This window comes from Cydia splendana, chromosome 4 (assembly GCF_910591565.1).
Source record: "Cydia splendana chromosome 4, ilCydSple1.2, whole genome shotgun sequence".
NCBI classification, from domain to species: Eukaryota; Metazoa; Arthropoda; class Insecta; order Lepidoptera; family Tortricidae; genus Cydia; species Cydia splendana.
The window spans coordinates 6,046,318-6,118,406 of NC_085963.1; the positions used below are offsets into that span (position 1 = coordinate 6,046,318).

Sequence of the window (72,089 nt, forward strand, 5' to 3'; positions counted from 1 at the left end):
GGTCATATTAACATTCTTATTAAGCTAATGAATCTGCCTACATAAGGATTATCTAATAACAAATTTTCATTTTTTATTTTTTATTTTATAGCCTTGTGTCAGAATATCGTTTTAGTTATTTTCCATTGCTAATTCTGTGTGCCCTTTGGCAAAGGCCTCTCCCAAATCTAATAACAAACAAGAATGATTAAATTGCATAATAAAGTATTATCAGATTGCTTACCATCAGGTGATTCGTCTGCTACGTCGTCTATTGCCTTTTATGTCATTAAAAAACTTGTTCGATATATGACATACTGAATTCTGAAATGTAGACCTATATATATTCTTGAAATGTAGACCTACGTTCAGAAACATAGTTTACTCTCTGGGGGCCGATTTTTGAATTTCGAGCGCTCGATTTCGTCACTTGAAAATGTGTGGAAAACGGTGAAATGCTATTTTTGAAATAAAAGCGATAGAAATTGGGATTCAAGTGGTATTGAATTGACCACTCGTTTTCAATTATATTATTAGAATTTAAATGCCTAGTAGTGGAAAGAACATTGAACGAAATACACGAAATCGCGCGGTCGAAATGAAAAAATCGGAATCCTGGTTCTTTGCGTTACTATTAAAATAGTATGTCGTGATAGTGTTATCAGTTATCAACGCGTAGCACGAATACGCTACAGCCCATTTGAGCTCTCAGTTTATCCTATCTCCATATTCAAATCGAAAACAATTTATTATATTCATCGGCGACACGTGGCCGACGCGTAAGGCCACAATCCTCCAAACCTACCTACCATACAATACGAAGAGTAATGCTATAAGTGAGTTCCATCCCTACATTGTTACCGTCACTTTGCTCTGGAGCGAGTATTGCTCTATCTGAAAACCGTAAACTACCCTGCACTCGTGTGACACGTGGATATACATAGCACGGAGAAAAACCAACCTTAAATCTACCTTTTCGCGATGAAAAAGAACCCAATTTCGCTTGAAAACGTTACGACAAACAAAACTTGCTTATATTTGCAGTTAAACCAGCTTTTATAACATTGTCTTAGGGCTTACATTGGTGTGTTTGGTCGCAAGGGTTTAGTGATTGGTAGAAATGAGTTTGTTCCTTCCTAATGTATCGGTGTTTGCGCCCGACGCTCCGTGAACAGAGGTATTTTTCGCCTTGATAGAGTATTAAGCACGTCGAGTGGTTTTTATTAGGTGTATAATAAATATATATCGTGTTTCGAGACGTATGAAATGGAAGTTACCTTAACAAATCATTACGCTACAAGTAGCAATATTCAGAGACAGTAAATCACTCTTGTCAATACTTCGAAATACTCCATTATAATACAGACTATTCAGGTTTTTTGATACAATTGAGAGAGGTACTTAATTACTAATATAATTTTGCACGTGTCTTGAGAATTTTCATACGAGCTGTTCAGACGAGTGAAAATTACACTTTCATACGTCCATCTAATATTTTTTTTTACATATAATATAGACATTAGGTGTCAATTTCCTTGATAATCTAATGAGTGGCGTTCACCGCTGCATTACTGCCACGATTATGACGTTCATTCCATCACTCATTTTGTCGAAAAAATGACAGAGGACCAACGCCGCCGCAACTAGACATGCGCAAAATGTATCACTGAAAAGAAAAGATTGATATGCATCTTTCGTATGCTGTGAAGCACTTCACTCTTTTAGTTCACTAGTTCAGTTTAGTTCAGTAGCTCAACAGATCCATCTATATCAAAAGTATTGGTTTCATTTCTCTCATTCGCAGATAGATAATTTCATTCAATATGAATCACTCAAGTAAATTAATTTATGAATCGAAGGTTTAGCATGGCGTCCTTGTCACTCTTTAAGCGAATGAGCAAGTAAATGAACAGATTTTTAAACTGAACTGCTGAAGTAAAGAACTAAATGAATCCGCGCTGAACTAGTGAATGAAAGAGTGACATCAAGTGAAGTACTTCATTTGAATCTTTCATTCGCGAACTCATGTCTAGCCGCAACAGTAATGCAGCTGCAGTTGACATCCAAACTTCACTTTTACGCTAAAATACTAATCGTATAAGTACATATATGGAGTTTGGATGAGAAATTGAGAATAACAAGTTAACATACGCGGACGCGAACCAAGTTGCGGCCGGCTGCTAATAATTGAAATGAACCATTACGAAATGAGTGAATTGTAAATCTACCTTTTCGCGATGAAAAAGAACCCAATTTCGCTTGAAAACGTTACGACAAACAAAACTTGCTTATATTTGCAGTTAAACCAGCTTTTATAACATTGTCTTAGGGCTTACATTGGTGTGTTTGGTCGCAAGGGTTTAGTGATTGGTAGAAATGAGTTTGTTCCTTCCTAATGTATCGGTGTTTGCGCCCGACGCTCCGTGAACAGAGGTATTTTTCGCCTTGATAGAGTATTAAGCACGTCGAGTGGTTTTTATTAGGTGTATAATAAATATATATCGTGTTTCGAGACGTATGAAATGGAAGTTACCTTAACAAATCATTACGCTACAAGTAGCAATATTCAGAGACAGTAAATCACTCTTGTCAATACTTCGAAATACTCCATTATAATACAGACTATTCAGGTTTTTTGATACAATTGAGAGAGGTACTTAATTACTAATATAATTTTGCACGTGTCTTGAGAATTTTCATACGAGCTGTTCAGACGAGTGAAAATTACACTTTCATACGTCCATCTAATATTTTTTTTTACATATAATATAGACATTAGGTGTCAATTTCCTTGATAATCTAATGAGTGGCGTTCACCGCTGCATTACTGCCACGATTATGACGTTCATTCCATCACTCATTTTGTCGAAAAAATGACAGAGGACCAACGCCGCCGCAACTAGACATGCGCAAAATGTATCACTGAAAAGAAAAGATTGATATGCATCTTTCGTATGCTGTGAAGCACTTCACTCTTTTAGTTCACTAGTTCAGTTTAGTTCAGTAGCTCAACAGATCCATCTATATCAAAAGTATTGGTTTCATTTCTCTCATTCGCAGATAGATAATTTCATTCAATATGAATCACTCAAGTAAATTAATTTATGAATCGAAGGTTTAGCATGGCGTCCTTGTCACTCTTTAAGCGAATGAGCAAGTAAATGAACAGATTTTTAAACTGAACTGCTGAAGTAAAGAACTAAATGAATCCGCGCTGAACTAGTGAATGAAAGAGTGACATCAAGTGAAGTACTTCATTTGAATCTTTCATTCGCGAACTCATGTCTAGCCGCAACAGTAATGCAGCTGCAGTTGACATCCAAACTTCACTTTTACGCTAAAATACTAATCGTATAAGTACATATATGGAGTTTGGATGAGAAATTGAGAATAACAAGTTAACATACGCGGACGCGAACCAAGTTGCGGCCGGCTGCTAATAATTGAAATGAACCATTACGAAATGAGTGAATTGCAAAAAAAAAATTCTTAGTTAAGCACCTGTAATTATTCTAAAGTTAATTGATTCCATTGTGTTACGACAGTTAAGCCATTTCTATTTAAGTTAGATGCAAGAAAGTGTGTTAGCGTATGCTATAGACATGTGTACGAATTAAGTACAATAAATACAATACAATACAATTTACATAGTTAATTTTCGTAACACAAATGAATCAATTAAGTAAAGAGTAAACTCTTTATCGTTAGGTACTTAAATAAAAGTAAAGAAATAGATTTTACATTTTCGGGTAGTTATAATATTTATTGATTAACCAACCAAATACAAAACCACCTGGATCTGTCACTGAACGACCTGACTTTAAACTACATTATTTGATCATGTAATGTTTTTATCTACCCTCAACTGGTTTAAGAAGCCATTTGAGGGTAGATTTTGTTTACACTTTTTTAAATACCTAAAGATACAGACTATAATCACAGCTTCTTAACAGCGCTTAATTACGTACAAATGTATTGCAATTCATCAATTCAAATACGTTTAAAAACGGTTGGCCTAGTCCTCTAGTCCCAGCTGAATCACTATTGATTTTCCATTACTTTAACTGGAAAAGGAGAGTAAAAAAACATAGTAAATTGTCCAGCTTGCACTAAAATAAATACTCAGATGCAACTGTAAAGAATGGAGTTAGGAAAGAGTCAATTGTTTTGAAGTAAGTTTCCGGGCGCGATCAAAAGTGGTGTTCATTTAGGCTACGAGTATGCTGAGATCCAAGTGACGCAGTTTACCCAGCGCAGCGCAGAGCAGATTTTGTAAAATATAGACCATCCTTTAGCACGCTGCACCGCAAGGACGTTCCATACTTTACAAAATCTGCTCTGCGTTGTGCTGCGTGAACTGTCACGCCAGCGCGCTGGCGTATGCTGAGACGCTGCAGCGTCTCAGCATACGCTTAGCCTTAGGGACCTATCATGCCCATCACACTTGCTGCGTTACCGCGTTGAACCGCGATGGACAACCTCTGCGCTAGGAACGATCCGGAGCGGGGGTCGAGACCCCTCTGCTGCAGGCGACGCCCCAGCTCCCCGAGAAAAGTTTTCGCCTCCGCGCACCAACACCCAGAAGTCTCCACAGCCAAGGGGACGAACAAGTAGTTCGTTAGCCCCGAGTACTTGTCCCTTTTTAGGGACGCCGCCTGCTCAGCGGCTGCACCTGCCGACCGCACAGTGCGGCCAAGGTGCGTGGCGGCAAATGTGCTGACGCAGGTGGCGTCCCACAAAAGGCACTTTCCTTTCTCCCACGGCACCAGAGTCAAACCGTCCGGCCTTTTGCCATCTGACCGACTAAGGCCCGGCGGCTCCAGCACACACGGGACGTTGGCTGACACCAGCGCCCTTCGAACAATGTCGTTCAACGCGTGGTGGCGTGGAAACCTCCCCGCGCATCGGCAACAGCTCAAAGCGTGGTGCCCGTTGCTCTCCACCATGGACCCGCAGATGCATAGATGTGGTTGACAAACATCGCAGCCCAGACGAAGAGCAACGGCCACCCGCAACGAGTCATTGTCGAGCAGGGTGCCTAAGTTCGGGGAGGGAAGGGCGTGCAACCAAGCCCCAGATTCTGGCGCCAAAGCCGCGTTCAGTCTGGCTCTATCCGCACCAGAAGCTTTGCCTAAAAGACAGTCAAACAGACGCTTAATCCCGACCTCGTCCCACAAGCGCTGACGGAACGGCTGTTCAGGCACTGACGCACCCGGGTTGAGAGCCTCCCAGGCCGACAACGCATCGGAAGCGAAAGGTATTTCTGCCTTGCCACCATCTAACGATAAAATCTTAGTGACAAGGTCCACGGCCCCCGCCGCCGACGCCAGGAAAGCCGGAAGGCACACATCCCGCACGCGCCGTATGCCAATACCGCCACTCCGTATAGGCAACGAAGCCAAGTCCCACTGGTTTGAATTCAGAGAGACATTCAGCACACCCTCAGCACATTCCTTCACCACCAGGTCGAACGAGTCCATGTGGCCGGGGTGCAGCCAGGCAGGTACAGTACGCAGAAAGTACATCACCTTGGGAACGGCAAAACAGGACCTTAACAAAGTAAGTGCCACATGAGCCGAGAGCTTTTTCAGCCTCTCGCCAGCGGACCTAAGAAGCTGCTCTCTCACCTTGAAGGCTTCAGGTATAGCTGCGGGGAACATCGGGGAACCCAAAAGGTTAAAATTCTGGGTAGATAACTCCTTGAGGCCAGGGAGTAGGGCACAACACAAAGAGAAGGAAGGTTGTGAGTTGGCACACACAGTTGAATTTTGCATAACTATAAGTACTAGCCCGCGATTTCTCTAGTAGGAAATTACTAGCCACTGCCTGTGCTGTCTCTTATTTATTTTTATTTATTTATTAGAGATAAATCACAATTACATAATATTTTGATCCAAAAGCATCGTTAAACCAGAATGGTTTGTCTCGATACTCCATTCCGCAGTACTTAAATACTTAAATATACAATAGACACTTAAAACACATCTAATTCGTAAACAGCATAATGAATATAACGATTGCAAAAAAATTGAGCGCATCGTTATCACACCGGCCGGCCGAGCAAGATAAGATAAGAACCGGTCGGCGCATAGGTACTCGGTACAGGCTGCTCCATTTACGCTAAATGGAATAACATAATTATGCATTTTAGTTAAAATAATTTAATTGTTTAAGCATTTCTTTTTTAAGAATATATCCTATATTATTTGGTGTTATCTTATCTTTCCAATCTTTAGGTAACTTATTTATTAAATCTTGAATTTCGGTAGGCGTCAGCGTAAGAATATAATTTTCACCTCAGCAGCTCGAACAAGGCTACTTTGCTTCTTAAAAACAGTGAGCAAAATGCGATTTTGCTCACTAAGTCATTTTGTCTCACTCAGTGAGCAAAATGAGTGAGCAAAATCGCATTTTGCTCACTGAGTGAGACAAAATGTCATTCAAGTGACCTTTATAGTCAAATGTCATTTCAACATGCGGGGTCTAATAAAATTTCGATATACTTGGGTTCTATTATCTCTGTCCCTCTAGGTATGTTCTCACTGCTTAGGGTGAAAAATTTTGTGTACTACACGAGATCAAAGTTATTTACATCTCGTGCGCTTTTGAATACCTTACTACGCTCAAGATTCTAAATTATAGAATCTTTCGCTTGCACGGGACTCAAAATAAGCACTCGAAGAAATATCAAACTTTGATCTCTTGTTGTACAAATAACTATTTCTTCACTAGAAGAACTCATTTTTATAGCGAGCGTAGATGCGTGTTTCTTGTATTTTTTAGTCAAACGCAATTTACACTATCCAATTCAGTGAATATTTTCCGATCCCGCCTTTTTTACTTTTTTTATCACTTTTAAGAGGCGTTTTTCTGTGGTTTGCTTCAAACCGACTCTAAACTTAGAAGCGTTTGCTAAACAACCATAAACAGCTACAAAAGTAAAAAACGCCTTAAGCGTGAACTGAATGAACTGACTGAATGAATGAATGGTTTTGACATTTCTTTTTTTCTAAACAAGAAATTGGTCCCATAAATAACCTAAAATTATTATTGAAGGAAAAAGTTGCGCCAAAAAGACATTTTATTGATTTTTATGTTTTAAATGATACTCATTGCTGTAGCGAACCGTCACCAATGACTGATGATGATAACAATGAAATATTGTAGTAGTGGTGGTTCAGGTGCTACAGCTATTGCCTACTTTCCAGCTTGGTTTTAGACCATCTATTGCCACATTTCCGAACAGTGGCGTGAAAAAGTAGTTTTTAGACGCTTTGCCAGGTGCAGAAAATTATTACAATTTATTCACTTTTATTTGAGTTTCACGTCAAAGCAACACGTGCCGTAAAATTTTCATTTCGTGCTTAATGACGTTTGTTTTCCGTACTAACTTTATCTTCATACTACGTACAAGCTGTTTAGTTGAGCTCAGTTCCATTTTAAAATTATACTCCGTTCCAAAGCGGACCTATAGGACGAGTATCATATTACTACTTGCCTCTACAAATTGTACCTTAAATAATAGTAAAGCGTCTAACGAAAGAAAACTCTTTTCGAAATCGATTTTCGCTCATGTCGTCTCGGATAATAATATGGGTATCGATGCATTCAGTGTAATGCCCTGAACAACAGTGCACACGCGACAAGCGCGAAAGTGGTAGGGGTAGTTGCTGTGACGTCATAAAGTCGCCAGTACAATTTTTTTTTTTTTTCTTTTAAACATACCATGTGGGATACCAAATGAAAGGGATTTGTGAGTAGATCACAAATATATAACATACTGTACCATTTTCAATACTTGGTCTAACTAATTATTAGAAAACGTTCAAAAATTTCACAATCCACAGTTGACTTCGAACTGCTCTAAATTGAAAATGGCTGAATAGATTAGTCCAAAATACATACCAAGTGACTGTGAATGTCCTCTATATAATGTTAAAAAATAATTAACCAGATATATCAAAAAATAAGAAAAGTACATCAAGTTGAAAAAAAACCCGACTGTTGACATATATTTTTGTAGTGGTATTTTCACTAGTTTTCATTTGGTACAGTCGCCATCAGATATATCGGAGCGGCCAAGGTGTTCACAATATCTGAACACGCGCTCTAACGCCCTGACAATAGAGGCGTGTTCCGATATTTGTGAGCACCTTGGCCGCTCCGATATATCTGATGGCGACTGTACCCATATTGCTATAGTAAGAAAAAAAAAAACAATCACCCCTCCATTTTTTCATTAGCGGGCGCCATTTTCAAAATTTATATAGTCTATGTCAGTACCACAATTCTGACGAATTCAACCATACCTCACATGTCTAGCCGTTTAGGCTGTAGAGCGTACCAAATAAATGGACATATATATATACCCACGCTCGTAAAACATAACCCTTTTTCTGATGCAGTCGGGTAAAAATAAGTTTCCAGTAACAAAATAGTATAATGTAGTATTTTTATCCGACTGCATCAGAGGAGGGTAATGTTTTTCGAGCGTGGTTATGTAATATATGTCCATTTATTTGGCACCCCCTACAGCCCAAGCGGCTGGACAGTTTTTGGACATATGAGGTGTGGTTGAATTCGTCAAAATTGTGGTAAAGACACAGGCGATATAAATTTTGAAAATGACGCCCGCCAATGAAAAAATGGAGGGGGGTGGGGGGAGATTGTTTTTTTTCTTATAAAAAATAAAAAAAAGTTTGTACTGGCGACTTTATGACGTCACAGCAACTACCCCCACCACTTTCGCGCTTGTCATCTCATATATTTGTGTTCAGGGCATTACGCTGAATGCATCGATACCATATTCACCCATATCCGAGACACGACATGAACGAGAACTAACCTAAAGTCTGTGTTAACGCTCTACTATAATAGCAATCTTTATATTAAATATATGTCGATTAAAAATCTACATTCTAAAATTTTATTAGTTTTTTTTTTCTGTTCGTTACGGTTCTATTACTTTAAACGATCAGACCCATCAGCATCGCTCTGCAGCTCTGCACTAGTTGTAAGTGTTAGTAACATTTATTTATTTTTAAGGGTAAAATATTGTTATATTTTTAGAAAAATATATCTCTGTTTTGGCATAATATTGTAATAATTGGAATATACTTGTATCTCACAATGCAATGAAACTTTTGCTGGAAATCCTTGCAGAACTGATTGTTCCAGACTCGGCTGCATTCGTAGCGCGTAGTCCGTCGCCCGGCTGGCCGATTAAAACTTAATCCTTCGTGCCGATACACCGGCACCGGCCGGCAATACAGTTTATACCATGCGACGTCTGAATTTCTTTGCAATAGTTGGTCTAAAATTCAACCTTAGTGACTTCAATTTTAATCGTAAGTCAACGACTAGGTTCGAATACGACTCATCAGTTTCTACGCCGAAATGTGACTCCGATTCGCCTTCCATGCTGATCAAAAGGAACCAGATGAAACTAGTAGAATAGTTTTGCTATCAGGGCACCAACGCGGCTAGGAGTGGAGGCAGAGAAACCGATAACGGGGAGCAGATAAATAAACTCTGAGCCGTATTTAATCATCAGGAACTATTAGTACTCAATAATGACGAGAAAAACTCCATTCTACGGTCATCTTACTTGGAGTCTTCAACTTCAAAAGCGTGTTAGTGTATATGGGCAAAACTTTGCTCTTTCGTAAAAACTCAACGACAAGACACATTCGCTTTTAAAATATGAAAAACCGGGCAAGTGCGAGTCGGACTCGCGCACGAAGGGTTCCGTACCATAATTAAAAAAAAAACGGAAAAAAAATGCAATAAAAAAAAACGGTCACCCATCCAAGTACTGACCACGCCCGACGTTGCTTAACTTTGGTCAAAAATCACGTTTGTTGTATGGGAGCCCCATTTAAATCTTTATTTTATTCTGTTTTTAGTATTTGTTGTTATAGCGGCAACAGAAATACATCATCTGTGAAAATTTCAACTGTCTAGCTATCACGGTTCGTGAGATACAGCCTGGTGACAGACAGACGGACGGACGGAGAGCGAAGTCTTAGTAATAGGGTCCCGTTTTACCTTTTGGGTACGGAACGCTAAAAAGCGAGAAAGTAACAGACAGTTTTCGTAGCTTATACTTTTATTGCAGTATAGAAAAATAATGAGTTAAACCCAACTCTCGATTAGAAATCCTTTACTAAGTTTCGCTTCGCAAGGAAGCATCGTGAGGTGTAACAGAATCCGACAACTACATTATAAGTTAGAATGGGCGACGATTCCAAAGCGGAACCTGGCTAACGATCGGACCACTTCCCCGCAGAACGTATTTGCCATGGCTATTTGTATTATAATCTATAGGCCGATTCGAACGAATGTTTGTCATAAAAATGATATCTAAATTATGTCATTTAGTTATTAAATATTTCGTTTGTACTTGTGCTCGTGCGAGTAAGGCGCACGGGCGAGTGATAACAAAAATACATCATTTAGGTATCATGTTGATGTTAACCCTTTATAAGGCAGAGACGATTTGGAAACCACTTAGTCAATAACCATTTACGGAGAAGAACATCCTCTTTTTTATTTAACTATAATGGTATTATATAGCGAATATATCAGGCTTTCTTTCCTATTTCATACTTTTTCGGTCAGTATTTAATTTTAGTGTAATTAATTAATCTATATTATGTGGTCAATTTATGCACTATGCCAAGGGAAGCAAGCTATCGTCATTGTTTCCATTATACTATTAAAAATATACACGTCGCTGTATCTAATAATTAGAATTATAGCTCTTGCAATTCACGATGGCGAGTGGCGAGACTCTTATTGGTATGATGACAAGGTCTAATTTTGATAAATCCACTCTCCATCGTGAATTGCAATAACTGCACTACGTTGTATGTAGTGTCAGGAAAGTGTATCATTTGCCACTTAAGATTAATAAAATTATAAAAGGTTACATGCTATATCGATAAGTATTGTAATTAGAACTTTTTGCATGGTTTTTTCAGTGATATTCGTATATTAATCCTACCCACTACAAGATACACAATAATGTTCGATTTACCGTATGTAGTCAATTAAACGCCAGTATGTACAGAGCACCTTATGTTTGTTATGTCAATGTCAATGAATAGGTGTATTGGAAACAGATCATAGGAAAACTCAAGTGCACTAACAGGCTGAGTGCATATATTGACCACATGTTTTTCTTAATGATTTCGTTTGCCGTTGATGTGTTCCCCAGTGCATTACAAACATGGTAGTGTATTTAACTTTCACGTAGCATATCTGTATAACTGGGGCCTTATAAAGGGTTAAAATAGTTTGAATTGACCTAGTCGCTTTGGGAGCTGCCTTGCAAATCCGGTGAATATTAGCTTTAGGTCTAACGTTTAACTGAGTCGGTTGGTAAGAGGTTATTGTGATCAGCATAGGACTGGTTGCAAAAATGCATATACCTGAATTGTATTATGTTAAGTAAGAAACAATTTAGTATATAAACTAGTTTCAGTCCCAAAACTCAGGTACCTGCTACTAGAAAATCACCGCACAACTTCCTTACGAACTTAAAGGGGCCCACTGATTAACAGTCCGCCGGACGGTATCGGCCTGTCAGTTGTTCGGAACTGTCAAAATTTTGTTCTAACTGACAGGCCGATACCGTCCGGCGGACTGTTAATCAGTGGGCCCCTTAAGCGGTAGACCGATATCCACTCTTAAGTGCCTACAATTTTTTATCTGCCTTGCATTTCGTTAGTAGGTAGTCAGAAGTTTTTAGTCGATTTGGTTTTGTTGTTTAATTGTAAGGTTTAACGTTTACAGTAAGTATATAACTAAAACTATACCTATATACTACCTACTATTATATACCTAAGTATTGAATTGATGAATACTCATTAAAGGCACCTTAAAAGACGATTATGAGGCCAATTCAAACTTATACCTGACATCAAAACGATATTTAAATAATCTGCCCGATTCCAACTTTAAGACGTTTTAGATACGTCAATTAATAAGACGGTTAAGATACGTCAATTAACAAGACGTTTAAGATACGTCAATTAATAAGACGTTTAAGATACGACAACTAACAAGACGTTTAAGGTACGTCAATTAATAAGACGTTTAAGATACGTCAATTAATAAGACGTTTAAGATACGTCAATTAATAAGACGTTTAAGATACGTCAATTAATAAGACGTTTAAGATACGTCAATTAATAAGACGGTTAAGATACGTCAATTAATAAGACGTTTAAGATACGTCAATTAAAAGACGTTTAAGATACGTCAATTAATAAGACGTTTAAGATACGTCAATTAATAAGACGGTTAAGATACGTCAATTAATAAGACGTTTAAGATACGTCAATTAATAAGACGTTTAAGATACTTCAATTAATAAGACGTTTAAGATACGTCAATTAATAAGACGTTTAAGATACGTCAATTAATAAGACGTTTAAGATACGTCAATTAATAAATCTATGTAGAAACAATATGGATTAGATGTGTCAGTGTCAAAAGTGACGTTTTTTAGGGTTCCGTACCCAAAGGGTAAAACGGGACCCTATTACTAAGACTCCGCTGTCCGTCCGTCCGTCCATCCATCCGTCCGTCCGTCCGTCCGTCCGTCCGTCTGTCACCAGGCTGTATCTCACGAACCATGATAGCTAGACAGTTGAAATTTTCACAGATGATGTATTTCTGTTGCCGCTATAACAACAAATACTAAAAACAGAATAAAATAAAGATTTAAGTGGGGCTCCCATACAACAAACGTGATTTTTGACCGAAGTTAAGCAACGTCGGGCGGGGTCAGTACTTGGATGGGAGACCGTTTTTATAGATAATGGTACGGAACCCTTCGTGTGCGAGTCCGACTCGCACTTGGCCGGTTTTGTTTGAAGAAACGTCACAATTGACACTGACACATCTAATCCATATCGTTTCTAGATCTATTAATTGACGTATCTTAAACTCGAACCGGGCCGAATGTCATTTTGTTCTCATTCGCCCATAGGTCTCGCTCGCGGTAATACATGTACGGATATGTCCGAGAGAAATCAATACACCTTTGAAGAAGTTTTTATACTTCTTGTGGTAGATTGCGCCATTAGTTCTTTCAGAAACTCAAATTTGAGTACGATTTACCTGATCTTAAACGATATCAGATATAATTTATAATCATAATATTCATAATGCATTTTGATATGATATGAACATACTTTGCTTCTAGTTAGGGAGGCGAATAGGGGAATTTTCGGCAATACTCGAGCGTGGCAGTTTAAGATATGAGAGATACCTTAGACCTAATAGAACAACCTTGTAAAGTATTTAGCTCTATATGTAGTGACGCGCGCCTAGGATAGACGATCAGATTAGTAAAAAAAAATGGATAGTCTGAAATACTCGAGCGCCTCAGATTAAGATATTGGGGGTTGATTTTAGTGTTTAAAGACTAAATTTAACTAATCTGACGATAAGTCCTTGACGCCGCCGAGTTATAGGGTCGCGAACTTGTAAAAAAAAAACGTTAATCCGGCATTTTCGAGCGCGATTTTTTTATTTTTTATTTTGAAGAATATAATCTAAAACTTACTAAAAATACAAAATCTGCCGGTTTCCGCATGACCGGAAGTGTGGAGGAGCCATTTCGTCTTCCTAAGAACGCGTTGCGGTATATAAGTCGCGAACGATACATTTTACAAAAAAAAAGTTTAAATAAACAAAAAAGGTAATTTTATTGTCATTCTTAAATTCCCCGTTTTATCAAGGAGAAAGAAAGGAAAAAAAAGAAACCAAAAAACCTTTGTCGGTCAGATTAAGAGAACCCACCAACATTTTTGTCAGATTAAAAAAATATGCTTTCAGGATACCGAGATAAACCTCCCCTATGAAAATCTGACGCGCTCGAGTATTTCAAAAAAACTTTTTTTTTTTGCATTTTCAAAAATTCATCGTAACTTATCGTCACGCCGAAATCGTCAGTTTTTTTAAAGGAAGCTTCCTTGGGGCCTACTTAACACCCCTTCCGAAAATCTGACGCGCTCGAGTAAATTTTTTTTTTTTGCATTTTTGACTACTTTATATGCCTACCCCCACCACGCAAACCGGCAGATTAGTATACCGTTGTTATCAGAGGCACTCGGGGCATACGTAGTATGAATATCTGACGCGCTCGAGAATGCCCAAGTAACTGTTTTTTTTAACATTTTTGAAAAACCGTACACGCCAAACCCACCGCTAAAATGGTTTTTGCCATACGAGCTTTTATTTTCGAAATTATTTTATCTTTCGATTTTGATAGGTCTCGACGGCGCCGTTGAATTACGCCATTTAGCTACCTCGCCTCCCTAACTATTCAGAACCATCAACGCAAGAGAGCATGAAATTGATATTTTACAGCGCCTGTGCCTTGTTGTTATCTCGTTGGTATCGCGAGTAAGGGCGAGTCCAATTTTTGGGGAAACCACTAAAACATGAACTCGCCATTCCTAAAAAACTATACGTAATTGAAGTGCGCTCACACTGGACTGGATAGGCTGAAGAGGCCCGTATCAGCCTATCAGGCAACAGAAAATTGAAATTACTGTATACTCCCATCCCTGTCAGTCAAGTATAGCAAGAGCGATAGAGATAGATATAAACGATCGTTCAATTGTGATGTTCGCAAGAGCGCGGCAGGCGCGGAGAGGCGCGAAGCTTACGTGCAAATAGCGGTGCGGTGCTCGCACCATTCTTACATTTGGTTAGGAAGTAGGGAAAGGTATCCCCGGAATTGCAGGTTAAAAACGTGGCGGGAATTTAAACTCCGCTTTTACAGCTGGAAATGTTTCTTGAAATATTTTTAATATGCAGATTTTGCATTGCTTTCTGTTTGTTATTCTGATATTGTCAGACCAAGACAAGCTTGCAACGATTTTGATAGCACACCCAGTGCAAGTATTATTTTAAACCTAAAACTTCTAATAAATTATGACGTTTAAATAACACTTGCACTGCGTATGCTATCAATCTTTGCAGACTTTTCTTGGTCTAACTCTACTAGGTAAATTATATGAAGTATTAGGTATCATAAATAATAATTAGGTAACTTAGGGTAGCTTTTTGTACTACAGTTTGGAAGTTAATATATGAATTAAAAATACTCTTACCCCTTATGATTCATAAGCCGATATTAAGTATGTAAGTTTTCAATATCTCAATCGCTATAACCTACTGCAAAAAGAGACCACCACCACTTAATCAAAAAGAGATTTGAAAGCTATGTTAAATATACCTTGACAGCAATATTGCATTGCAATAATATCTTTGAGTGTCAAACAGGAGTTTAGCCTAGGAGTTAGCCTATCCAGTGTGACGTTTAGCGTCGCATGAAGTAGGTAGATTGCAAAATGAGACGAAAGAAAACTAACCAGAGTAAATTTTACGAAATATAATTTTAAAAAAATAAAAAAAACTAAAGGAAAGACAAGGTCGTGGATCTTTTCTGAGCTGGCAATTAACAGTGGTGAAACGAGTCCTTGATAGGGGTCACTTCCCTGCACTACGTCGCAGAACGTCGAACTTGGAGGTGGCCGTCTTCAAAAAAAAGGGTTCCGGATCCAGCACGGGAACCTTCCGGAACGAAGCGGAGCATGCGAATTCAGGTTGGTAGGTTCCGACTCCAACCCCAGACTTGGTCCCTGGAATTCCGGTAAAAATGGCCATTTCAAGAAAAGTCCAATTTTGTACAAGTGACTGCGACATCCGGATTTTAGGCCAAATTAATGCGCTAATAGACCGGGAGATAGTGACACATTTTACTGGGTCATTTGTACCAGTATGGCGGTTCGTCAGGGGTCTAAGCATGTAATGAAGGAAAGAAAATGCTATGACCATAGCGCTGGTACCGGCGGCCCAATCGCGTGGGCGTTAGTCGAACGTGTCGGATAAAATACGAGTGTCGAACGATTTGTACCACAAAAATCCTCGTATTATTCGATAGTCCATAAAAAAGAAGTAGGCGGTAGCGTAATGCCATACTTCTCCGGTGTGACTTACAGCCCGCCATACTGAGGCGAACACGTTAATTAAAAAAAAACAATTCAACCATTTGTACCAAGCTAATTTTTGCACAGGTGATCATCGTCGAGCAGCCATTCATGGACATCACCATGCCATACTTTTCGGATGGTTCCAAATGCCCGCCATACCGCCGCAAGGGAGTTAATTTTTTTTTTATTGCTAAACGATTTGTACCATCGTGAATTTTTTTTTCAACACTTTCTGTGTGATCATAAATGGAAATCTCATAATGCCATACCTGTAGGAGGTGGCAAATGTGTACAATATTTTTTTTTATTTCAAGTATGGTGCCCCTTTTTCCCCCTATTAGAAGTATGGCAAATATAATAATGGTCACATTGCATCATATAATTTCCAAAAATCCAAATGCCATACTGGTACAAATCGTCAAAAATTGTTTTTTGTTTTAAGTCTTGGCTTAAGTCTCACAGTCGTCCGCCCCGTAGTTATAATCTGAAATATATTTTTTTAGGTACAATTGTATCCAAACAAACAGAATATGATGATGCCATGCTGTAAAAAATTATTTTACGTATACATAGTCGTATTTTTGAAACGTGTCGATTAAATAAGTTTTTCAAGTATGGCAGCACTTTATCCCCCTACTATAAGTATGGCAATTATAATAACGGTCACATTTTATCAAATACTCTCCAAAAATTTAAATGCAATACTGGTACAAATCGTTTAGCAAAAAAAAAAAAATTAACTTCCTTGCGGCGGTATGGCGGGCATTTGGAACCATCCGAAAAGTATGGCATGGTGATGTCCATGAATGGCTGCTCGACGATGATCACCTGTGCAAAAATTAGCTTGGTACAAATGGTTGAATTGTTTTTTTTTAATTAACGTGTTCGCCTCAGTATGGCGGGCTGTAAGTCACACCGGAGAAGTATGGCATTACGCTACCGCCTACTTCTTTTTTATGGACTATCGAATAATACGAGGATTTTTGTGGTACAAATCGTTCGACACTCGTATTTTATCCGACACGTTCGACTAACGCCCACGCGATTGGGCCGCCGGTACCAGCGCTATGGTCATAGCATTTTCTTTCCTTCATTACATGCTTAGACCCCTGACGAACCGCCATACTGGTACAAATGACCCAGTAAAATGTGTCACTATCTCCCGGTCTATAATGAGAAAGTAGGCTGGTGTAGTGAACCCCAAAGAATTAAAAGGTGATCAATGATGTGGCAGTCACAAGTAGAATCATCATTTAAAACAAAGAAGAAAGTGAAGTTAAATTTACTAAATGTACTTCTACAACTAAAAGCTTTATTAATGCATGTCAACTACAATTTGGCATGTAATTTTATACATTTAAATTAGAATTAAGCCTAACTTTGATTATAATCTACAAGATTTTTATAAAGTGGGTAGACTCATATTTCCAGAAGGTTCGAGAAGCTTGTTATTTCCAGCGTTATTTTTATAGGAAAATTACAGTTAATAAGCAGATAGTGATAGCCAAATGTACCCAGAAAGAACTAAATGAAAATGTGATGGCAAGAAGAAAATGATTCCTTAATTTACTACTATGAAAGTTACCTTTCTCTTAAAACTACAAAATATTCAAAACACTCACCCTATTTGGGGAAATACTGGAACTTAACACATTTAATATTAGAATAAATTTTACACCATATTAAAAATTTGTCACATCATGACTGTAAAATTGTATCTTTGAATTTAGTCGATTTGACCTCTCGCTGTCAAAGCCGTGGTAGCAATGTCTCGGACGCGTATGTGTCTCATTAGCTGGCCGGTTCACATCGCTTATCGCGAGCCGGGTGACGTAGTCCTTTGTATTCGCATCTAGTTTTACCTAATAGCAAATGCAGTCGTCAATTCTGTTTGTTCGTAGATTTATTTTGTATATATTAGTTTTCAAGGTTTTTGTGTATATTTTTTTTAGATAATAAGTATGAAATGTGTATTATAGTAGTTTATAGTTATATTTAGGTTTAAGTTTATTTCTTATTTTGTAGAATTTTAATTGGAAATAACGGTAAACCGTTACATACCCCTCTTTTTAGGTTAGGGTTTTTGCTAGGAAAACCCGCTATTTCTGTTGTCTACTCAATAGATACACTAGTCATCATTCAGGCTTCAATCTCAACATACACCTCCTCTTCATACATGCATCACACAGCCAAATAAGCAATAAACATTTCTATATATGTTTTTGCGTCCTAGCAGATTGAGTATTATACTTACGATTGTATAAATACTCTCATGTATTTATTAATGGTTCTTAAATATATTAATCACTAACCTCAGTGGTCTAGATCATACTACAGGCTGTTTAGAAGACCTGATAGCCTACTGATAGGCCTGAAATTCACAAACCGGTAGAGGTTTACAAAGTATAAATAATCTAATCTAACAGTTAGTGTATTTAGAGTATGTGCCAGCGCTTATACGTCAGTTTCATGAGGCTAGTGAATAAATTTAGACAGTTAATGTAGAAATCGTACATAGGGGACTACTTAATCATATTAAACTTTGTAGTTGGTGATCTAAAATCTTTAACATGCCAGTTACCTATATTCCTCCCTTGCATGTCTTCTAGTTCGTATACTAAATTAGACTTTTTAGCAACGATCTTACATCGACAATACTTCGGTGCAAGTTTCTTCGCAAACATGTTGTTTTTGTCGCTAAGGTAGAACGTTTTTTTCCAAATAGTATCGCCAACTTTAAAATCATGATCTTTACGGCGTAGGTTATAGTGTTCGCTATTCCTAGTATGGGCTTGCACTAGAGAAGATTGAACCTTATCAAAAAATTTCCGCAAATGACCTAGATTCTCTGCATATTCATCTCTAGGAGTAAATATTATGTCATCATCTAGTTCTGGGTCAATATAGTGTAAACCGCTAGTGACCAATTCCCGTCCATGAACGAGAAACGCGGGGGTGTATTTTGTTACCTCATTACTGGATGTGTTCATACCGAATTGAATTTTAGGTAGATTGCAGTCCCAGAACCTATGGTCGTTTTCAATGTAGGATGATACTGCTGTAATAATCACTTTGTTGTATCGTTCTACTGTGTTCACTTGCGGAGTATATTTAGGCGTAAATCTTACGTTAGGGACATTGTAGTCATTAAACAATTTCTTTAACACGTTACTTGTGAACTGCTTTCCATTGTCCATAAGAACAGTACTAGGCACGCCGTGAACTAGGAAAACTTTTTCCTCGATTAACTTAGCTATTATCTCGGAGGTTGCGCGACGAATGGGAAATAATAAACAGTACTTCGAGAAACAGCATGTCACAACAAATATAAAAGTGTTCTGTTTTCTCGATGGGGGTAGGGGACCTATGAGATCCATGCTTAACATTTGAAAAGGGCGTGAGCAGTCTTTAGGACGGCCCATAATGCCTAGAGTAGCATGAGTAGCATGCTTGTGAGCACAGCAAATATCACAATTAGAAACAAATTTAACTACATCGCGATGCATGTCCTGCCAGAAGTAGTTTAATGAAAGCCGTTTATGTGTTTTATATATGCCAAAGTGGCCAGCGGTAGGTTCTGAATGATTTTTACTAATAATGTCGAGTCTAAATTCGAGGGGAATGACTTCTTTCCACTCGAACTCTCGAGTTAAAGGATTTAGACTTTTTTTAAACCTAAATAGTCTGCCGTTAGTTACTTTGTAATTTAAAAATGAAGTAGGAGTGTTTTGGCAACCGTTGTAAATATTTAGATACCACGAGTCGCTTGTAGAATAAAACATGTCAGGACTAGTTGGGATCTCATCAATCTCGGCAATAGCAACAGAACGGGAGAGACTGTCTGGTACTACATTTTCTGAGCCACGACGATGCTTGATCTCAAAGTTGAATGAGGACATACGAACTCCCCAACAGGCTAAACGACCCGTGGGATTATTTAGATTTAGAAACCACTTAAGTGACGAGTGATCGGTATACACGACGAACTTTTTGCCGTTCTCCAAGTAGCACCTCCAGTGTTCAATCGCTGTAAGTACTGCAAGTGCCTCTCGTTCTGTTGCGCTGTAGTTACGCTCTTGGTTAGAGAGAGACTTACTCATGTACGCTATAACCTTCTCTTGATTGTCTATGACCTGTGTCAGGACCGCACCCACGCCGTAATCGCTCGCATCTGTATGCACTTGGAACGGCTGCGTATAATCCGGGCACGACAATATAGGAGAAGATACTAAGGCTTCCTTTAGCGTACGGAAGGCGACTTCAGCATCGGTAGACCAGTTAAAAGGGGGTGAGTTTTTAGCTTGTGAAGTAAGTTTATTTAGAGGTGCAGCTATAGAACTGAAATTTGGAATAAAACGGCGATACCATGATGCCGTTCCAATAAACCGACGAACTTCCTTGCGATTAGTAGGAGTTGGATAGTTAATTTTTTTTTTTTTTTTTTAATTTATTGAACAATAAGCTAATTAAAGTACATTATTATTACAAGACCCATCGTGGGCAAAACCTTGAGGAGGTTTGTATGCCGATGGGGAGTTCGAGAAAATAACATGACAATATACATATCTATCTTATACTAATTAAGATTCTTAATATATGTAACTAAAGTCGTTAGATTGTAACAAGTGCGTCTTAATTACTTTTTTTATATTTTTCCCGTTTACATATTTTACTCTAGTATCTTCTGGCAAATCATTTAATATTTTAGGCAATATATATGTATACAATCTAGTGCCATAAATGTTCTTATATTTGGGTAAACAATATTTGTTTTGGCTCTGTAAACTTCTTAGTTTTGTACATCTTATATATTCTTTTAGTTTAGTAACATGGTGATATTCTTCAGTTAGTATGGCTAGTTTACATTTATTTTGAACTGGGAGTATATTACAGTATTTGAAAAGTTGTGCGTAGTCGGTTTCGTGTTTCTTTTTTATATGCTTAGGTACAATTGTCTTCAGTAGTCTTATCTGTAGGTTATATATTTTTTCTATATATGTTTTAAAGGTTCTACCATATGTACTTAGAGCGTAACCGATCACAGAGTCAGCCAGGGCTAAGTACAGCATACGCAAGGTTTTGTACGGTAATTTGTACCTTAGGGTTGACATTTTACTTAGAATTGCTCTTAATTTATCGCACACATAATTAATATGAGGTCCCCAGTTGAATCTATGGTCGATTATGAGCCCAAGATACATGTGTTCTGTGACTACTTCGATTTTATCACAGTTACAATTTGTGATATTATATTGGTGCAAGCAGCTATGTTGGTGTGCAAACACAGTAATGTCATGAGTGGTTTTATTGTGAGCCGAACGAATATGCATTATTTTCGTCTTTTGCGCGTTAATTACTAAACCGACGTCGTGCCCCCATTTGCAAAGGGTGTTGAAGTTAGATTGCATTGTGCGCTCGGCGGCCGCTATGTCGCGGTCGGCTGTGATAATGCATGTGTCGTCCGCGAACTGATAGACAGAGCCCTCGGTTATTATGTTGCACATATCATTAACATACAGCAAGTACTCAGTTGGGCCGATTATGGATCCTTGTGCCGTGCCTTTTTCGGTTTTTATTTCGTCACTGTATGTGTTGTTTATCTTTACTCGTGTGTGTCTATTTTTGTGATAGTTTTTCAGCAAGTTAACTAAAGGGCCCTGTATACCGCTCTGCTCTAGTTTGCAATACAACGTTTCATAATCTAACATTTCAAAAGCTTTGCTAAAATCAATGAAAACAACGAGCACATGCCTTTTTTCATGCATGTGCTCGTTGATTTCATTGTTAAAGTCACAAAGTAGCTGAGAGGTACTTCGGTTTTTTTGAAAACCGTATTGTTTACTGTTTATTATATTGTTTTGATTCAAAAAGTTACTGATTTCGTTACCGAGGTATCTCTCAACTATCTTATCGATACACGACAATATAGTAATAGGTCTATAGTTGTTATAGTCTTTATGCGCTCCTTTTTTGTAAATAGGGCGTATTATACCAGTTTTGAGTTGTTCGGGGTATACAGATATGGCAAGGCAGGTATTAATTAAGTGAGTAAGAATTGGTGCAATGTTAAGACAATTTTTTTTAATGTCTATGACTCGAATTTTATCAAACCCCGGGCTTTTTCTATCATTTAAACTTTTGATTATTTTAGAAATATTGTCACATGTCGCTTTTTTAACCCTCATTGCCACATCTGCGGCCCCGGCAAACCCCGTATGGTCGAGAATTTGTATTTTACATGGGACTGATATTTTATTTACATTATCATGAAATTCTCGGGCAAAATTACTACATATTTCTCTTTCGTTCATTTTAAAATGTTTCATAATTACCTCATCAATAGAAGAATTTATTTTGCCACACAGTTCATTAATTATGCGCCATATTTTTTTCGAATTTTTAAAATTTTTAGTAATTTCTTGTTTAATGTACCTATTTTTAATAAAGTTAATATATTTATTTGTTTTGTTACGATACTTATTATATAAAATTCTGTTTTCAATTTTTTCCGGCGCTTTTTTCCAAATTTTATACATTTTATCTCTTTGTTTACACATTATTAACATCTTTTTATTTACCCATTTACATTTAGTTTTTATATTTTTACACCTTATTGTCTTTTTACATTCATCGTATGCATTTTGTATTTTTTCCTTGACGAAGTTAAATATTTTATTCGGACAATTGTAGGCGAGCGCTTCATCCCATTCAACCTGCTGCAGCGCAATATCGACCTTATCGTTGTCTAACACGGTTACTAATCGCGCCGCGGGCGCACGGGCGCTTGCGCCGGCTATCGCTAGCGCACAGCCTGTTATGTAATGATCAGCAATAGATATGTTAATGACCCCGGTATGTACTGGGTGGCAATTAATCGGCCTTAAAAAGATATGATCTATACAGGATCTCGATATTATGTTTCCTTTACTTTCCTCTCGGGTGAATTGACTTATGCCACACTCTAGTCCTAGTTCAGAAAGTCTATTTAAATACATAGTATTAATACTATTTTGTTTTTTCAAGTCAATATTCATGTCACCAATAATTATTACTTTATTTTTGTCGGAGATGTGGTTTATAGTTGTACATAACTCGTTTACAAAGTACGATTTGCATTTATCGGGCGGTCGGTACACCGCACAGATACTGATTTTTTCTTTGTTGTTTATGTCTATGCGCCCGCATAACGATTCAAAATGTAAAGACGCATGAGGGATCAGGGTAAATGGGATGGTTTTGCGTACATATAATATTATTCCCCCACCTTTCCGGTTTTTTCTAAGATTAGTGTGCATGTTATAATCCGCTAAATTAAATAATGATTTACATGTATCGGATATGTTAACTTCCGTAAGTACAATTAAGTCTATTATGCGACTACTATGTGTAACTATGTATTCTAAATGCGAGAAATTTAATAACATCGATCTTATGTTTACATGCAGTGTAATAAGATATCGACATGCTGTTGGAATAGCACTTATATAATCGTTCCAACTGCTGAAAGTACCTTCGTTGATGTTGAGTGAGCTAGACATTTAGCAATTTTTCTATAGGTAGGCATTTATATGTCTTTATAGGTGTGAAGAGTCACTGTCACTCCGTTTTGGAAGCCCAATATTCAATATCACTCACCGATCTTATAGGGTGTGTTTTACCTTGCTCGTCCTTCTTGATAAGTATGCATCCTTTTTTACACCATACAAACTTGTACATATTGGTTTCCTTTAGCTCCGACTTGGCCTTGGCCGATTGCCTCAATCTTTTCTGGGTTCGGTTGTAGTCCATTTCCATCTACTACATATCCTAAATAACTCAGTCTATTTCTGAAGAATCGACACTTTTGGTAACCAATGGTTAAGTTTGCCATTTTAAGTTTCTCTAGAACTCTAACTAATAGGGAGATATGTTCTTCAAAGGTCGATGAGACAATGATAATGTCGTCGATGTAGACAAAGACTTTATGCTCAAAATCAGGCCCATAGAACAACATATCAACCAGTCGTTGTTGCGTCGCTGGAGCATTGGTTAAGCCAAAGGGCATAGAAACAAACTGAAAGGTACCACGCGAAGGAATATAAAACGCCGTTTTACACCGGTCTTCTTCCTTAATAGGAATTTGCCAAAAACTCTTTGACAAGTCTAAACTAGAGAGATATTTAGCGTCACGCAGATTGTCGAGTATCTCAGAAATGTATGGAATACTGTAAGCATCCTTGATGGTAACTGCATTCAATTTACGGCTATCTAAGCAGAATCTCATTTCGCCATTTTTTTTAGGTGTCAACAGAACAGGGGACGACCAAGGGCTCTCGCAAGGTTCTACCACGTTTTCACGCAACATTTCATCAAGCTGAGTGTTTAGTATTCTTTGTTTTTCAGGAGACATTCTGTAGTATCTTTGTCGAACAGGAACAGCATTACCGGTATCTATATTGTGAGCAATTAGAGAAGTGCGGCCTAGACCACGTTCTTCATATGAAATGTTATGAAACTGCGCAGTGATATGATCAGCCGTAACTTTTTGCTCAGGCGAAAGATGATCATAGTCACATAAGTGTGTAGGTTGAGGGTCTAGTGATAGAGAGGCTAATTTATCAACATCCCTAGGTAAAATTACGGAATCTAGTTTTTTAGGAAACAATTCGAAAATTCTCCAGAAGTCCATGCCTAATATCAAGGAGTTTTCGACTTCTGGTACGACGTAGGCCTTCAAGATGTGGGTTTGATCGAAGAACGAGACAGGCAGATTGATCATACCAATATTGTTTAGTCTATGCCTGCCAGCTGCGAATAAATTTATCGTATCCGTACTGTTGAGCTTGAAACCCGCATCCAAGAAAACTTTATGATAGTTATTACCTAGAATTGTATAACCACTACCCGTATCTAATAAACCATGGATAGTTTTACCATTAATCTGAACTGAGACATACGGTCTGTTATGTATATTATCTGAATCGTGGATTGCAGTGACTGAATAGCAAGTGAAAAATTTAGATATGAAGTTGAGCCAAGATTTCCACTCTGAATCACTAAAGTTTTCACTAGATTTTTTAGAAAGATTATGAACACTACAATCCACTGAATTTAGTTTTTTCCATCTTTAGGATTACAGGATTTACAATCAGGATAGCGTACACCTTTATTACCACATTTAAAACAGATAGGGAAGTGTGGCTGTTTGCATTCTTTCAAAGAGTGTGTATCAGTGCGACACCTAGGACAGTACTTACGCGAGTTACTAGCAGTGTTGACATTTTTTGTACTGTTTGCTGTCGCTTGTACAGCATTAGTAGTAGTAGGCTTTTCCTCTGTAGTTTTAGATTTGTTGTAGTTGTAAGAGCTCGAGTAGTTAGGATATTTGTTTTGATTATAGTAGTTTTTCTGTTTTTCATTTGAATTTGTATTTTGGTAGTTTTTATTTGTGTAGTAGATATTATTTTTATGATATTTAGTGTAGGCAAATTCTGGGGCTAGAGTCTCAGAAGTCACCCTAGGCGGTTCATGAAACAAGGAAAAGCGTGACTGAATGTCCTCATAGTTTGTGCAAAGGGTTTTTAATGTCTTTAGGTCCTTGATCTCAGGTGAAGCGGCTAGGGTGCTGGCATAACATGGCCGGATGTTATGTAAGATAATTTCGAGTTTTTCTTCCTCAGACAACGGTTTAACCAATCGCGAAAACATGCCATGCATAATAGACAAGTAAATAGAAATGTTTTCTTGTTCCCCTTGCGTACGATATTTTATTTCATTAGTCAGGCGATAGTCGTAATTCTTTGGACTAAAGTCTTTTTTTAATAGGACGACGACATCGTCCCAGCTTTGAAAACTTTCTTTATTGCAACGGAACCAATGTAATGCGTCATCAGTGAAAATCTCGTAAGCAAACTTCAATACACGATCCTTTGATATATTCCTAACCTCTACGAATTCTTCAACTCTTTGAATGAAAGAAAAAACGCAGGCTTTTCCAGAGTACTTTAGTTTTGCCAAGTCAGAAGTCAGGTTACGATCACAGTGGAGTACCGCCGTAGCTTCAGGTTCCAAAACTGAGACTGCATTTGCATTTGAGGTTGATGCCGGCCTCAACGTCGTAATTTCTTTGTATTGGTTGTTAAAGGTAGTGCAATAATTTTTGTGCTGGTCAACTAACGTGGCACTAACGTTTGAGATACGCCTTAATCTGTGATATATGTGGTGTAGTAGATTTTCGGTACGCAAGAACAGGGTCTTATCAAATTTAGATTTGAGGGATGCATCGTTTGGGATTTTGTTAGACTGTCTTTAACAGCATCAAGGTCAACCGCAGGCTCTAAATGTGATTCCAAAATGTCCTCAGGAGGTATGGCCAATTTTACTATCTGGCTTCGGAGGTCCTGCACCGAACCAGTTGAACCACCTCTAAGGATCACCTCATATTCAAGCTCAGCTTTTTGTAGTGACAAATATTTAATTGGGTACGACATGTTTAAATCTTAACGTAAAAAGTGTGTGTTTTGATTACAATTGATTAAAAAGCAGTTAGGTTTAGTTGCTAAGTAAGTGGAATGTGAGATACGATAGAATTTTAAAATTATTTTAAATCGGAATAAGTGAAGTGTAGTGTTTTTTTTTTTTTTTTTTTAAACAAGAATTTTGCTATAACTATATGAAGTGAGAAACTGACAACCACGTACCAAACAACTGCTCAAATCAGACTTAAAAACTAGATGAATTACAAGTGCTAATATTAGAAAGCCACCAACACCAATGAAAACCAAGAGGAGAAAAAGGCCAAGGACTTGCTTCAATAATGCACAGCTCAGAAATAACCAGTATGGGCGCCAATGTGACGTTTAGCGTCGAATGAAGTAGGTAGATTGCAAAATGAGACGAAAGAAAACTAACCAGAGTAAATTTTACGAAATATAATTTTAAAAAAATTAAAAAAACTAAAGGAAAGACAAGGTCGTGGATCTTTTCTGAGCTGGCAATTAACAGTGGTGAAACGAGTCCTTGATAGGGGTCACTTCCCTGCACTACGTCGCAGAACGTCGAACTTGGAGGTGGCCGTCTTCAAAAAAAAGGGTTCCGGATCCAGCACGGGAACCTTCCGGAACGAAGCGGAGCATGCGAATTCAGGTTGGTAGGTTCCGACTCCAACCCCAGACTTGGTCCCTGGAATTCCGGTAAAAATGGCCATTTCAAGAAAAGTCCAATTTTGTACAAGTGACTGCGACATCCGGATTTTAGGCCAAATTAATGCGCTAATGAGAAAGTAGGCTGGTGTAGTGAACCCCAAAGAATTAAAAGGTGATCAATGATGTGGCAGTCACAAGTAGAATCATCATTTTAAATTTAAAACAAAGAAGAAAGTGAAGTTAAATTTACTAAATGTACTTCTACAACTAAAAGCTTTATTAATGCATGTCAACTACAATTTGGCATGTAATTTTATACATTTAAATTAGAATTAAGCCTAACTTTGATTATAATCTACAAGATTTTTATAAAGCGGGTAGACTCATATTTCCAGAAGGTTCGAGAAGCTTGTTATTTCCAGCGTTATTTTTATAGGAAAATTACAGTTAATAAGCAGATAGTGATAGCCAAATGTACCCAGAAAGAACTAAATGAAAATGTGATGGCAAGAAGAAAATGATTCCTTAATTTACTACTATGAAAGTTACCTTTCTCTTAAAACTACAAAATATTCAAAACACTCACCCTATTTGGGGAAATACTGGAACTTAACACATTTAATATTAGAATAAATTTTACACCATATTAAAAATTTGTCACATCATGACTGTAAAATTGTATCTTTGAATTTAGTCGATTTGACCTCTCGCTGTCAAAGCCGTGGTAGCAATGTCTCGGACGCGTATGTGTCTCATTAGCTGGCCGGTTCACATCGCTTATCGCGAGCCGGGTGACGTAGTCCTTTGTATTCGCATCTAGTTTTACCTAATAGCAAATGCAGTCGTCAATTCTGTTTGTTCGTAGATTTATTTTGTATATATTAGTTTTCAAGGTTTTTGTGTATATTTTTTTTAGATAATAAGTATGAAATGTGTATTATAGTAGTTTATAGTTATATTTAGGTTTAAGTTTATTTCTTATTTTGTAGAATTTTAATTGGAAATAACGGTAAACCGTTACACCAGTCCAGTGTGAGCGCACTCCAATTACGCATAGTTTTTTTTAGGAATGGCGAGTTCATGTTTTAGCGGTTTTCCCAAAAATAGGACTCACGTTCACCGCTAAGACAACCCCATTTACTGTGGTCCCACAGTTCCAGGGCTCAGCCCTTACCATGTCAGGGAGTATTGGGATCCTAGGTGTCGACATCTCCAGTGACGTCCAATTCCGTAGCCACCTGGAAGGTAAGGCTGCGCTGGCATCCAAAAAACTCGGTATGCTCAATAAAGCGAGGCGATACTTTACTCCGGGGCAAAGGCTGCTGCTTTATAAATCGCAAGTCAGACCCCATATGGAGTACTGCTGTCACCTTTGGGCAGGAGCACCTGGATGCCAGCTTGGACCCTTCGACTCAGTCCAAAGGCGCGCTGTACGAATCGTCGATGATCCCAAACTCACAAGCGGTATTGAACCTTTAAGTCTAAGGAGAGACTTTGCCTCCTTGTGTGTGTTCTACCGCTTGTAGAATGGGCTGTGCTCTGAGGAATTATTTGACATGATGCCAACGGCCGCTTTCTATCACCGCACCGCTCGCCGCCGGCAGGGTGTTCATCCTCACACCCTAGAACCTAAATGGTCGCGTACTGTGCGATTTAAGAGGAATTTCCTCCCGCGGACGCTCCGGCTGTGGAATGAGCTCCCTTCCGAGGTTTTCCCGAGGGTCTACAGTATGGGGTTCTTCAAAAAAGGAGTGTACAGGTTTTTAAAAGGTCGGCAACACATCTGGAGTTGCAGGCGTCCATAGGCTACGGTGACTGCTTACCATCAGGCGGGCCGTAAGCTTGTTTGCCACCGAGGTGGTATTAAAAAAAAAAGTTTTTAAAAATACACCGTGTACATGTAAGTACTTAAGTATTAACTTAAAAAAAAAAATCGGGATCTTAATCTATCATTGAAACATCCTAAATCTACCCCATGTTCAGAAATACCCATAGAATAGAAGCACTATAAAGGTTGGAGAGTGAACTTTAATTGGGGTGCTACGCGAGACAGCTACGAGCTACGCGTGGGCGTAGCGCCGCTACGCCGTAGTACTCGACTGTTGTGACGGCCGATCAGCTGGTTGGGTAAATAATCCCTTGTTTACGTTTTGCTACTGCAAGTGTAGTTTACGTCACTAGGGAGCAAAATTTAACATCAAGTACATTGCCAACGGAAGCTCTCGGCTCGATTCGGAAAATGAATTAGATTTCTACTAGACTTCAACAAGTTACGATACGGATAATTTAAAGATATTTGTAAGATAGATATGTCAAATTTGACGTTTCCGCGATTCTGGAGGTCCTCTTGAACGATTTCGACAAGTTATGACTTAGATATCCAAGTCACATCTAGTCGATATCTAATGTAGATCTAGTTGATCTCTAAATCGTCTCAAGATCTAGTGATTATCTCGAAATCCGAATAGGCCGGTCTATTCCTGTGAACAATAGTTTGGCAAGTCGCTTGTAACTATGCTTATAAGAAGTCACAGCGGTACATTACCGATCTATCAGTATCAATAGTGACGTTTTTTGGTTGAATAAGTGTCATTTTTGAAACTGACAGGTCGGTATCGTACAGTCACCTGCAATAATATGTTACTCTTCGAAGGCCGCAAAAATATGTGACACGCTCTTATAGCTCTATAAATAAGATCATCGGCGCGATTCGGGAAATGAATTAGAGATTCACTAGATATGAAATAGTAAAGATAAGCGGTTGGCGCTTACGCTATTATTAACGCCGCTCCAATATTATTGCGGCCGCCATAAGGTATCTTTTGCCGTGGAACGTCACATATCTTTACTATTTCATATCTAGTGAATCTCTAATTCATTTCCCGAATCGCGCCGCATGTCAGATATTTTTGCGGCCTTCGTTGTGTAACATAATAATATAATTGCAGGTGACTGTACCGCTGTGACTACTTATAGCCATTGTTCGAATCGAGCCGATATACTCTATAAAGGGTCTTTTTCTTATGATATTATAACCCAAAAAGATGTGTATAGTATTTTATTCTTGCATTACGGATAAAATTTATTTTCCAGACTAGTAGTTCGCCCCGAACCGAGAACTCGCGGTTCGCTAAAAACTGTATAGTGTAGATTCTATTTCATTTTCGACACGATTGAATAAATAAAAAATCAAGATGGCTGATACGCCTATTTAATTTCCTCGCGTACCCTCCACAATGGGGTTGGCAACTGTCAAAGGTTTGCCTAGATGGCGCCATCATAGCTTGCCCCTTTTTCTATGAGATTTGGCTTAAAGAGCTGGCATCCAGGGTATTAAAAAAACAAAAATTTGACACAATTCTAGGGATTGACGGGGCAAGCTATGATGGCGCCATCTGCTAAAAACTTCCACCGGCCAACCCCATTGACCAGACAACAATCTACCTACCCTACCAATGTATTTACACTATGGCCACTCATATTATATTGCAAATGAGTTGACCAGAATAGCAAGACCCCTCACAAATAGCTTTTGGGCCTTCTACGCTCTTCTAGCTCCATAACCCCTTGATCGAGCCTGCTCATAATTTAATGACTAAAATATAATGCCCTTAACTACATGTTTACCTAATATAATTTAAATTAGAATACATTTACTTAAGTTATTGCCCATCAAACTATCCTCTGATAGATCAGCTTAAAAACATCGAAATACCGGGACGTGCCCCTAGCCAGCCGAATGTTTCTAGTCGAATGTAAGACCTTCACTTCGCTTCGCTCGCTTGTTCGAATAGGTAGGGAGTAGCGATGTGCCGATGGAAATCCCCCTTCCAAGAATAACTTAAGTAAATTTATTCTAATTTAATTGAAATTGGATAAACGTGTAGATGAAGGCATCATATTTTAGTCATTAAATTATGAGCAGGCTCGATCAAGGGGTTATGGAGGTAGAAGAGTCTAGAAGGCCTAAAAACTATTTCTGAGGGGTCTTGCTATTCTGGTCATCTTATTTGCAAGAAAGTATGGCCGAGCTTGGTATCAAATGAAAGTGCTCGATAATCGCCATGAAATTGTATTTACGTTTATTACAAAATATTATAATGACCTAGATTACAGTATGGATTTTCGGATTAAACTTAAGCTTTTCGTATTATTATTTTTCCCGGCAGCATTAGGAATTTTCCCGAAATATAGGCAAATTACTCGATAATTACCCGGCTTAATTTACGCTTTAATCTGTTATGTAAATATTCACAACTAGCTTTTGCCCGCGACTTTGTCTGCGTAGAAATGGTGACTCCGTGGCAAAAACTGGCATTTGGTCTTCCCCGAGTCTCAAACTCAAACATCTACATACAAAATTTCATTTAAATCGTTTTAGCGGTTTAAGCGTGAAGAGGTAACATACAGACAGACGGACACACTTTCGCATTTATTTAGGCAGACAGAGTTACTTTAGCATTTTTACTAATTAATATCTGGGAGACCGAGCATTGCTCGGAAAACATATAAAAACTCAAAAATGCGCGTTTTTCCAGAGATAAGACCTAGCTAGATCGATTTTTCGCCCCCGAAAACCCCCATATAGCAAATTTCTTTGACGTTTTTATGTTTTTTATTAGACCCTTTTAAATAAGGTGCTCATGTGGGTCCAAGTTAGTACATGGGTCAAAGTAACCCGAGTTTACGGCACGTGTTTTTCGTCTCTACGCATTACGTGTCCATACCACCTTAAGCGACTTTCTGTTAGTTTTTCGGGGATTCATTCCGGACTTTCGGCTCGATTCGGAAAATGAATTAGATTTCTACTAGACTTCAACAAGTTACGATACGGATAATTTAAAGATATTTGTAAGATAGATATGTCAAATTTGACGTTTCCGCGATTCTGGAGGTCCTCTTGAACGATTTCGACAAGTTATGACTTAGATATCCAACTCACATCTAGTCGATATCTAATGTAGATCTAGTCGATCTCTAAATCGTCTCAAGATCTTGTGATTATCTCGAAATCCGAATAGGCCTGTTTGTCGATTTTAGTTACTTCTCCCGACCATGAGACCATCACCATGCAGATACCACAGACTAATAGCCCCTACAATCACATTTGGCAACAAACGCATAGCTCACTACCCCGTACCTCGCTGTAATAGTGCATGGTCTAAAAGGCATTTTTCATTTTTGGCACCATACTTATATAACAAAGCACACAAAACCCTTAATATAAACAACATTAGTAATTTTCTATTAAAGAACAAAATTAAGATTTGGTTAAAATCATTAAGTTATACTGAAGCAGAAGAGCTATTACGAAGCGTGTTCTAGTACATACAATCTAAAATAACCAGACACACACGCGCGTAAACACACAGAAACACACACATATTCTAAAAATCAGACACACAGAATACTCACACACGCGCGCGTACACACACATCACAGTTTCATCTTTCTTTAAAATTAATTTTAATATTGTTAAATATGTAATATAAAATGTCTAACATTGTAACATTACCTACGCTTGTAATTGGGAAGGAACTGGCTCTTGAGACACAGGGAAACCTACTTTGAGAGCCAGGAACCAATGTTATGTAACAACTCAAAGTTGCAATAAAGATTATATTATTTTTATTTTTTCTTATCTTAACATTTACATTTCTGCGATATGTAAAGTTTGCGCGTGCGATTCTTTTATCGTCCAGTAACTTATATTATATCTTACATGTATACTATTAGTAGGGATGGTTAATAATATAATATTCCAGTATTTTTCTATTACATTATTCCTTTACAATAAATTCAATCTGCTATTGAATATTTACCCAATGCCCAGTAAAGTCAGCATAAAAGCGGTACAAACGTTGCTCATTGGCAAGACGTACGAGGAACACAGAAAGACTACTAGAAATAGTCAAATAGAAGTTAAGACGAAACAGGAGCTGAGTTTTAAATATTTTAGGTAAATATACCCGTCTCGCTAACGGAAGCGGCACCTAAAAGTAGTGCGATAAGGACAAGGCGAAAAATCCTGCGTAAAAATCTCAAAAATCGAGGTTTCGTACTCCTCTGTTTCCTCCACCAAAACTTAACCAATCGTAACCAAATTTGGAAATCTAAATGATTATGAAATTATCTGTGTCGGACCGTTTTGGTTTTTTGGCTAATTGATATCAGTTTTGAATGCCACGCCTCTCATCGTGGCATAGTCAATTAGGCCATTTTGGCCATTTTTGAAGGGCTCTAGCGCCTTAAAAAACAAAAATATCAAAAAAAGCAAAACGGTCTGACACAGATATTGACAATATTAATCTGTGTTGAAAAAATCATTGCTCTAGCTTCAAAACCCACGGAGGAAAACGAGGAGTACGTTTGTATGGAGAAATGACCACTCCCGTTGGCTCTTAAGAAAAGTTGGAGAGATTTATATGTGTGTACAAACAAATTGTTAAGTATGTCACCACTTAACATTCTAAAGAGTAGAAGATAGTCATAGTCATATAGTTTATTGTTATTAATGTTATTATAAATAAATAATCATCTTGTTTTGTAAGCACTTCCCCACTTATACGAGTACACTGACCTACAAAACGTGAATACCTAAGATACAAGTAAATGTTTACTTAGTTTAGGTATTGTTATCAAATTTCCATTAGAGACAGAAAATACACATTTGTATCGGAATTAAAGTTCTGAAATTGATCTTTACCTATTTTAACGTGAATCCATGAATGAACTAGTATTTAAGTATAAATTGTATAATTACCATTGTATCAATCAAATTAGCATAAGTTTTAAATGAATAAATATTATCTTATCTTATCTTACTAACGAAGTAAATTATTCGTTAAAATACTAATAACACAAACGACTCGAACTAAGAACGTTCTAGTTGTTAGAGTTTAGTAAAATACTCTTTATTCTCTTCAATTTGGGTACCTTGTATAGTTAATGTACGAGGCGAAGTATTTTAAAGCCTCTTTTCGTGGTAAAAGACAAGCTTTTAGTTGCTAAGTAGCTCAAGGTAGAAAGAGCTTTCCCATCAGTCTGAAGAGCTTTGAGAATCGAATCGAATCATGAAAAGCGTATGAAGCGTTACTTTCTTTTAATTCGTTAACCAAGGAAATAAGGTTTCGTCCAAAATTTCATTACAAATATAACATTTTAAAACCACCAAGGCAACGTACGTACGTAACGGTTTAAATGTTGTTTACATAACAATAAAAAGCAAACATTGTGTTTTCGCCACAATCCTTTTTTAGGGTTCCGTACCCAAAGGGTAAAAACGGGACCTTATTACTAAGACTCCACTGTCCGTAGTGTTCGTCTGTCTGTCACCAGGTAGTAGTCTCATGAACCGTGATAGCTAGACAGTTGAAATTTTCACAGATGATGTATTTCTGTTGCCGCTATAACAACAAATACAGAAAACAAGTACGGAACCCTCGGTGGGCGAGTCCGACTCGCACTTGTCCGGTTTTTTTGTAGTCCCAGTTCGGATCTCCTTGTCGGGTATTTGTTAATAATGTTACTCCGAATCAGCCTGAAGGTCAGAGGTTGAAATAATTTACCGTCATTATTTATTTAAATCATAATAAACCACTATTCAATTACTATCTGATCAAAGTATACTTCACAAAAAGGTTTCCTATAAATAAGTATTTATTTATCTCAAGGTTGTCTAGAAGACGATTTTAACGATATTATATGCCCTATGAATTATGATCCTGTACTAACCCCTTCACGTGACTACGAACAAAATCTAGTACTTAACCAGAAGTTTGTTCAGTATACCTATCTAACTATGTAGTAAGTATACATAGTACTTATAATATCGGGTGGAACAAAACTAAGGACTTTTACGCAAACGGGGAATCGTTTAAGCTACGTACTTTTTTTTTCACTTATTAATCACGTTAATATTTCTAACCGTTTTTGAGATACAGTTTCCTAAACATTAGTGCAAAACTCAGTATGATTCAACCCTAGCAAGTAGATCCTCGAATGACATGACATGTGTCAACTTAAAATGTAAATAACTTTGTAGGGTTGTCAGTGATATAAAGATATTCCATTTTAATGATTTTGATTTACTTTTTAATCCAGCGTTACGATTATAATAACTCGATTGTAGATCATTTATATAACACTATCCTTTTAGCTCAGTCTCTAGAAATGTACCATCCTGTATAACCGCAAATTGAACCGGTACGTAGGTGTCAATGCCGTGAAAACGATATATTTTTTAATTAGCCTTAACTAACAGAGTGCAATATTTTTTTTTGTTTTGGAGCGGCAATCCATTGCGGCAATGGATATAGATCCATATAGTCATCACTTGTGACGTCGCGTTAGTAAGTGCTACGTTTTGAATAAAAACAAAGTAATGACATTGCGTGCTGAATTATTTTACAAGTAAAAAGATAATTCAGGTATAGTATAACATATAAAAGTTAATTGATTTGGGCCTATACAGCCTACCCATTAGAATATGTGGTCGTATTTGAAGTACATGCAATAAAAACCTTCCTATGTAGTTTTTTTAATCAACCTCGTGACTCTTGGGAACATATTTAACTAAATTAAATAGAGTACCTAAATGTTGAATATACAATGTATAAGCAAATACACATAAACGTACGGAAACACCTTGTTAATTTTTAAAAGCAAGTATTCAAGCTAAGTTAATCAATCAAGTACCGAGTTGTACTTATATGAAGTGAGCTTTTCGTTTAGTTCTCCAATACGTCAAATTCAGCCGACCGATAAAAAATACGAGTACTACAATGTAATGAAACTATACTAATGAAACTCGCATGCGAGTGCTAGAGTTAGACGGTAAATCTAAATAAAATAATTTATATATATTTTATTTATTTATGTAGTTTATATGTATAGTTTGCTTTTTTATATTCACTGAATAGGTATATTTCTCTCTCTGCACCAATTGTAGATGTCTGTTTGGCCCTATGGTTGACTGGTAGAGAATGCCATTTGGCATTAAGTCCGCCATTTGTACATTTTTGTATATACTTTGTGCAATAAAGTTTAAATAAATAAATAAGCCCTTGAGGCCAATTCCAATTAACATTGTGAGATCAAAATCATATCTAAATGATGTCCGTCGCCCGTGCGTCTAGATTACGCTAATAGATGCACGGACAAGCACAAAAACGAAATGATATCATTTAGGTAGATATAATTCTGATGTTAGTATATGTTCGAATTAGCCGATGAATCTAAATATGAAACTATGTACATGCGAATTGGCCTTTCAGCCAGTGTGTTGTTGAAAAATCCTTTGAGTTTACAAACATCGCTACTTATAGGATATCGTTGTCCATTTTTAGGAAAAAGGCATCAGAAAAAACATCAATGTCGAGACTCCGTTTTGGATTGGTTTTAAGGTTTTTTTTATATATTCCATGTGATGGTTACTGGAAGTCTATGGACGATTGCAAGTTCAGAGTCACATGCACTTTGCCCACCATTTGTACCACTCATCTTAACTCGTATTTAAACCGCATCAATTTGAAACTAACAATTTTACCAAGCACAGGTTGCACTGCAGTTTAACTTGGTCGTTTAACCAATTGCTAGGTGCGTCCACACTACATTTTGCCTTGTTACAACTTCACTCTTTGTCAGTTTAGAATGTTTAAATACTTACAATAAGCCTAATTAGTCTTATCGAGACGCGGCTGAATTCAATATATATAGTATAATAAATATAATAGCTTATATTTATTTGTATACGCACGGCCATTAAATTTGACATATAAAATATGGCCGACCACTCGATGACTCGTAGAGAGACCAATCATGTATGGAGTTTTGTACCTATTTTTACTGGTGTTTTGATATACATATTTATTTTCGCGGTGGGAGGGTGTTAACATTAATTAGTTACATGCAAAAATACAAGGAAGTATAACGGGTTAGCATTAGCAGTGATTGCCTAGCACGTTATTATTTCAATCATTAACCAAGCAATATTTTTGCATTATTTAATACTAGCTGTGCCCGCGGCTCCGCCCGCGTGGAATTCGGTCTGTGTCAGTAAACGGCTAATTTCTAATCCGCATTTCTCTCCCTCTCCCCTGGAGGCGGAACTTGAAGTAAAGTTGACAGATGGATATGCTAGAGGACTGTAGTCCAGATAAAATATTTTACAATTAGGTACCACTAAATAAAACTACACTCCAAAATCAATAGTTTTTTTCGCCCTCGGACGTTTTTTTTGGACGATACATTAAGGTATACGCGCGCGAGCAAAAGCGAAGCGGCCTGCCTGGCTAGAGCGCCACTCACCGTGGTCTTCTTCAGATTACTGAGGAAGACCACGTGCCCCTTGTAACATCAATGCGTTGCGAGACTTTCGCGAATGATTCGATTTTTTTCGGGAAGGCTTTTTGACTCCGCAAACGACCAGTGCCGGATTAAGATATTTTGATGCCCTAAGCATTTCTAGACCATGGTGCCCCCTCTCCTTAGGGTCATCAAGATTACATTGAATTTTTTTGGTAAATTGAGTGACGTTCATTGCCGCATTACAGCTGAGAATGGAAATCAGTCACATCATTTTATCACGAAAATTGACAGTGCAGCAGCAGTAACGTTGCAACAGAGTACCTAATGCTGCTGCAGTCGCCACTCGAATGTCACCTTTATCATATCTTAGAATGTTATTGAAAATGCGAGCGGAGCGAGTGCGAAAATTTTTCGATATAAAAACGCAATTTGATAGACAGTTGTACATTTTTACTTTTAGTATGGAAATCAGTCACATCATTATATCACGAAAATTGACAGTGCTGCAGCAGTAACGTTGCAACAGAGCAATGCTGCTGCAGTCGCCACCCGAATGTCACCTTTATCATATCTTAGAAAGTATATAGTTCAAAATGCGAGCGAAGCGAGCGCGAAAATGTTTCGATATAAAAAACGCAATTTGATAGACAGTTGTGGGATGGGACAGTTTTCTATCAGCCTAGCTTCGCATAGGGCTCGATATTTAAGGGTCTCAGCGAGGTTGTTTTCATACAGAAAAGATGCAAGAAAGCAGAGCTTGGAATTGACCAAGTGAATTGAATTGGCGAATTGTGAGCAAGGCAGAAGGCCCAGCTGCGAAAGAGGAAAGCTTGGATTTGGATCCACGCCCAAGTGTAATTAAGGCAGAAGATCAACTTTGCCGTAAGGCAGAAGGCCTCGCATAAGACCTAACGCCGAACTGCAAAAGAGGGGCTTGAAATCGAATCTATGCATGTAATCACGACTCTTCTACTGCTCGCTCTTTGGCTTCACTCGAAAGCGCTACTTGATAGGATGCTTTTAGTTTTCGGCTTTCACGGCGCCCCTTATAACACTTTGACAGTTAGGTCTCAGGATTGCGACTAAGGAGCAACTCGGCTTGGTCGACAAATCTGGCGTGCAAGAGAGCAAAATTCGCTATAAAATCGGTAACCGATGTCGAAAAAATCGGCTGGTCGCAAGCCCGATAGTAAGATATTTTTCCATGGCTTTAAGGGCCTCCGCGTAAGGTCAAATCGAAAGCCTACGTTGGAGATGTTCTTACGTACCCTCACTCTCTTACTTGATCCCTACGACCCTTCGTTATTAGATGGGTACTTGTACACGTATAAAAGTTTCATGTAGGTACCTACTATGCAGCCTGCGCGTTTTTTTGCCTACGGTTTTGGTGCTCCCTAGACGTGGTGCCCTAAGCAAGTGCTTATTTTGCTTAAAAGGGTTAATCCGGCACTGCAAATGACAGAGGTCAATGTTTTTTTTCAAAGTACCCACCTTCGTGGCCATTATTAAGTTCTTAAAGGAGGGGATACGTATGAATATGGATTTGATATGGATGCGATATAATTACGATTAGGTGTAATTCATGATGGAGAAAATTAATAATTATGCAATTATACGCGTGTTGATATGTGTGTTTATTTTACCATTACGTAACTATGTAAACTCATTTTTAGTTTTCTTGATTAGTTAATGTTTACTCAGTTCCCCAAAAGATGGCACTGTGCAATGAGGGGCAATTAATTTACTGTCGTTTAATTTTGTTGTATTATTAAATCAACATAATTATTCAATTAAATTTCAAAATAAAAATAAAAATTATTGAATAATTATGTTGATTTAATAATACAACAAAATTAAACGACAGTAAATTAATTGCCCCCATCAAGGCAAAATCCTTCCTCAGTGGCTTATTCATGTCACAACGTATTAAATTCAGCGCCATCTGTTAGTTTACCAGGGTACTCTATAGTGGTACCTTATGGCGGCTGGCGCTTACGCTATTATTAACGCCGCTCCAATATTCAGCCGGGGCAAAGGTACCTTTTGCCGTGGAACGTCACATATCTTTACTATTTCATATCTAGTGAATCTCTAATTCATTTCCCGAATCGCGTCGTTAGTGTGATTGAACTTGGTTAATGGATGAAAAAAGTCAAAAATGCTTCAAAAGATAAAACGCCAAATCCAATGTGAGCCGTTAAATCTGACGGCATATTCTCGGTACTATTTCACAAATAAACGAAAGCAATGAATTGGAGTGCTGTGCTCATTTTCTAACGAACGGATCAATCGTTGAAAACTTGCAATATTTTTAATCCCCGCGCATTCCAGTTAATCTGTAAAAACCTCGAAATGTAGCAAAAGAAACATTAAACTCAAAACTCGATATGAAGTAGTCTCAGGTCGGGAGGCGCGGGCCGCGGTGCGGGGCGGCAGACGGCCGCCCACGCTCGACGGCGCGGACGTGTCACGCCTGGTGCGCACAGCTCACAGCGCGGCCGGGCCGCGCGCCCGGCGCCTCTCGCGAGTGCCTTCTGGCACGAACACTCTCCGATCAAGCCATGAGGTAAGTCGAGCTTCTCACAAACTACCCTGCTAATTTAAAGCCGATTTTATTGGCTGTATGTCGCTTACAGACGCGAACTGCGATAACAAATGCTTTTAAATATACATTTGATAGAAGATGTCTCTACTTGTCATATGTTTATAAACGAATGTAGGTGCTTCATTTGTTCTCCCGTGGAATTAACGGCGATACATATTAAATAAAGCTTTAAATTGTACTCATAATAGTCATAATTGATCGCATCACATTAAAAACTTTGCTGCTTTTGTATGACTTAATAACTATGATTGTGAAAGGGATACCTCTTGAAATAATAATAGTTCGTTTTCTTTCACTAGACGAGAAGGTAATGGCTTTCAACATTTTTAGTAAGTAGTTAAGTAGGTAAGAAGGGTGCGAGCTTATCAATGTTAATAATATGCCTGAGAATAATCATGATTTTTAAATCAACATCTCGCTCGTCATCAAAAAAATCTTTCGTAATTAGATAGGTAATCAAAAAATAGTTTTAACGGTCAAGATTAAGAAAACTGTACGATTCAAGCCTCATCGCTTCCTTAATTTCCTAAAAATTCTACATAAAAAATACAAAAACATGATGTTATAGGGTATTTTTGCTATATAAAATCGAAGTGTGCCATATAAAGGGTTAAAAAATCAATTGTTTTTATTTTATTTTACTGGAATACATCGTTTGTTAAACGTGATTAGATGAAAAAAGAAAAGGTGTAGTTAACAAAAAAATTAAAACAATGGTTCATAAAATAAATTATAACACGGAGTATACCAAAACTTAATGATAAGGTTTTTTTGGAGTACACTTAAAACTACTCCAACCACACTAATCTTGCATTACCTTACCTACCTTACTTTCATGAATTCATGATTACTTATTTACTTGTACTTGTGCTTGTGCTTGTGCACCAAATTGTAAGTAATTATGATGACGTCTTGAAAACAAAAAAAAAACATATATCCTCTAAGTTTTAAGAGACTAGTAAATTGAAGAGACTGCCAATGGAATGGTTCCTCTACACGTTGGCCCAATCTATTGGTCCAATATGATGGGACAACGTGTAGAGAGGGTAGTGGTGTCGGTTGGCTTATAGCACGCGGGATGGCGATGGGATGGCCGCGGTGTCGGTTTTTCGTCCGCACATCCAAGGTAGTGGGCCAGAGATGGCGGTACGCATCTACACGTGGCCCAATCCAAATGCGTCCACGTCCATCTTGGAAACCGGATAGATCACAACTGAATGTCGCCATCGTGTAGTTGCGTTCCAACCATCGCAAGATCATCTCGCTGGCCCAGCTCTGGCGCAGCGCTGGGCCATCGTGTAGAGGAGCCATAAAAGTATCTAAAATAAAATCGAAAACAGATGAGTAGTTAAACCAATTTTTTAACAAGCAGATACGTCTGCGAGCGATATTCCAAATTTTATATTATAGGACAAAATGGAAAAAGTTACGTTAAGTTACAGGACTTGAACCCGCAACCTCCAAAACAACTTTCGCTGGATAGAAAAAAAAATCGAACATAAGAAAGCTGTAAAACTTGTTTCTAATAATGCATGTTGTTATTTTTGATCGATTTCATCGATAACTTTTTTTTGTTTAATATAACAATTAAATAACAATGATATCCGCGATTGATGGCACGCACGGCCGTCCGCTCAGTGCTCATTCAGCTGCGTTCGGAGAAGGACTTGGACTTACCGCAACTTAAGCACGTACTGCGTGTTGCCAACGGCTGGACCCACAATACATATTCTGATTTCCATAAACGTGCCGGAGAGAGATACTTTCGGACATGTGGATCTATAAAAACCACTTTCAGAGCATTTATACTCATTGTATAATCTGTTTTACTATAATTATAGTGACTGAAACTTTAATTGCGTGAACTCAACACGTTAGGAGGCGATGAGCTGTACCCCCTGCTATCCTTCATAATACCCGCAGTTGTTTAGGTATAGACAAGTGTAAAAATTTGAGTGAGTAGGTACTCAAAAATATGTTTCACAGTTCTTAATTAGTTGATATAAGAGCTATGGGATATACTTTTGAGATGATTTGTACACCCTTATTTTTACACTAGACGTACAACATCCATCATAGCTGGGGAGCCCTCGGAGTAATTAACAATGGAACCGCCATTAACAGGCGTTCCCCTCTGTCGAAAATAGGCGGCCAATGGTCAACCACATGTCAACCATATGTACGGACTGACGTTTATCTGACATGACGTACCTATACATTTGATGTGCCCCTCCCCCGCAAAAAACGGCAGACTATTTTGTACCGAAAATTTTAGACATGGCGTCTCCGTTGGTTATATCCTCGTAAGGGGGAGCCGACGATGCTAAATATGTAGTTACTCGAGCGTCGTACAGACCCATTGGAATCGAAATATTAGATGATAAGAAGAAAAAAAAGTTATATAAGGTTTATTTTTCCAGCGAGCAAGAAAGCGTCTACATTTTTTTTTAAATTTCGGGAGTTTGGTGGAGGGTTAAAAAATCGTTAAGCAGTTTGTGGATTTGGTCGTGTTTGTCCAAGTTAATGCTATATTTTTTCTATAACTTAATATTATTCATATTACTTATTTGTAGGCATTTTCTTAATCTGACGAACACAAGTTTGACGCCTAATTTTTACATTGTAACCGTCAGATTAAGGAAATGCGTACAAATAATTATTAGATTTAGTAATAGCACAATTATAGCGTTAATTTGGAGTAACATGACCAAATCCACAATCTGCTAAGCAATTTGTTGAACCCCCCACCAACCAATGGCTCAACATAGACTGCTAAAAGGGGTAAAGGTAGACTACACGGGGTAGCAAGATATCTCTCATATCTTAATCTGACGCGCTCGAGTAACTACAAAAAACCCCTCTTGGGCTCCCCTACTATCAGAAAACTGTAAGATTTTAACGGCCCGATTAGAACAATGCTTATAAGATGTCACAGCGATACGATATATTAGTATCGTATCGCTGTGACATCTTATAAGTATTGTTCGAATCTGTCCGTAAGACTGTTGCTATACAGGAACGAGCACATTATTTGAAAGCGAATTCCGCTCTGTAATAAATTTAATCACAAAATTCCTTTATACAAAACTAGCCAGACAATATATGAATGTTATGTTTCTTCGAAGTTTTATGGAGATTATCTTGTTGTTATGTCGCTCTGAATAGTATGTAAGCCATATTAAATAAAACAAAATACAAAGTTAAACGGATTAATAATCATTTCGTCTTTTCGTATATATTCCTATGACGGTTTTAATAAAATATAAACATGAATTGAAGGCAAATTTGTTCCTAATATAATAATGGTTCTTCTACAGTGTGCTTTCCGCCTAAATTTTGAAATGAAATAAAAACAATTTATTTTAATCAATATAAAATAATCTTAAAACTAGTGGCTATATGAGCTATAGACCACACGAACGAAAAAAGAAGTTTATAATCTGAATCGACAAAAAAGATCTATACGATACGATCAGGTATACGCACGGTGGGCTGGCCTTAGGCCATAACTCAAAAAAACGCATGTGGTATTTTTTGGTTTCCAATGACTGAATATTATTAGCTAATAAGTGTACTTTTATCAGGTATAAATAGATCCCGCATAGCTAATTACTTTCATTCTCTAATAATCCTTGAAGTTAACGCAACTCCCGGTTGTACGCGTTCTCTTATCAAAGGCTCATTAAGTGAACGTCATTAGTAGTGAATTCCTGAGGCAATAGTAATTTTAGTGATTATTATTAATATGGAGCTTAAAGAATCAGGTATGTTGTTTCATTTCATATACAAAGTATAACTTAATTCATTAAAAGTATATTTATAATAATAGGTCTACGAGGTAACAAAAAGTCATACAAACATGATTAGAATATTTTGTTTACTTAAACTTCTAGTTATGTTCCCAATGAATTCTAACATTGAAAGTAGTATTATTTTGAAGCTTGATATCTCTAAATTAACGGCCATAAAAGATTATATGCAGACGCCTGCGGGTTTGATAGTTAAAAGACTGCTACGCTTGGGTAAGCGAACGCGTAGCTGCTCTACGAAAATATTACGAATGACAATTCACCCTTTTTCTTTCTTTTTTCAGGTGATGTGTAGGTCGAATCTTTTACAAAGGGATTTTTATTTAACTTAGTAGTTCAGATACAGAAGGATGTTGTCAAGTGCTTAAAAAAAATTAGTAGGAATGTTGCCAGATGTAGAAAACGTAGATACAAGTGATTTGGATAACATAATAAAGTACTTACATTGGTAGTAGACTTGTAGTTTATTGGAAACCATCTTTGCGAAATCAGTGCGTATAGTTCTTAAGAAACATTCGAACTGGTTAAGTGAGAAGCAAAGTGATAATTTTCCAATAAAAATAAGGTGACTGAAAAGACGTTAAATATTGAATTGGGACAACCGTCATCATCGGGCAATTCGGAACCCTCTACTTCAGCCGGATGGCCAAAAAAAGGACTTTTCGGCTTGTAGTAAGCGGTCAAAACGCAGAAGGTTAGCAGCACTAGCATCCTTGGATGCATCAGCAGTCAACAACCTGACGAATATTAGCTAATTTAGAGACCAATCAAATCCTTACGATGCATGTGCTATCTCTTCTCACAGAAGCTATACTAACAAAACACCAATATTTGTTACTACGTACTTTTATACATTTTCGAGTTTATCCTGTTTTACCTTCGTTTGGTAAAGTAATTGTGTGCGCGCACATAGACGAATACGAATATCTTAAATAATTTTCTAGTAAATTCGGACCCTATGATTACGGGCCGTAGGAAACTACCAAAAACAAAAAATCAATAGTTGTCACAATGTGTACTTATTTAACTAGATGTTTAAAATACATTTTAGATGAATCTAAAATATAAGTTGATCTAGGTTAGTTTTTTAAGGTGACTGACACGTGACGTGAAATATTTTTCGTTGCATAATTTGTACGATATTAGCATCTCTGTAAATATATATTTTTTAATTTTAAATATATATTTTTACAATATAATTGATAAAAACTATTTGTTTTATTATATTATTCAAGAATATGTTGTAATTTATTCTTTAATTCTATTTTTATAAGGCTTTAAAATTGTACGTATTTTGCATATTTTTTTGTTATCAGTTAGATTTTTTTTATGCTAAAATATACAAAGTAGAACTATTTATTACTACTTTTTTACTAGATATTTAAACAACTAACACGAACATATTTTTATTTTGAGAGTATCTTTGATACTTTCGGAGAAATTGATTTTTGACCCTCTCTCCATACAAGCCGAGCCACTGTGATACGGTATAATACCTGCTCATCTCACGAGAATCGATTGAAAAATTTTACCTGTGGAGGAGAACATCTTAATACATTTCAAACGCTATTAATGTGGGATAATAAAGTTTTATCGATTTAAAATACATACAAATTATGAGCGGTATTTTAATTTATAAAATCTATAATTTTAATGATTTGTTATTGTAATGTAATAAATACAATATACGTACGTGACTACGTGTAAAATACACGGGAAAATGACGTAAGAAGATAAAAATGCCGTCAACTTGTAAGTAAGTACAAATCACTGCCGTATTTGAACTTCAAGATATTCACAAGAGACGACACGTACTAGATCCATTATAGATACGTTATAGTTTAGATATCAACTAGTTCTCTTTTGCAGTGCAATTCGGGCAACCAATGTCACTTTTACGTTAGATAGAGTAAGATATCTATTAGATGTGTATTGGATCTCTAAGTCATATCCTGTGGAAATCGTTCAACAGTATCTCCAGAATCGCGCAAATGTCAAATTTGACAGGTTAGATCTTAAAAATAGCGTTATCGTATCTTGGTGATGTCTAAAATATGTCTAATAGATGTCTATTTCAAAATCCGAATCTGGCCCTAAGTACAAATCAGCCTCGATGCAGTACAGACGTAGTGCATAATCATTTTCCATCGTATTTTCACGGAAACGTCCGAACGAGTCTTGCTATTTCTGTCAGTCTCTGTACAAAAAGTACTGACGTTGACTGCAGTAGCATGACAAATACGAACGTTTCCGAGAAAATACGATGGAAAATGATTATGCACTACATTTGTATTATTTTAACGCAGCTGCTACGGCGTAGGTCTACGGCGTAGCAGCTACGCCATAGATTGAGAAGGAAAATGAAGTAAATATTTATATTTGTTTTCGGGTGTTTTGTACAAGGGAAATGGACCTTAAAGGATGACTCACGTTAGGCCGGGCCGTGTCCGGGCCGGAGCTTACTTTTCTATGACATGACAGGCGATCACGTGATGCTTTCCATATAAAACGATGCGCCGGAAGCTCCGGCCCGGACACGGTCCGTTCTAACGTGAGTCATCCTTTACCCAAACATACCAAGAATCGTGACAGCTGCGCAGTAAAACTGTCTTCCAGATAACCCGGAGCGACCTTCGAAATTTACAAACCAATTAATGGTTTGTTATTGATAATGTTCCAATTTATATATCCAACCGAGGTGTACGGATGAATTATAACAACACTAGCTTTTGCCCGCGATTTTGTCTGTGTGGAATCAGTAACAGTAGCTAAAGTATAGCGCCTGGATAAAGTGTTATAGCAATCATTCAATTTGTGAAGCTTAATTGCTTACATCAATTAACAGGCAATTTATGAACTCGCTCAATTCCACTCCCCTTTTCACTCTCTTTAGGGATAATTTCCGACATCAAAACTATCCTATGTCCTTCTCCGGGACTCAAGCTATCTCTATGCGAAATTTAAACTAAATCCGTTCAGCGGTATAAGTGTGAAGAGGTAACAGACAGACAGACACACTTTCGCATTTATAATATTATATTATACTAACTTTTGCCCGTGACTTCGTCTGCGTGGAATTAGTGACAGAAGCTAAAGTAGGTATTCAATTCGCGCATTGCTTACTTCAACTCTTTCAATTCCACCCCCCTTTGCAGTCTTTTCAGGGATGATTTCCGACATAAAAACTATCCTAGCGGCTCGATTCGGGAAATGAATTAGAGATTAACTAGATATGAAATAGGAAAGATATGTGACGTTCCACGGCAAAAGGAACCTTATGGCGGCTGGCGCTTACGTCGCATAGCGCCGCAATAATATTGGAGCGGCGTTAATAATACCGCCATAAGGTACCTTTACCCGTGGGACGACACATATCTTTACTATATCGTATCTAGTTAATCTCTAATTCATTTCCCGAATCGCGCCGTATTGTCTTTCCCCGGGACTCAAACTATCTCTATACCTCAACTAAATCGGTTCAGCGGCTTAACCTCTCGTGTGCCGTGACTATTTTTTTCTAATATTTTCCTCGTATGCGGATCCGCGCTATACGAGGGCTTAAGCGTGAAGAGGTAACAGACAGACAGACACACTTTCGCCTTTATAATATAATATTAGTATGGATTGTCCCACCACAACAGCAATAATATTTATTTTGTCTTGCGTCTTTATAAAGATGTATAACTCCTAACTCCTAATGAAACAAGAAGATGGAACATCATTTCTTGCGCCCTTAAGAAAAGCTTATCTAGCGTAAGGTATTGAATACCTTATTTCTAAAACCTTTGAACAACTAGTTTTTCGTCTGGACTTGTTTTGAAAATAAAAGTGTAATGTGCGGCCTGTTCAAACTAAAAAGCCATTACTTCTTTACATTTTGACCCCGAGATGAGAAAGGTCAACTACCTACTCGTCCTAAGCTAATGTTTAGACACAATGCTTCACATGACAGAATCATATTCAACTTTAAAACATCCGGCACATCAAAGCTATAACCAACCCTTCATAACATCACCCTTACATGAACCTTCAAGACACCTCCCCTCTCTTTCCTACCCGTAGATAACAGTGAGAAAGAACAAGACCCTTGACCGAATTAGGTCAAGTTCACACCAGATGGGGACGCCGAATTAATGCGACAACTTGCCTAATAAATATCGGTTACGATTGTGTACTGAAGTTTCGAGTACAGCGCGGAAATATTTACACTCTTTTTGCCAGTGTTCGAATTCATCTTAGAGCATTTAGTAACTGGAGACGCCTTGTCTGTCATTTTCTGTACAAAGTAGTCTGTCGATTTTTGCGGGGGAGGGGCACGTCAAATGTATATTAGATAAACGTTAATCCATACAAAAGTGTGCACAATTGTGCAAGGTTTTCGGCAGAGGGGTAAGCTTTTAAAGGCGACTCCAGTTATTAAATGCTCTAAGATTTTCTTACGTCAAATGGTTACATGCTCTGAGCCAGTTAGGTATTTGGTCGCAGCGGATAGATTCAAATCCCGAATTACCATTTTTACCTGATAGCGTCAAGGTCAAAATTGAGGGTTAGGTTTGATTTTTATAGTCTACAATTTTAAATTATGTAGGCACCTACATAATATTTGTATGCAGAATGAAACACATTTTTTAGTCATTTTTGATAAATAAGATGTAAGTACCTACTCGATTCGTTTTTATGGCTCGGAAGACAACCAAACTTAAGGCTAACATTTAAAGTAAAAAAAAAAACCGAATACTTAAGAACGTACGTAATCTAATCTAATACCTTTAAACGAGCAATTCTTGTTTATTTATATATTTCGGAGATCTCGGAAACGGCTCTAACGGTTTTGATGAAATTTGGTATATCGGGGCCGAAAAATCGATCTAGCTAGGTCTTATCTCTGGGAAAAACAGTGAGTGACTCAGGTATTAAAAGATACAGCACCTACCAAGCAGTCAAACGCTTCGTACATGACTGTATGCCATTTGTGACCTTTGAATAATAAAGTCACAGGGCCCACCATTTTCTTTTTTCAAATAATTGGGGTTCACTTTTGTTGAAGAACGAAGATCAATAAAAGGGCCGGGATACCTTGGGGATATTGTGAAAGTTGCGCCAATCACGCTCGGACTTACGACTTAGATTATTAAATTTTATTGCCCATGAAGGCATTGTTGAGCTTAATGGTTTAATCGCACCTCAGTTTTTTTTGCTAGGTGTTAATAGTAGTTTATGTTACAAGGGATCAAAATGATATATTTCCGTCAAGGGCGTATACTGAATCCTAAATGAAGCGATGGATTCTACAATAGAATCCCGAACGTAGTGAGGGATTCTAAAGTAGAATCCTGAGCGTAATGAGGGATTCAAGTGTTAACGCCCATGACGAAATAGTTTTGATACCGTGTGTCACATACTGCTTTTCACATCAACTATGAGGAAAATCAAAAAATCTTTGTGTTGACACTCCAGTGTTGCCACTTTTTAATTTCTATTCTTTTTTGCCATGCTGTACATACGATGTTCATAGTTAATTATATTAATATTTTATACTGGCAACGAAATGTCGTTGAACAGAAAAGTGCCACTTTGATCCCTCCTAGCAGGGAAGAAAAATCCATTTTCTGATTAGGTGATGTGAAAACGTATTATAGTGTTCAAAATTTAAGCAACATAAAATTTGATTTATTTTGAACACAGTTTTATCTACAATAAAAAAGAGTAAGTAAACAAATGCTCAATATATTAAATTACCTGCATCTAAAATACTAAAATAATATTAAGTCCAATATAGACTTCAGACGACTAAATTCAACATTTCTGGGGGAAACACGGCAAACTTTTTCCACGAATGCGAATAGTTATGCGAAAAGCAGGCTCTACGTTGGGGCGTACGAAGTTTTAATGGCAAATAAAGTGGTGAATGTATGGTGCTCTCGGCTGGAAATGAGAAGGCTGATAGGGGAATTACACTATGTCGTCCACCGGGTCCGGAATATTGCGCAATTTTCGTATCCTTAACGCCAAACTGCTTCATTTAAAAAATATTATTTTAAATAAACTTTTTTAAATGTTAAAATTGGTTAAAAGGCATTGCCTATCGTTCAAACCTACCTACTATCGTACAACAGAAACTACTTCCTGCTAATCTTATCTAATCTAATACCTTTAAACGAGCAATTCTTGTATATTTATTTATTTATTTATATATATATTTCGGGGATCTCGGAAACGGGTCTAACGATTTCAATGAAATTTGGTATTTCTATTTTTTGGGGCCGAAAAATCGATCTAGCTCTGGGAAAACGCGATTTTTGAGTTTTTATATGTTTTCCGAGCAAAGCTCGGTCGTAAATATCCAGGAAATATACGTTACTTATTTCCCAGACGTCTAGTAGAAGTGATTAAAAAAGAAAAAAGCCAGTTCTAAAATTAAGTAAGAGATGAGTACAATGCGTATTAGGCCCACTTGCACCATTCCACTAACCCGGGGTTAACCGGTTAAACTTGGAGTTGCCATGGTTACAGTACAATTTGACACTAGGTTAACGGTTTAACCGCTTAACCCCGGGTTAATGGGATGGTGCAAGTAGGCCTTAAGCAAATACACAAACGTAATATTTTATGATCTTCCCAAAGTTTTTACCGTGCCTATAGCCGCGATAAGAAAAAGTAATAAAAGTTACTTGAAGCAGAAATCGCAATTTGTCGGTTGCATGCCGTGGAGTCTTTTTAATGCGGCCGGGAGACCTATTCGAACCTTGAAAAGTCCTCGCTTGATTTGTTTTCGTTATGACGCGAACATGATACACGGATTGTAAAAAATCTGATTTCTATTCGGGGTTATGAATCGAGTTTTAAGATTTTGTTTCTTTTATATGTAAAATCTCATTTTTTTAAATCGCAAAATCACATTATAAAATTTAAATGTTTTAAAATTCTATATGTTTTATAATCTTAATTGATATAAGACTGAAATACGAGTAAACGACTATTTTATTTTTATATATTTAACAACTCAAGCCAGCAAAGTATACTTTAAGTCAAGCATTTCCATTTGATTCACTTAACATCGAAAACATACAATTTTATTCTAACTTAGTTAATTTAATATGATTTTGAATCAACTACTTAGTAATATACCTATAGGTAGGGACATCATTTTGTAGAGGCTCGAAGTCCTTTTCTGGTAGGCTCCAAGTTACCTACATAGTAAATTATAAGTTTGTTTAATTAAAGTATTAACTCATAACAACGTAATCTCTCCTTCACCCTAATTTATTAAATTTATGTCCCTCCTAACAGTCCCAGTTTTTTCTGAACAAAACTTAATATCAAATTTTGATCCCTTCGCAAAGTTAGGCATATTTGCAAACATTGACAACTTTTTGGGAACTTATTTAGAAGTTTTACGGCTGTACTCAAATTAGACTGATTTCAGTTTTTTAACTATTGTCGTTCTTTGACATGGTTCTTGTGAAGCTAGCCAGCAGAAATTGATCCCTTCCTCATACCTTTGTTGTAGCTCCCATAGGCACTTTACTTATAAACAACGATAACCTGGCAATACTTCCTGCTTTTAAAACCGAAGTGCAAGTGCAAAAGTGATTTACATTCTTCTTCTTCCTCGCCACTTCCCGTTACGCGGAGTTTGAGAATTTTCTGCTGCAACATTGATGCGCAGTATTTTTACAGTGTCGAATGCATTGCTGCAAGAAAAGTCAGTTCTCCACATTGATTTTGACATTTCTCTATAGTCTATAGGATAGGTAGGTACTTACATCAAAGAGGTACATTTATCAACGCATTAAAATAAAATGTTAATGTTTTTTCCATGAATGCAGTCGGCAGCAATGCTGCACAGCAAAGCTGCGGCAATAACGCTGGTGCAGTGTCAATCTTTGCTCAACATTGCCTTACTTGAAAAATAGTGATACAGTTGTTTATGGCACTTACCTTATTATATAGACAGAATGATTTATTATCGGCATAAAAAAGGATTTCCCAAATTCATAGCCAATTTAACCTGTTAAAGAATAATGGATGGCCGATGTTTATGTTGAGGGTAGATATATATCATACCTGTACACGGGCCTGGCTCACATAAATCATATTTATGGACCCCTAGGCCTTCGAAAAAGATGTACGCTAACTTCCGTAGGTTTTACGGTGAAGTTTTTTAATACTTTTAATGTTCATTCTCGTATCCAGTACTTTGTTAACCCCTTATTCATAAAACTTTACGGGCCTGATTTAGTTAAATTATATTTTATCACTTTTTTTACAAATACATAAGTCAAAATGACAGATAAAGACAAACGATTCATAGCTCAGCACGCAGCGCGTTTATGAATACCGCCATAAATATACATATTCAAAATATAAAGACATTTAAACACAATAAGAAACTTATTCATCGTTTATGTTTGTGTGAAGGACAATGTTCCGCTTCCTTATACAATTGAATTAACATATGAATGCAACAAACAACAAATAGATAGTTCCTATCATATTGTTATCAAATCACTAAAGAACTCTTACATGCATACATGTGGAAAAATCGCCAACAGTAGCGTCGGCAACTTGTGCTGTGCGGCCCAATTGGCGATCTAACTGTGAAAAACGCGGTGGTATTCTGTTTTTGAAGTGAAAACTTCTTTAGCGGCGCTGTGGACTTTTTTGTGATGGGGAAAAATGTTAAACTCGTAACAGATGTCACGTGACCGTAAGACCTAAGACGGACACGTGACCTGATCGAAAAACTGTTACAATGTCATTGAGTTTTTCTTTATGGATTTAAATGCCATCTAGTGAGTTTCCCTCTAACTGGTACTAATATAACTCGAGTACTAACAGTGATGTGCTTAGGGGTTTCAAGTAATGCGACGAAATAACGCTAGATGGCGTTAACCTCAATTATACATAGTGCTACAGACATTTTGCACTAGATGGCGCTGTTATTAATATTTTGACGTAAGACGTAAGACGCTTCGTAAGACGGACACGTGACCTGATCGAAAAACTGTTACAATGTCATTGAGTTTACACTTCTGCCGGCACTCCCGGAGTGCAACCCGTTGTTTTTTTTATTATAAGCTTTTATTTAACTTGCTAAGTACCAATGTATGTTTGTAGGTACGGGTTAAATCTTGCAAGTTAAATTTGACCCACTTTTCGACTTCCAATGAAGCTAAAAATTTGCATCCATATGTAGGTAAGCCGGGTGACAATTATGTAATATTATGGTACCATCGAGCTGATCTGATGATTGAGACAGGAGGTGGCCATACGAACTCTGTGATAAAATAACGCAACCTAGTTGTGTGTGGGGTTTTTAGAATTCTATCGATAGGTATTAGTTGCCTGTGGTAAGAAAAGTACAGTCAGCCTTAAATGGTTGTACCAAAAAAGATATTTTTGCCAAATACTTATTTTAAATCTGTTAGTGTTTTGATATTGATAACGCGTGAAATCTACTGCAATTTAGTAATTTTATTTGGCATCGTAGTTAGTGGTTCGCGCGAGGTGCACTGATCAAGATCGTATCATAACAAGATTAATGGCTTTATTGATAAACGTCCGTCAAATATTACAAACCGTTGATAATCATTTGTCCCTATCCGTCATTTTGACATTTCTGTTTGTTAAGACGAGATAAAAAACAGAGGTTTTTAAGAGGTTGCTAAAATGAAAACCGGGCAAGTGCGAGTCGGACTCGCGCACGAAGGGTTCCGTACCATAATGCAAAAAAAAAACAAAAAAAAAGCAAAAAAAAAAAACGGTCACCCATCCAAATACTGACCACTCCCGACGTTGCTTAACTTTGGTCAAAAATCACGTTTGTTGTATGGGAGCCCCATTTAAATCTTTATTTTATTCTGTTTTTAGTATTTGTTGTTATAGCGGCAACAGAAATACATCATCTGTGAAAATTTCAACTGTCTAGCTATCACGGTTCGTGAGATACAGCCTGGTGACAGACGGACGGACGGACGGACGGACGGACGGACGGACAGCGAAGTCTTAGTAATAGGGTCCCGTTTTACCCTTTGGGTACGGAACCCTAATAAGGGGGTAACTCTTTAACAAATTGTACAATCTGGATACCTCCGTCTCACGTATAAGGGGTTTTAAAGGTCTGATAGATACATAGATACGTAAAGAGGTCTTTACGCAGACATTAATGTTGTTTTATCAATGTACTGTGGTCGATACTGTCAGCGTCGGCGGATAAGTTTTTTTTTGTTTAGCCGATGCATTAAGGATGACTCACGTTAGAACTTCGACTTCGTTTTCTATTGTAGGTAAGCATCAAGTGATCACCGGTCACCTGTCAGAGAAAATGAATTGTCGGTTGCCTCGAGCCGGACCCAGGCTGTTCTAGCGTGAGTTATCCTTGTAGCAACGTCTACAATAAGCCGTGCAAATGGCTTCTCGCCAGTTATTTTCTCCTAGCTATTAGTTCCCTCTCAACTTTTCTCTCAACCGCGACCGTTACTTGCGAAGCCTTCGGGTATTGTCTCGAGAATGTTCGATCTTTATTTGCCGATCCATTTGCCATGCCCCCGTTCTAGTCGTGTATTGTCAGGTGCCTAAATTGCCGAGTTGATTGTACGGTCAAACCAGCTTTATGAGACCCCCAGGAGGTATACGATCTGTCAGGCTGTCTAAAGTGACTTTCTACTTGAAGAAATTTTACTTCTTGCTCTCTAGCCACCCCATTGGGTTTTGGCATTTTTATAATATGAGGATATAGTACACGATTGGTAATTAATTAAGTTACTTAAGAAAACCTCTTTAGTTTAGGACTATACAAGACATATGAATTTAGGGTTGCTGTAGAGTAGAGCATTTCTCCAGCAACCCGTACCGAATTCCATCAGCAATTCCAGCATAATACGATTATATGTTGCTATGCTTACGTGCCAGTATGTAAATTATCTTTACGTATATACGTAAAGATAATATTACTACGGTAGTACTGATATAGGTACCTACAGTAGTAAGTAGGTATTAACCAGTGATCATACTGATCATAATGATGATAGACGACGGACGGTTGGACGACTGGTCTGGCCTAGTGGGTAATGACCCTGCCTGTGAAGCCGATGGTCCTGGGTTCGAATCCCGGTAAGGGCATATATTTGTGTGATGAACACAGACAGATATTTGTTCCTGAGTCATGGATGTTTTCTATGTATTTAAGTATATATAAATATGTATATATTATATACCTACATACATCGTTGTCCAAGTACCCACAACACAAGCCTTATTGAGCTTACTGTGGGACTTAGTCAATTTGTGTAGGTAATAATGTCCTATAATATTTATTTATAGAACGTCAACAACAACAACAATCGTAGTCCTCTTTTTCCTCCCTGGATATTGACATTATAGAAAATATTTTTACAAAATTTGATGTGTAATGTATATTGACCATAGCTACTATGCCCCGTCGTTAAATTTTTTAGGTTTATAATGATTATAAGAATAAGGACGGATTAAAATTTTGTATGGAATACGTTTTTCGCTCCTATTATAATAATCAAACAATTAAAACAAAGTCAAGCGAGGGCATAGGGGTGGGGGGGAGGGGGGTTGTGTTTGTATGAAGAAGCGGTTGTCCCCTTTCTCTTAAGTCACAAACTGGTTTTTCCGAATCGAAGGCAGTATTTTAGCGTTGGGAATAGAAAGATGTTTGTTCAGGTATAGCACCGAGAAAGCTTGTTTTAGATGCGTTGAATTTTTTAGAATCAAGACTGTATTTTAAAGGCTATCTCGTTATTTTTATTGAAGAGCAAAGCTTTTAGGTACTATCCAATCCTTTTCTTAGCACGAAATCAGTAGGATTATTTCAAATTATCAAAATTGTGGAAAATTGGTTCCAACAAACAAGTTACGATACTTACGATCGAATAAGTACCAAACATTATTTCTTAAGCCCTTGCTACACGGTCGCCGACAAGCCCCCAGACCGCGTGGCCTTGGTCCGTCCCGGACCGTGTAGACAGTTGTTTCCAACAAAATTTGACCAAAACTGACCAAGGACAGACCAACCGACCTGCTTCGCGACACCGACGGGAAACCGTTCGCGTCGAAACAGCAGCTGGTGGACGCCGTGAACCGCGAATTCGTGACGGCGGCGGCCGTGTGCGGCGCGCCTGTCCCGGCCCGCGCGCGATGTCGTGCCGCCATGGCCGAGTGGCGTGACGCTAGCGATACTTCTATCAGATTACTACCTTTTACGCCCGAAGAAATCAATATCATCCTGAAAACCGCGATTGCCCCTAAAAACAGCACGGACATCTACGGGCTATCCGCTAGCCTTCTTAAGCAGGCCGGTTTTGCTATTAGCTTCGTACTCTCGCATCTATTTAATGACTGCATGAAATCTGGAATATACCCGGACGGCCTAAAAAAAGTAAAAATATGTCCGCTTTACAAAGGCAAAGGCCAAAAATCCATCATGAAGTCATATCGCCCAATTTCGCTGGTGCCAGGCCCTAGCAAATGTTTTGAGGTCGGACTGAACAAAAGGATACTAGAGTTTTGGTTCCCTCGGAACGTGTTGTCCGACTGCCAGTACGCTTACCGCCAGGGCCGCTCCACCACCGACTTAGTGCGAGAGGTGGTGCGTGACGTGTTGCGCGCGCGCGAGACGGGCCGCCACGTCGCAGTCATCTGCTGCGACCTGTCGCGCGCGTTCGACACGGCTGACCACTCCCTCGTCGCCGAGAAGCTCGACCACTGTGGAATCCGCGGACCGGCCCTGAGCCTGCTGCTGTCTTTTATGACCGAGCGAACTCAAGTAGTCTGTGGCGAAAATGGGCAAATCTCGTCTGCAGAGATGCAAAACTTAATGGGCGTTCCGCAGGGATCCTGTCTATCCAACACGTTGTTTAGCGTGCTCCTAAACGACCTACCACGGGCAATAAATGGCGCAAGTATATACATGTACGCCGACGATGTCACAGCCGTGGTGAGCACGCCATCTGCACGAGAGTTGGAGGGAGCTCTTAACAGCGTTGTGGGGCAGCTACAGGACTGGTTTAAGTCGAACGGCTTAGCACTCAACAAAGAGAAAACGTGCTTTATCACGTTCAAACTCAATGGGCATCCAACACGGAACCTGAAGGTAAGTGCGGGCGATGCCCAGATACAGCATGTGACGTGCACGCGTCTCCTCGGCTTCTACCTTGATGGCGCCCTGGTGTGGGACACTCACATAGATGAGATGTGCGGCCGGCTCGGGAGCGCATGCTTCGCGCTGCGGCGGCTGGCGAGCACAGCCGGGCGAGCGACGGTGCGCGAATGTTATTTCGCAACGGTCCACTCGCTGCTAACGTACGGCACCGAGCTATGGGGCCGATCCTCGGAATGGCAGCGAGTGTTCTCGATGCAAAAGAGAGCAGTTCGAGCGATGGCCGGCGTGTCTGGAGACGCCTCAGCACGCGAGCTGTTTAAGGAATTTCATATACTACCCCTGCCATGCTTATATCTGTACCAAGTGGCCGTGTTCACTTATGGACACATCGATGAATTCAAGCGCAGGGGTACGAATCCAAATTATGGCTTGCGCAGCAATAAACACGAAGATAGACTAAGTACAATCTCGCACAAACTTGCCAAAACGGAAAAATCCGTATACTACCTGGGCCCCTCCGTGTATAATCGGTTGCCGGTCAAGGTAAGAAATGCAGCATCCGTCCAAAGCTTTAAAATTAGGCTGAAGACATGGCTCGAGGAAAATAATTTCTATAATTACCAAGATTTTTTCAATCTACCTCTTGCATTATAATAATAAAAACTAATGTAATTAAGTATGTATCAAATATACAAAATGTAAAATAATCCCATTATGTATTGACCTATAACTGTGTGTTATGAATAATAAATTTCATTTCATTTCATTTCATTTCATTTCATTTCATTTCATTTCATTTCATTTCATTTCATTTCCAAGGTCAGACGGTTAGAAGGCTTGTCGGCGACCGTGTAGCAAGGGCTTTATAGGCACCTATTATGTAAGTTTGCTGAGTAAATATCTTCACACAACATAAATTAGTTATAAATCCGTGCCGTTGTTTCTAAAAAAGATGAATGCTTATTTATTCAAAACTCACAAGAAATTACGTACACGAAACAACTAACGAAACTCAAGAGTGTAATGGGGAAGGTGAAATTAAGTTGCGAAAATATAGGTAAGTATGACAGGAAATGAAACTTGTTAAGGGTTTAACAATAGGAGCATATGAACATATCTGATAGGTAAGTATCATTACAATACTTATATAGATACATTAGATACAACATGAGATGTCCACCATTGTGTCGCAAAAGAATGACTAGGCAACAAGAACGCGGCATACACGGCACAGTGCACTCTTATAACGTTGTTATAGTGCTGTATTACAGCCTGTTACAAGTTTTGTTAGTATTTTATTTGTGCTGCAAGTCTCATACGGCCTTATTTTTGGTACAATGCGGTTATGGTTATGTTGTGCAGTGCTGGAACCGTGTAGTATGGTTGTATTACGTTGGCTTGTTTGCGACCGTTGTCCTTATAAACGATTTAATCGTGTATCAGAAAGGTATTGTATTATAAAGACAAAATTATTCCTAAGCGTATTATATGATTATTTCTTGATGATATGGAGAATTGCAGACAGATACCTACATATATTATTTAAATCATAATAATTTGTTTTTTAAAACGGAAACAATTAAATTACGGAAGCATGTTATTTGTTTTACAAGGGGCAAAGTTGTTTTCTATTGTATTCCTCGTGCTAATATTGATACCCGAGCAAGCGAAAGATTCCAAAATTGAAACACGGGCGTAGCACTGTGAGTGGTTCGAAAAGTGCGCGAGGGTTTCTAAATAAACTTTGCTTCGGAGTGAAACACAATATTTTCCACTACATACACCAACTATTACTACACGAAAATATTAACAAATATTAAAATATTACAAATCAGATCGAAATAAAAGTTATTGAATATTTCTCATTCAAAATCATATTTTTATTACTTATTTAGTAGTAGAAGTCTAAAGAAAACTAGTGCCTTGAACTTGAAAGTAAAGATAAGCTAAAGTAGAGATAGCAACATTAGCAAAAGTTAGCAAAACAACGTTTTTAGTCCCCTAATATCATCATAAAAAAGTTATTAAACCTTTAAATTCTCGGGAGTCGCCAACTTTTTCAGCTTCAAATATCCCGTGACACAGGAAATTAAACTGCCTAGGAAATAAAACAGCGCAACAACGAGTCTACCTATTGTACCTATTTTTGTCAGTTGTATGGTTGCCAGATCAAAATACTAAACTCTGTACGTATATATTTTCAAAATTTCGATGTTTTTATTTGTTTATGTCATGAGTAACACAGCTTCTCAGGCCAATTCGAACGTCCACTGACATCAAACCGATATTATACTCGTAATGATATTGGAATCATATCAATTAGCTGCCATTTGCGCGTTTATTTCGCTTAGACTTGACCGCACTAGTTAGTATTAGTGCGAGCGAGACGCCCGCGCGAATGACAGTGACAGCTAAATGGATCTGATTGTAATATCATTCTAATATCGGTTTATGTATGAAACGGTATGTATAAACATTTATATTTCATATTAAGTTTTTCGTACTTTTTAATTTTTCTTGCACCTATTACTGCTTGTTCTTTGTTTGGCGCTGAAAAAGCGCTGGTGGCCTAGCGGTAAGAGCGAGCGTGCGACTTTCAATCCGGAGGTCGCGGGTTCAAACCCCGGCTCGTACCAATGAGTTTTTCGGAACTTATGTACGAAATATCATTTGATATTTGCCAGTCGCTTTTCGGTGAAGGAAAACATCGTGAGGAAACCGGATTAATCCCAATTAGGCCTAGTTTCCCCTCTGGGTTGGAATGTCAGATGGCAGTCGCTGTCGTAAAAACTAGTGCCTACGTCAAATCATGGGATTAGTTGTCAAGCGGACCCCAGGCTCCCATGAGCCGTGGCAAAATGCCGGGATAACGCGAGGAAGAAGAAGAAGGTGAGAATTGGAAGTATGCACATGTCCATGAGTCTCCTCTTAAGTGATAATGGGAGATCACCTTTCATGAGATGTTTCATGGACCAATAGCTCCTCCAGGCGTTTTCAGTCCGTCTCAGGTACCTACATAATTATTACATATAAATGAAATGCGCATTAGTCGTAAAATACGAGTTACTCCGGTTGATATTAATAATATAAATAGGTGAGCAGTATTGAATAAATAGTATTATTTGTGGAAAACAAAGGGGCCACTAATGTTCCTATTTATTAAGAAAACTGTAGCTCTCATCTTAATTGGGTAATCATTTAAACGCCGTCGCTTTTCATTTATTACAGCAGCTTCTTGGAACGGAGGGGCATTTTTAGATTTCGTATTAAAATATTCGTGTTTTGTTGTTACTAAAACAGTTTCATTAAGATTATATCCTTAAGTTTTCTTTCAGGTTAGGTTCGATTAGACATATATTTTATTTACATATTAAGATTAAGATGTACCGTCCTAATGATGGTCGTATTTGTTCTACTTTACAGCGTCAATGTGATGAATGTCAATTTCTGTCTCACGTATTCACGTCACGCCACCATTCGGCCACATCTAGCATAAGGCCGCAGTATTATTTTGATAATAATAACACTTACGGTGCCGGGCGCCCCGTTTCCAGTACAAAATGAATACACATACGTGTTCTTGGCAGTGAATGTGTTAACTTATATGTATAGTATCTGTTTTATTTTATTTAAGCAGTTAATATACCAAAAGGGGTATAGATAGTAAAGTTTTCTCACTTACACATTTCACTCTGGGATATTTGAAGCTGTATACTTTAAGCGGAAAACTCATTTCCTAGGTCCGGTTCGCGCCAAAATGAAAATGCAATGATTGACAGGTGTCACATTTCCCGCGCTTTTCATAATGCTTCGTTTCACGGCAAACGCCTTTGCTAAGGCATCATATTTATGTACGATCTCATAGGGCGATTTAAAAACTACTGGCTTTTGGAACTATGTAGGTATAGGTGTTTTAAATCCGAAATTCGGACCGGACCGGAGTAATCAGTGGGAACGAGTGTTTTTATTATGTATCAATATAAAGCACCTACTTTGGAGTTATAAATCGTTTTAAATGTGTTGATATTTAGAAAGCTTCTAATATTTTAATGATAATAATTTTAAGATAGGTATGTGTGATGTCTTCAGAGATCCCTTAAATCCACCCGTATTTTTTACTTAAGCTTGATAAATCATGATTTTGTGATTAAATTAATTGGTCTGTTATATCTACTCGAATTAAACAAATAGAACATGTAACCTCAGCAAAGTAATTAGTGGTCGATTTGAATATTCACCCACTGATGTTATGCCTTTATTTTAGGTACTTTTATTCCTTTTTTAAATTTCCGCTGTGATTCTATGTTGAAGAAAGTCAAAATTTATTTGCATGTACCTAAGTACCAACATTTATAGTCAATAAATTTCTTATTTCTTACCAACAAACAAAAAGGAGGCTTCAAAAAATAAGCATAAAGTTCAAAGATGCTGACTTCTGATATTTCTGTGATATTATGAAACAAAAAAAAAACCATATTAATATTTAAAACTTTCGCGTTTTGAACACATAATAACTCACATTTATAGACGGGTCTATCGCAAATTTATTTTATTACCTTTATTTACCGACGTTTTGACACAGGTTTCACTGGTCGTGGTCGCGCTAACTGATTCCCAGCAAAATATCATAACAGAGATTTGTGCAATTACCCGACGAAAAGTGTATGAAAAAGTTTGGGGTAGACATCACATTTTCAAACCACCCACTACACACAATGTTAATTATTGTCAATAGTCCGACACGCAACACTCACAATATCCACGCACATATCCGAAGATAGATCCCTTGGCTTCAACTTCTGTATCACTGGTTCCCAAGTTGGCGATAAATTAAATCCATGCTCCCTATTAAAATTTCTGGGGTGTTTCTTGATTTCAATCGCTTCTCGCACAACTCGTGGATAATAATGGGGTTCAGTGGAGACATCTTTTGTTTTATGCAACTCAATCCAGTGATTTGCGCCAGATGTAAGAAGATGCTCGGCGATCGCGGATATGTGTACTTGGCGATTTTTAATTGCCGCTATGTGCTCTTTCACCCTCTCTGCAAGAATAAAATCCTTTCATCAAAAATAAAACCATTTCCCTTTATCTTATTTGGAATCTGTCTTGAACGTGTCCTTCGTCTGTTATTCGTCTCGTGTTATAAATATATTCAATAACCTTCAGGGAATAAAACCCTAAGCAACCAAATATTGAGACGATTCCGTATACAGATGTAGTGCGTAATTGTTTTCCTTCGTATTTTCTCGGAAACGTTCGTATTTTATCATGCTACTTCAGTCAACCTCAGTTCTTTTTGTACTTAGACTGACTGAAATAGCAAGACACGTTCGTACGTTTCCGTGAAAATACGATGGAAAACAATTATGCACTGCAGCTGTAACATTTAGTTTGTTTATTTTGGCTAAAGGCCCTTATTTTACAACGTACCCAAACTAAAATTGATGATCCGTCGTTCGGAGGGAGAGAAAACATTATATTTCTTGGATGATGAAATTTTCGAGTTTCCTTATTCCGAAATTCGAAAAAATCTTGAAACTAATAAAAATCATTGATTTAAGAACTTTTTTTCTGTGGGGATTCGAACCCACGACCGCTAATTTCGAAACTACACGTCTTGCTGTTCGTCTGCCTACGCCGAATGTATATTGTAAGTATACAGGGTGGAACATTATATTTATTTTATCAGTGAAATATAAAGTACGTAGCCAAAACAATTCCCCGTTTGCATAAAAGTCCTTCGTTTTGTTCCACCCGATATTTTAGGCGTAATATCATATGTATTTAAAGTAATTGCGCGCTGGCTCATTTCAGCTTGCGCGTGTACATTAAATTCCGCCTTGTACAAACCTGCCATTAATTTCGTGTACCTAGCTTACATAATGCTTAACCAAATTCTCTGCCATTAGCTAACAAAGAGCACACGTACAATGCTTCGCGACTCTTAATGAAATTAAACCTACCTACAGAAAGGAGCTTTAAAAGCGTTGCGTCTATCTCCCCTACTCACGTAACTGCCAAGTACGCGGTATATTTTCGCGCAAAATGAAATCATATGAAATTAATTGCAAAGCTAAGTGGAAATGGAAAGGGCTTCATCAAGATGGAACGCCGATTTTATCCATATCTCAGGGAACGAAATCATTGAATAGAGGAAATCCTTGGGACAGCCCGACAATGTTTTAACTTAACTCTCTGAGCTACGCCGATGAATTATCGGATTTTTTTTAAATCATCGCTTCCCTCATTTCGAAGTAGTTGCTCTACACTAAATTAACAAAATATGGTATTACCTAATATAAATATGGTGAGAGAACCGGAATATTCCCAATAAGGTTTAGGGTCCCCTCTGGGTTGATGGATAAAGATCCTATGGTAGTCAATTAAGTGCCAGCTAATTCGAGGCGCTGAGGTGTTGGGATGTTTCAGCAGCAAAAAAATCCACTATTTTTATTAATTTCAGGTAAAATCATCGCGAGTGAAACCGCCTGTAATTAAGACTGCGACAAATTGCGCGATTAATCTTTAAATGAGCAACGACGCGCCGACCCACAAACATGGCCTCCTTCAAAGGTAAGCGAATTTCATTAATTATTCTCAATTCATCAAATCTGTCAGTATTCGTCATTAACAAACCAACCCACAGTGGCGTTGCGGGGCTTCACACACATTTACATACTGAAATAGTATTCAGATTTCATAACAAAACATGATACAGAATGCAGTGCATAGGTAATTGTTTTCCATCGTATTTTCACGGAAACGTACGAACGTGTCTTGCTATTTCAGTCACGGCGCGATTCGGGAAATGATTTAGAGATTCACTAGATATGAAATAGTAAAGATATGTGACGTTCCACGGCAAAAGATACCTTATGGCGGCTGGCGCTTACGCTATTATTAACGTCGCTCCAATATTCAGCCGGGGCAATGGTACCTTTTGCCGTGGAACGTCACATATCTTTACTATTTCATATCTAGTGAATCTCTAATTCATTTCCCGAATCGCGCCGTTAGTCTCTGTACAAAAAGTACTGACGTTGACTGAAGTAGCATGACAAATACGAACGTTTCCGAGAAACGATGAAAAACAATTATGCACTACATCTGTATGTTACGAGTACATGTTACGAAACATGACTCGTAGAGCATCTCGCGCGCGACAGTAAGTCAAGATTGTATAATATCAATAACAGCAATAAAACCAAGGGCTGAGTCGTTGGCTCATGTCACGGTTGACTTGGAAAATCACGAGTAGAATTAAAAAAAAAGATTTTATGAAAATCGTACACAAATACGTTCGTTGTTTTTCAGTGTATTAAATGAGATTTGTTTTGCAAGTACAGTCAAAATCAAATAGATAGTGATGGCAAGAGTGGCCAAATATATAGTAGCACCTTAGTTACCATAGAAATAAGGACGTGCCCCGGTATATTTGGCTTTTTGGCCATCACTGTCTCTTTTTTATACTGACTACCTACTTAAGCTACTACCTACCTTATATAAATCTAAGTATATTCAAGCGTCCCGGAACACGTTCTACGGATTCAATAAAATACAAGTTTACAAAAATATTTAAATGCCTTGTCTGTTACCAAAATCCAGGACCATCAGCTTCATTAGCAGAATCACTACCAAATAGTCCAAGGTCGACAAATATTACCAAGAATCCTTATATTTTTTGGCAATCGCTAACTAATAAATAAAAAGCAAGCTTTTAAAAGCATTTTGTCAATTAACTCCAGCCCTAATATAATGAATTCTCAATCAATTTGTACCTAATCTCATCAAAGTGATTCTACTTTTATGCGAAATTTAATTTACTACTTGAGAATCCTCTTTCATTTGATCCACTACTCTTCGAATAATTTGTCAGTTGTGAATTTGGTCGCACTTTTCTTACTGAGAAACACAAGTCATAAGTTCGTGCAAATGTACATAGTCAGTTACCATTTGTCAATTATACTTATTTAAAAATAAGGTTATTTTGATACCTAAAAGAAGAGGTAGATATCTATAAGAAATATACCTATAGTTCGCTAAGCAATACATAATACTCCAGCAAAATCTTAGTCTGTAGGCGTAGAAATGTGGAATGAGCTCTCATTCCAGATTTCTGTAAATTCTGCCGAGGTACTTCTCAAGGATCACTAGTAGCTGGCAGTGACTTCATATACGGATTCCGTTGCCGGACGCCAGACCGTCAACATGTACTAGATCTCTGGGTGATGCCTGGCAGAGATACGAAACACGTATCGAGTTTTGTACTTTTGGTGGTGATTTGTTCTAAGTATTTGCGTAAAGGCCAAAAGACGATTACACGATGCGTCGTCGTGTCGTGGCACGATGCTATGTCGTATCACGTTGCAACGTAGTGTCACGTTGCGACGTCGTGCCACGTAGCGACGTCGTGTCATGGAAATCTACGATGTGCATTGATTGATTCACGACACGACAACGTATCGTAGTATTCGTAGTACGATTTATGGCACGACGTCATGTTGGATGCCGTCAATGACGTTGAAATATATAAAAAATGTCGCAGTTAATCAAGAGATATGAACTGCATTAGACGTGTTCTTGTCCTGCTGCTTTTAAGAAGTCGCAAAAAGGGAAAAAACAGAAAATAATATTTATGGTTTACGTCGTAGATTTCTACGACACGATATCGCAACGTGACATGACGTCGCATCGTCGCGTCTTGACGTAGACGTCAATTAATTTTGTACTTTATCGAGTTAGGCACACGGTCGTTTTCGGCGTCAGCACGTCAGTCACATGCAGCCGTGCATGCAGCCGAGTGACGGCGCTTGTCACGTTTTCCAGAAGAATGCATCGGATACAAGTGCGGCAGTCTGTGAAGAGATGACAACGCCGTGAGAACAACCTGTTATCTTTGAGACTTATTGTTAGGTTCGAATTTAGACTGTCGTACCGTAGTCATATAACATTAAGCTCATTGTACGGTTTAACCCGTGTGTTTTAGTCACTCGCGCGACATGATCTAGCTCTTATCATATTTTTTTGAAGTGAAAACTTCTTTAGCGGCGCTATGCACTTTCTGTGATGGGGAAAAAATGTTAAACTCGTAACAGGTGTCACGTGACCGTAAGATTCGTAAGACGTAAGACGGACACGTGACCTGATCGAAAAACTGTTACAATGTCATTGAGTTTTTCTTTATTGATTTAAATGCCATCTAGTGAGTTTCCCTCTAACTGGTACTAATATAACTCGAGTACTAACAGTGATGTGCTTAGGGGTTTCAAGTAATGCGACGAAATAACGCTAGATGGCGTTAACCTCAATTATACATAGTGCTGCAGACATTTTGCACTAGATGGCGCTGTTATTAATATTTTGACGTAAGACGTAAGACGTGTCCGTGACCTGATCGAAAAACTGTTACAATGTCATTGAGTTTTCACTTCTGCCGGCACTCCCGGAGTGCAACCCGTTTTTTTTTATAATGTTGTTGCTCTACTAAGTCTACCATAATATTAACATTAAAAATACGACGTGTCTCTAGCTTTTGGTACCTATTCTGTAAAAGCATCGATTGCGTATTAAAAAAAGTTACAATTTCGAAAAGAGACATCGCTAGCGAGGTGAAAAATGGCTGCCTAAAAGCCTCACGAACGGAAAACCTTTTCAATCCATTTATTTTACTTGCAACAAGGGGTGGCGTATACAGGCTTGGTTAAAAGTATTAAGAATCTATCGTTCTTTCATAGAAAACTAGAAATATTAATGTAACTGTTGCCTTATATTTATTCCGATTTTGTGATCGACCAAACGATGTAGATTGAATATATACCTTTCAACTTCTAATCCATACGTCATGTAGGGGCAGGGGCCATAAATGCAATAGGTATTAAGTACTTAAGTTGTTAGAGGTTTCATTCATTTGTAGAATAGTATAAATCTGTACTTCTTGCTGTAATCCTGGCCGACATGACATGCACTTGAAATGTGATTGACGTTGTTATTGATTTCTGATTCTTGTTTTTTCCCTTGTGCTGAATAAACTCTGCTTATATATATTTGATAAAATATGTGTTTAAATTAACATTTACAATATAAGTAGTTCCTATAATTTTCTAGAAACTTGATAACATAGTGGCACTGACCAACAGAAACCAGTAACCGCGACACTTTTGGTTTTTATCCAAGAAAATAAGGTTAGGAAGCTAATTTCTTAATGTGGCAACTTCATAATAAAATTAAACTTTGGAATTTTTTCGAGCGGTAATGCACACATATAGTGCATAAATACAGGGTGGAAAGGCACGACGATCCTTCCCGGAAGTATTAGGTCGTTTAAGTGATACAGAGACTATTGGTAATGGTAAGAATCGTTAATTGAGTAAAAAATAAAAATTGCAAAACTACTACTTTTTAACTGTGGTGATAACCCTATAGCATGTGCACATGACGGCTAGATTAAGGATCTCCGTCGGGAAAGCTCGGGACTTTACACTTTTTTCCGATCGTTGACAGTATCGCAATGATGTATGAATGACGCATAAATGTCAAATAAATCAAATGCATGCAAAAATATTACAAACAATTTTATTACTTTCTTAAATAATTACTTTTTTCCAATATTTAATACTATCTTCTTTTCACATACGGTGTTCAAATGTACCTCCGTGTATTACAACGCCGCCGCAGCCCGTACCCGAGTATGTCGATGCACATGCGATATAGTGTATGCTCTTCGTCATTTATCCTCCGCAGAAAGCACCAATTATTTGTCTCATTTCGTCCGCAGTTTCACATTCCGTTTGGTTTGGTACACCATATCTTTTACACAGCCCCACAAATTTAAATAGCCACGAGCATCTAACATTTTTATTTGAAGAATATGACATTCAATAAGTATAGTTCAATGAAAATTTAATTTCAAACATCAGACGTCTTGTCTATTTCCTACCACGCAAGAAGGTTTGTTAGTTTGGTATTGAAGAAGTATTTATTCTTGATTTATTATTAGTATTTCATTTTTGCAAGTTCATTTGGTGCAACTAACACAACCTACATGTAATTTTTTATTATTTTAAATAGTTTCCAATTATTCGAAAATAATTTTGTGAAACGTGTTAAGAAACTAAAACCTTTTTATCAGTCAAGGAAACCAGAGATATTTATAAGACGATTGCGTACTTTTGAGTGGTTGTCAATGTCACCATTTGAACTGTCGTTGTAAACAATGTTGTGGTTAGTATTATTAATATTAAGGAATAACATAACTATTTCATTCAAGTATTGAACAAGTGGAACCACTAAGAAAGCGAAAATCCTGCAATGATTCTTACCGTGCTGTAAGCAGACCTAAAAATGGTTAGATGGCAACAAATTAGCATAATTTCCTGTCGAATACTGATTGTTTACAAGTAAGTTCATTGACCCTGTCACCTGTTAGGGTTAGAACAAAGTAGTTTTTTGCGTGGATGTTTAAAAGGTCATAATTTAGAAACGGTTGCCCATATTAACATAGTTTCTATGGAGAAAATATAGAGCTTAGGCTAAACTATCTCCCATTTCCGGAAAGGATCGTCGTGCCTTTCCACCCTGTATATAGTCATCAGTTGTGACGTCGCGTCAGTAAGTGCGACGTTTTGAATAAATAAAAAGTAATAAATAGTAATTACTTTGTAAGGAAAAAATAAAAGTACCAATTTAAAAAAAAAAACATATGAAAGTCAATTCTTTTGTCCCTGTACTACCTAACTGCCCTTTTGATATGTGGTAGTATCAGAAATATAGGCCGTATAATGTATTTTAAAGAATACAAATACTGAATACAGAAACTTTCATATTTTTCAAGAAACGAAACTCGATCAAACTGTAAATATTTACTTACAAATAAAATGTGTTTTATTGCAAAATACTTACGGCGCGATTCGGGAAATGAATTAGACATTAACTAGATACGATATAGTAAAGATATGTGACGTCCCACAGGTAAAGGTTACGGCGGCCTTATGGCGGTTGGCTCTTACGCTATTATTAACGCCGCTCCAATAATATTGCGGCGCTATGCGATGTAAGCGCCAGCCGCCATAAGGTACCTTTTGCCGTGGAACGTCTCACATCTTTACTATTTCATATTGAATCTCTACCTCATTTCCCGAATCGCGGCGCCAGCCGCCATAAGGTACCTTTTGCCATGGAACGTCACATATCTTAACAATTTCATACCTAGTGAATCTCTAATTCATTTCCCGAATCGAGCCGTACGGCTCGATTCGGAAAATGAATTAGATTTCTACTAGACTTCAACAATTTACGATACCTACGGATAATTTAAAGATATTTGTAAGATAGATATGTCAAATTTGACGTTTCCGCGATTCTGGAGGTCCTCTTGAACGATTTCGACAAGTTATGACTTAGATATCCAAGTCACATCTAGTCGATATCTAATGTAGATTTAGTTGATCTCTAAATCGTCTCAAGATCTTGTGATTATCTCGAAATCCGAATAGGCCTAGTAGTCTAAATTGTAAAATTAATTTTTATTATGAAACTACGAACAGTATGTAGGTATCTATGACAACACAGGTAACTGCCCCATCACCTATATTAACTAAAACGTACCCTAGAACAGCCAGCCAAAACGTTTATATACGCGTAAATAAAATATGTAAAAAAAATCAACCCCCTTGTTGCTAAGGACGACGACGAAGACTTCTGTCTTACTTTTGTAGGTTCTGAATTACCCTCGGGGGAATCGGAAATTTGGAATGCTCATTGTGTATTATCAGATTTGTCGCTGTCGTGTGGGTAATTAGATTTTAAACAAAGCGTAAGGCACGCAGGGAAGTGTCGTCGAGCCATGAACTCCAGATAACCAAGTTTTAACTCCCACTTAATGAAACAAAGTTACCAACTTGGTTTAGATGTACGTGTTGGGTGTAAATTGCGAGAAACAATAATTCCCTAATGGTATTAACCAATTTACGATATGTTGTGAGCGCGGTACTATGTTTTCAGTAAGTATTTTTTTTATTTTGTTGTTTAAGCGAAGATAATGAGGGGCAAGTGCTGTTGAAGGTTTTAATCTTATTTTAAGCCAATATTATGAAGCTATATAATATAATCCTATAACAGTTAGATAATATTACTAGGCGAAACATGTAAACTGTTAAATACCTAATCTCATTACTTGCCTATCCTGGCAAATCCGAGATAATACTTCGCCTTAATTAAAATAAAAGTGGTTACAAAAGGCGTGGTTGTTTATAAACTAATTAGATTTTTACCATTTACTTACATACCACGTTTTATTCATTATTTTCAAGCAATTATAGTTATATAAAATGCCGTACTGTGTTGCAAAGAGGTACCTAGGTATTTACTTTAGTTTAGTATTATTTATTAAGTTTTAAAAAACTGAACAATTTATAACTTACCATTATAATATATCACTAACACAATTAGGTGAACCTATTTTATGCAATCAAGTCATTTGACCACGTACATAATTTCAATAATTTGTATGTAAATGCGCCGGAAAACATTAGGTAGGTACCGTCCGTTCTGTTTCATCGAGTAAGAACGACCAAGTTTCAGAGTTAAAATATTTCAACATATGTAAGAGTACTTAGCAAAATTTAATATGGTATCAGAGTGCGTAGCCAATATGTCAATCGTTTACGCTCCGTAGCGAACGAAACGCAACAGTCACTTATATGGAATTGTGAGAAATACAAAAAGCGTTTCGTGGTCGTACCGCAAGCGATTGTCACCTTGGCTAGGCACCCAGGTATCCGAACAATAAAACGTTAAAAGCTGTTCATTACATTGAATATTGTAAAACCTTGTAAGTGGGTAAAACAAAAAACAAAGGTTTTTACCCACTTATTGTTTGCATTGAAACATTTTGGCTTCAAAGTTTTCTCAGGAGGAAAATCCGTAAAATGTACACGTATTAAGCAATTTCTTTGGATAGCCATGAACAAAACAAATGTGGGGTTCATTGTTTCAACTTGGATTTTTCCTTTCTGGATACAGTGGAAACTGGATAAGTGGAATCGCAAGGGACCGGTTGTTTAGTTCCGCTTATCCAGGTTTTCCATTTATCCAGTTTTCCACTTAACCAGGTTCAAATAAAACGTTTTCTCACTTACAGAGGCTCTCGCTAACAGAGGTTGTGGATGCTAGTAATGTCGCTTATAGAGGTCACGTATAGTATGGTCAAATAAAAGATCCAGACTTAAATAATACACTAAGATTGAATCTTCTCCTTATCTTTAATTATTCTACAAAGCGTAGACTGTGGCACACTAGACTGGACACTGATATCTTCACGCGACTTCCCACTTTCATAGTCTGTTATAATTTTTAATTTATCCCGAAGAGATAAACACTTGATTTTGCGCTTAGGCATTGCTTATCTAACAGCAAAGCACCGCACCACGGCTAAAAGAACAAAACTGAACGATGTGTGATCTCATACAAAATACGTAGTTAAAACACGAACCATAATGTTAACGAAACAAACTACCCTCCTTGTGACGGTTTATTAAAAATACAAATTTTATAACGCCGAGCTATTCCACTCATAGAGGTTTCGGAGACGGCTGCTTCCAGTTACAGAGGTAAAAATAAGAAATTTTAGAAAAAATGGATTCCGCTTATAGAGGTCCCATAATTCCACTTATAGAGATAATTCGTTGCCAAGGGACTGGAACCGAGAACTTGGGTCCACTTAAAGAGGTTTTCCACTAACCCAGGTTCCACTTATCCAGTTTCCACAGTATTAACATCATTGAAAATTATTTTGACACTATTTGATGTATATGAACCACAGCTTCGTTTTTTTTTTCGAATTTTTAATTATCATACGATTTAAGAACATTTAAAAATTTGAATGGAATTAATATTTCGCTCCTAACTCTTATAATAATCAATAAACATAAAATTGTGTTAACATAGTTTCTGTAATGTTAGGTACAATACATGAAATACATCTAACTAATCAAGTACTTAATCACCCCCATGTGTAAGTGTTTTAAGATTAAGTACATTTCGAGAGTTAAGTGCTATTGAATCTGGAACCTCTGTCAGTCTAACCTGGCCATAATCCCTGAAAGGTTTAATGTATGTACG

General features: G+C 37.7%; 1 pseudogene; it reads right to left on the reverse strand.

Annotated features, from left to right (window-relative positions):
* Nucleotides 1-24,745: 24,745 nt before the first annotated feature.
* On the reverse strand, nt 24,746-26,833 carry LOC134789472 (uncharacterized; annotated as a pseudogene).
* Between the last annotated feature and the right edge of the window lie 45,256 nt (nt 26,834-72,089).